General features: G+C 31.2%; 6 protein-coding genes and 1 long non-coding RNA gene across 14 annotated transcripts; 3 read left to right on the forward strand and 4 right to left on the reverse strand.

Moving 5' to 3' along the window:
* Positions 1 to 2112: 2112 nt before the first annotated feature.
* Positions 2113 to 4596, reverse strand: LOC107959413 (tyrosine-protein phosphatase DSP3). The gene is made up of 5 exons (XM_016895473.2): positions 4219 to 4596; positions 3758 to 3851; positions 3200 to 3257; positions 3054 to 3097; positions 2113 to 2702 (listed from the first exon to the last, which is right to left on the reverse strand). Exons 1-5 carry the CDS (start codon positions 4368 to 4370, stop codon positions 2388 to 2390), a joined length of 663 nt encoding a protein of 220 aa, XP_016750962.2. The 5' UTR covers positions 4371 to 4596; the 3' UTR covers positions 2113 to 2387.
* Positions 4597 to 11642: 7046 nt separating this feature from the next.
* On the reverse strand, positions 11643 to 14219 carry LOC107961396 (uncharacterized). The gene is made up of 3 exons (XR_001701283.2): positions 14127 to 14219; positions 13552 to 13637; positions 11643 to 11912 (listed from the first exon to the last, which is right to left on the reverse strand). It is a non-coding gene; the product is annotated as an uncharacterized lncRNA (long non-coding RNA).
* Positions 14220 to 16299: 2080 nt separating this feature from the next.
* Positions 16300 to 18064, reverse strand: LOC107961397 (CRIB domain-containing protein RIC4). Of its 2 annotated transcripts, none has more exons than XM_016897539.2 (3): positions 17797 to 18064; positions 17574 to 17711; positions 16300 to 17070 (listed from the first exon to the last, which is right to left on the reverse strand). In XM_016897539.2, exons 1-3 carry the CDS (start codon positions 17954 to 17956, stop codon positions 16820 to 16822), a joined length of 549 nt encoding a protein of 182 aa, XP_016753028.1. In that variant the 5' UTR covers positions 17957 to 18064; the 3' UTR covers positions 16300 to 16819. The 2 variants fall into 2 exon arrangements, with proteins under 2 accessions (XP_016753028.1, XP_016753029.1); XM_016897540.2 differs by having other exon boundaries at positions 16303 to 17070; positions 17574 to 17717; positions 17797 to 18063.
* A 16865-nt stretch (positions 18065 to 34929) lies between these two features.
* LOC107959415 (zinc finger CCCH domain-containing protein ZFN-like) lies at positions 34930 to 44870 on the forward strand. 2 transcript variants are annotated; one of them, XM_016895474.2, is made up of 7 exons: positions 34930 to 35340; positions 36905 to 37062; positions 37356 to 37418; positions 38389 to 38508; positions 38987 to 39277; positions 40096 to 40425; positions 44294 to 44870. In XM_016895474.2, the coding sequence occupies exons 1-7, from the start codon at positions 35250 to 35252 to the stop codon at positions 44573 to 44575; spliced, it is 1335 nt and encodes a 444-aa protein (XP_016750963.2). In that variant the 5' UTR covers positions 34930 to 35249; the 3' UTR covers positions 44576 to 44870. The 2 variants fall into 2 exon arrangements, with proteins under 2 accessions (XP_016750963.2, XP_016750964.2); XM_016895475.2 differs by having other exon boundaries at positions 35034 to 36596.
* An 8730-nt stretch (positions 44871 to 53600) lies between these two features.
* Positions 53601 to 57438, forward strand: LOC107959416 (protein SIEVE ELEMENT OCCLUSION B). Its single transcript, XM_016895476.2, has 7 exons — positions 53601 to 53818; positions 54014 to 54115; positions 54216 to 54625; positions 55107 to 55189; positions 55816 to 55904; positions 56001 to 56498; positions 56581 to 57438. The coding sequence occupies exons 1-7, from the start codon at positions 53645 to 53647 to the stop codon at positions 57178 to 57180; spliced, it is 1956 nt and encodes a 651-aa protein (XP_016750965.1). The 5' UTR covers positions 53601 to 53644; the 3' UTR covers positions 57181 to 57438.
* Positions 57439 to 59898: 2460 nt separating this feature from the next.
* Positions 59899 to 60638, forward strand: LOC107959417 (uncharacterized). The gene is made up of 2 exons (XM_016895477.2): positions 59899 to 60206; positions 60284 to 60638. The coding sequence occupies exons 1-2, from the start codon at positions 60114 to 60116 to the stop codon at positions 60533 to 60535; spliced, it is 345 nt and encodes a 114-aa protein (XP_016750966.1). The 5' UTR covers positions 59899 to 60113; the 3' UTR covers positions 60536 to 60638.
* A 5296-nt stretch (positions 60639 to 65934) lies between these two features.
* LOC107959418 (uncharacterized) lies at positions 65935 to 71851 on the reverse strand. Of its 6 annotated transcripts, none has more exons than XM_016895481.2 (14): positions 71699 to 71851; positions 70981 to 71103; positions 70640 to 70693; positions 70428 to 70523; positions 70235 to 70315; positions 70023 to 70141; positions 69828 to 69929; positions 69238 to 69354; positions 69016 to 69084; positions 68752 to 68818; positions 68410 to 68463; positions 68216 to 68332; positions 67450 to 67488; positions 65935 to 66519 (listed from the first exon to the last, which is right to left on the reverse strand). In XM_016895481.2, the coding sequence occupies exons 1-14, from the start codon at positions 71714 to 71716 to the stop codon at positions 66466 to 66468; spliced, it is 1110 nt and encodes a 369-aa protein (XP_016750970.1). In that variant the 5' UTR covers positions 71717 to 71851; the 3' UTR covers positions 65935 to 66465. The 6 variants fall into 6 exon arrangements, with proteins under 6 accessions (XP_016750970.1, XP_016750969.1, XP_016750968.1 ...); XM_016895480.2 differs by lacking the exon at positions 65935 to 66519 and adding an exon at positions 66579 to 67059 and having other exon boundaries at positions 70235 to 70312; positions 71699 to 71850; XM_016895479.2 differs by lacking the exon at positions 65935 to 66519 and adding an exon at positions 66579 to 67059 and having other exon boundaries at positions 71699 to 71850.
* Between the last annotated feature and the right edge of the window lie 238 nt (positions 71852 to 72089).

A 72089-nucleotide genomic window follows, 5' to 3' on the forward strand; every position in this document is an offset into this window, starting at 1 on the left:
ATTCAAATTGTACCATGTACATTATCACATACTTCATTTGCTTGCCCCATAATCAATCAACTTTCACGTTTATACCTTGTACTATTACATAATAACCAATGATCATATAGTATTACAATTTAGTCCATTACATGCCAATATCACTAGTTATCTAATTATGTCTATATATATAATCAAACACAAATCACACCTAGTATAAAATGAGATATTAAGTTCCATATGAACTTAGCTATTTGAAACGTCAAAATGGATTGATTCTTCAGGGACTAATAAGAAATTTTAGCTTTTCCTTGATTAACTCCACTTTGATCCAAATCTTGATCTATACAATTATTTTATATCATTAATTAATACAAAATATTTTCATACTATACTATGATATGCATGATCCTATATGAATTTATTTTTTGGTTTCCCTCATATTTTACATTTTATTCAATTTAGTCTCTGAACTCAAGATATCTTAGCTTCAGATTAAAATCCGATTTCATATATTGTCAATAGGGATCTTATACCTTCTATTTCTAACATAATTTTATTACAAGTTTTACATTTATTCAATTTGGTCCCTAAAATAACAAAGTTAACAATAAGCTAAAATAACGTTACAATCTAGTCCATTTTTCCCTTAATCTAAGCTTAAAATCTATCAAATTCAAGCTAATTCTTCAAGAAATAAATAATGAAAACTTTTTAAAACTTTAACAGTTCCACAAATTGGTACATGGGCTAGCTAAATTAAACTCCCAGGACCTTAAATCTATAAAAATTATAAGAGAACAACTTGAAATCACTTACTAATTAATGGTCGAATGTAAAAGCTTCAAAATGGTTTTCTTCCTTAGGTTTTCTAGGTTTGTATGGTTGGGAGAAATAGATTCCACTATCATTTGTCTTATATACCTTAATTAACCCTTAATCACTTAATTAATTTAATCATACTTTTTTTTAACATAGTTTATCATTTAACCACATATAATGGATTATACCATCATCATCCACTAACTCTTACTGAAAATTGGTTTTATTACCATTTTGGACCTTGGGCTAATTTCTATTTTAATCCCCAAGCCTTTTGTTAATTAAAAATCTATAGCGATTGGACTTTTACAATTTAGTCCCTAAGCCATAATTAATCATTAATTCGGAAAAATTATTGGATCAATCTTTATTACATTTTTATATTGTCTCCTTTAATATTCATGGACTCGGTTTATGGAAATGGGATTTCGAAGCTGTATTTTTTGGTACCACTGAAAATCGGGTCATTACACAACCATCCTTAATAAAAGTCACAATATACCCATCGTCACACAATTGACTTACACTGATCAAATAAAATATTACAACATGATAACGTAAGTGACTAAAGCGTAACAATTCAAACATAAATGACTAAAATATAACCTGAGACAAACAAAAGTGACTATTTTAATAGTTTACCCTTCCCAAATAATATAACCTTCCTCTGTTTTCCAGAATTTTCATCTTACAATTCCAAATAAAGCTACCCATTCCACATTTCCAACAGTTAAACCAGTCTCATCATTCAAGTTAATAAATAACCAATCATTAATAGAAGTAGAGAAGAAAACTGTTTGTATTTAATCGATTGATTTTTTTTCAGAAAAAAGAAGATATTTAGCAGTAACCAAATTGTAAAATATTACGAGGGAGCTTTCCTAACGATGAGAAAAACATCAATGGCAGCAATATGACCAAAGCTTTCACATGGTGACCAGGGAGCTGCGTTAACAACTCAGATTAAGGTCTAATTTAGGAATGTTTGTCAAAAGTGTTTTTGAGAAAAAAAACATTTTTAGGAGAAACTAAAATTTTCAGTTTCTGGCCAATTTTTGACTTAGAAAAAACATTTTTTCTCTCAAAAAATCAATTTGTTTATGAATGCTTTTGTTTCAAAGTACTTTTAAAAAGCATTACTATACCGCTTAACCGGTTTAGTTGTATTTTTTTTAATTAGTTCGCATATGAACTTTAAAAATTAATATTCGAGACACTTATATTCAAAAAGAAAAAAAAATAAAGCAGAAACATAATTTAACAGTAACTGGTTGTAATTATATCGCAAAATACACCATAGTCAAACTGACATTTGAGAGAGAGAGCAATATCTTCATTGATGTTTCTTTGGGTGAATAATTTCAATTAATGCAAACTTGATCTTATGCTAGAGTAATAGCTGTACAGAACCTAAATCAAGATTTGCAGAAATGCTTCTCCTCCTATGTACAATAAAATAGAAGCTACTATCACAAAGGGAAAATGTTGTACTCCAAGATAACTAAGGTATCTTTTCACAATGGGTTTATATATATATATATAAGGCAATTGCAAAACTTGATTTTAAGAGAAAAAAAAAAACTTTCTCAAACCATTAAAGAGAAGTGTGAATTCCTTCCGTTAATGTTATGTGCCGATTCTTCATTCATATCGAAGTTATTTGGGGTTTCTGTACACTCTTCACCGTAAAGCAACCGCCTCTTTTTCGAACCATATCCTTGGTACTGATATATGATGCTGTGAAGACACTGCGTGAGGCATACGATGTCAAATGTTTCTATAAATCTCAAATCAGCACTCCTGGATTTCATGCCTGCAAAATGTTGGTACTCCTCAAACACTGATGACAAGCACCAATTCTGCAATTTCCTCAAGCAACCAACAAGGCAACCCGTGCGATGCTGCATCATTTATTTATTTATTTTTAAGAAAAAAGAAAAAGTCAGAACTCATTTCGTAGGAAATAGAACCAAGAATTTCAGTATTAAATCCAAGGAAGTAGTTATGGCCTGAAAGCTAAGTGCCAAATGAGTTCCCAATATATGCAAATAAAACTAATCTTTTCTCTCAACAAAACCCACCAAAAAAGCCATATAGATTTTTCCATATGGCTTCCATTTCATTCAGAACTGATCAAATATAGTAATATCTTATCAGCTAAGTAAACCCGCACAAATGCCAAAAATCAACACCTTTATTAATTCAGTTCCACAAGCAAAGCTAACATTTAATAGCTGAATTTGGACTATTACCTTTCCACGTTTGCAATGGATCAAAACAGGATGATTTCTCACATCTGCAAACAAGATGATAAAAACATGTTAGATATCCATCAAGTTAAAACATGCTGGTAAAAGAAATAAAAACACATAACTTCCATGGTTTATGAATTCAGTACCAATTAAGATCTTGAGAGCCCCTCTAATGGCATCCTTGAGTGAAGCAAGAGAAGGCTCCTGAAAGGAATATAAACAATAATGTAAGCCGAAACAGAACCAAAATCAATTTTGCTATTAGCAGTCAAAAGATACAGCTAAGGATAGAAATACATGTACACACTTGATGAAATTATTTTCAATTTTAAGATAAGTTATATTTGACTTTCTAGATTCATTTATGATTTATCCATATTGCACAAAATTCATCTTGACCAGAAGGTCCGAATAAGTTCAAGAACTAAACAAATGATAACTTCGACCAAATTTCAATATGTAGTGTAGAGCAACTCGGAACTTAATCTTTCACCAATCACTGACCCAAAAATCTTATGAAATTTTGATATTAGTCCACGAGATTTGTTTGAAACAAAGCAGTATTAGACTGGCAATGGATTCAATTTTATCTATTACAAGAGCAAACAACTCAAATTCGACAATTATATACTAGCATTGATCAACATATGAAAAGCTCTCTAAATTGCGGTAAAAGCAGAGAAAGTAAGCGTAGGCAAAAATACCGTTTTCCCCTCGATCCCGAACTGGAAAAGCCGGATATTATGCGATCGAAGGAACTCCAAATTTTCCTCAGGATAGGGTTCTGGGCACAAGTATCTGTGCTCATAAAAATGCCATATACATTCAAATTTTAATTTTGATTATATTTCAGAACACTAAAAATAACGCGCTACGTCAGGAAAAATGATACGTTTTAATCCTTCCAAGCTGCCTTCTTTTATCCCTTTTATTGTCTAATTTTTCTTTTCATAGCAACCAAGCAGGCAAAAAGAAAAAAAAAAGCTAAAAATAACCAGAAGAACTTACTTTTAAAAACAAAATATAGCAGTAAACATGAACATGCAAGAAGTGATAATAGTAAGAAAAGAAAACATCATCAATGCGACATATAAGAAATTCGATTCATTAAAGCAACCGGACGAAATAGAACTTCTATTAATTATTAAAAAAAAAAAGAACATACATGATGGATCGAAGATTTAGGGTTTTTAAGAAGGCGAAATTGCAGGGTCGAGGGAAACTAGATCTGAAAATGCCTTCTTCCACCATCGAAAAATTAGGTGGCGGCTCCAGAACGACGTCGCCACTCTCATCTCCTTCGACAATGAACCCCATCTCTTCTCTCACCTCTCTCTCTCCTTTTTTTTTTTTTGTTTCCTTCTGTTGAGCAAATCAAAAGAAACAGAAGTATATATATAAAGGATGGATAAAGAAAAAAAAAAGTGCAGAGACGAAAAAAGCCAACAACGAAACGAACATGAGGTTATGGTTATGGATGGAGGGGTTGGTTATAAATAGGAGGTTTCTTTTTTAGAGGCTGTGAACGACACCGTATTGGCTTGTTGGTTAGGATTCTGATTCTTCCTTAACGAAACTTCCTTTTTCCAGAAGCGTTTAATTTGCTCCCTTGGGCCCGGGTGCCGTGTTTGACCAGTTTTATTTTACTTTAATATTTTGACCGAAAGGTGAAGATTAGGGCTAAAAGTGGAAATGAAAGTCTTCTTCCATCGTGTTTTTTATTTAATAATTCGACCGAAAGGTATCTATTAGGGGTAAAAGTGGAAATGAAGGCTTCTTATAGATGACGAAAGTGATTAGATTTGCAAGGGGACGACTAGTCACATTCTGTGAATTAAAACTATTAACTTATATTTTTTAAGATAAATAAATTTTTTTTTAAATATGTTTCGTAAATTTAAATTTTAAATTTTTAAATTTTTTAAATTTTTAAATTTAAGTTTAATTGTTAATATTATGATAACTAGTTTATTAAATTTATTTTCATCATAATGTCAATTTTTTTAATGAGAAATTATACAATTCGGAAAAAAAAAACAAATACTCGTTATAAGCTCGGAAAGACAAGCTCCATCAACATAACAAAAGCTTCAGTTTTAGACAATTGACTCTGTCATAACTCAAGCATAACATATCAGAAGTGATTTGCAAACACTAAATACAACGAGAAAATCAACCCCAGATGATCCAAAGCAGCGAGCATAAATCGGTAAAAGAACTAAACATCCACCAAATTAGAAAGAATGATGACAAAATCAACTCTAAAATCACTTGTAAAAGCAAGACTAAAAAGCGTATTACAATAGTGACAAAAACTTCTAAAAGTGATTATAATGTCAATTTTTTAGTTATATTACTATTGAGATTTTTTATTTTAAAATATCACATCAATAAATTTAAAAATTAAACTTGAATTTTGAAATATAAAAAATAAAAAAATTAAACTCCTAAAAATAAAAGTAAAAAAGATTAAATTCTAAATTTGTAAAAATTAAGACATATTTTAACCATAATGTTTTTAATTTTGATAATGAAAATACTTTAACAGTTGTATTTTTTAAAGATAAAAGTAGTTTTTACTTTTTAGGAAATGGAAGTTTTGTCTTGGATTTAATATTTTGAGTTTTTTAATTCCACAGATAATGTTAAGAATTTATAATGTGCTTTTGGTAAACTAATAAAATAATTATTTTTGTTTATCTTAGGTTATATTTTAGTCACTTATGTTTGAAATATTACATTTGTCACTTACGCTAACATGTTGTAACATTTTAGTTATTAAGTCGTTAATTATCGTTAACGGTATAATAGTAAGCTGACGAGACACATTAAATCATCATTTCAAACAAAAATTTTAAGTTAAATTATATAATTGGTCCCCATATTTTTTCGTTTTAAGCAATTTAATTTTTTTCTTTTATATTCTTTTAACTTTCCTTTTTTTTCTTTTTTCTTTTCATTCTCTTCTGCTTTTCAAAAAATATTGGTTGTTGCTCTATTATCAATGCGGAGCTATGGGGTACTCTTGACGGCCTTCAATTAGCATGGAATTTAGGGATTAAATTTGGTGCTTGAGATGGATAGTATTGAAGCAATTTAGTTGGTTCAAACAAATTCAACTGAACATCACTCAACGGTGCTACGAGCTATAAAAGATCTCTTACAACTTGATTGGATGATCCATATTAAATGTAACAGCCTGATTTCGACCCTAATCGGACATAGTGGTTTCGGGACCACAAATTTGAGTCGAAAAAATATTTTAATATTATTTTGTGTGTTTATTATGTGTGAATTTATATCCATGAAATTTTCGTGTTTTAATTTTTATTGTTTGAGTGCCGATTTAATAAAAAGGATTTAATCGCGTAAAATAAAAATTTAGGGGTTAAATATAAAAACGCCTAATTGTTGTTGTCTTTTTAAATGGGAGGATTTATGATGCAATAAGACTAAAAGAAGGATAGTGGGCGACATTTGACAAAACTAACCTTAAGGTATATGTTATATATTATTATTATAAGGTTAATTTAGTAATTAGGTAAATTATAACATTATAATCAAATAAGTCATAAAAAGATGAAAGCATTCATCTCTGTTAGCCGAATGTTGAAAAGGAAGAAACCATCCATGGCTTCTTAGGTTTCGGCATTTACTTAGCTTGATTAAGGTATGTTTTGGTTTCGGTTTTTGATGATTTTTACGTTTTTGTGATCGTTGCTTCGAGTACTACAAGACCCATGCTTGAATTTTTGAAATTTATGATGATTTGTGTTTTTCCATTGATGATAGCTTGTGATTTTTTATGTTTGATAATGAAATATGAAATATGAAAATATGTGTTAGATTAACATGTTTTATCTTGGGATTTTTTTGATGAATTTGAGTAATTAGGTTTAAATTGTGAAAATAAAATTTTGGAGGACTAAAATGCAAAATAAATGAAATGCATGGACTTGTATGAGTATAATAAAGATTCGGCCTAAGCATAGTCTAGTCAAAATTTGAATGTTTTGTGTTTTGTGTAATTTGGACTAAATTGTGAAAAGTGTAAATGTTAGGAGCAAAATGGTAATTTGCCCATTTAAGTGTTTTTGAACTAAATTGAGTGAAAATATGGTTGAATAAGTTTAATTTAAATATGTTTAGATCAAGAAAAGAGAAATTTGAATTTGGATTGGGGGAAAACTAAAGTAGTCGACTAGCTGTTCCGTTCCGTTTTACATCATCGACGTAAGTCTATTAGCAATTTAATGTTATTAAATCAGAATATATATATCTATCATATATTTAATAAGCTGGAATTAATAGTATATAAATCGAATAGAACTTTGTGATTTTCATATGTGTTAGCAGAACATATGAATTGAATTAGTTAGATTCAAATTAGTGGTATAACTTACATGTATATTAGCTATGGTATGCTTTAAGCTCAAGGAAATGAAACTAATAGTAGAATTTACATGGTTAAAGTTCGAATGTATGATACAAGTTTATTGAGCTGAACTTAATATTATGAATTTCATATATATATATGTGTGTGGTTCGAATATATATTCAAGTTCTTGAGCTGAATTTAATGTATGAATTTTATATACATATATGGTTCGAATATTAGTTACAAATTCCTTGAGCTGAAGTTAAAGTTGTGAATTGTACATATATGTTCGAATGTGTGTTTGCTATGGAGAATTTAATATAATTAAATTTTTACGGAGATACAGTTATTGAGTAAGACTTAGGTAATCATAAAGAATTATACGAAAGATCATCTTTGTATATGAGATTTTTAGACTTTACGTCTAGCATGCTTAATGCCGGTGAAATATTTCAGACTTTACGTCTAGCAGACTTAATGCCGGTGAAATATTTCAGACCTTAAGTCTAGCAGGTTTAATGCCGGTGTATTGAATCAGGCTTCAAGCCTAGCAGGCTACGTGCCGCTGAATTTGTTCAATATATGTATTTAGAAAGTTTATGTTTATTGTCAATGTAATATCAAATGGATTGTAAAAAAATTTAAATAAACAGGTATGTATTATGATATATCCTATTCGATGTTGAGGTAAGTATATTGATTGATTGTATATAAAAGTGATATTGATAGGTATATATATGTATTTGTCAAATAAATATTTGGCCTTATGCTATAGTAGTTTTAATTCAAAAGTTTATATAATGTTTATTAGATGTATTGAAAATGTTCTAAGGTTAATAAATGTTTAGATAATAATTATATGTGGTACTTACAGTTTTAATAAATTTACTTAAGGAATTATATGATTCTTATATATTTTTGTTATGCCAAAAGACTTACTAAGCTTTATAAGCTTACGTTTCTCTATTTTATAGACTTTTAAATCAAACTTCAAGCTCGGGGATCGTTAGCAAAGTTCATCACTCTATCTACTGTTTCGGTATTTAAATGTTTGAACTCAACTTATGGCATGTATAGGCTGGATGATATTTTGAATGTTGTATTTTAAAATTTTGTATTTGTAATTAATAACCATGCGAATGTGGCTTATTTCCTTGCGGTTGAGTTTGTTTTCAATTCATATGTTTTGTACTAGTGGTTTAAAACCAAGCTTATACTTAGGCATATTTGATTTTGGTTTAAGCTTATGATATATAAATATATGTAATGCATATGTCTTGTTTTTGAATTTGTTGATTCGGCTACGGAGTTAGTTATTTGGCCGAATGTACATGAGGTTGAATGACATTTAGTTTGAATGTGTCTGGGTTATAATAAATAAGTTGGTATTAGTCAAATATGTCCTATACATGTAACATGTTTTGAATTTGGTACTATATGAATTCGGTTATGGCATATAGGTAAAAGGTTTAGCATGTTTTAGATGAAATGGTTGTTAAATTTAGTTCATGAAAAGGTGTTTACATTAACAAAATGTTATGAAATAAATTAGTAATTTGCATATGTATATTGGATTATGTGAAATTGAAAATCATGTATAATTTGGTATTAAACTAATTATGAGTATGAGTATAGTTGACATGTAAATTGCATAGTCCGCTTATGTTTCTTTTAAAATGGCTATAATAGTATATTCATTTGTGCTAGTTGATAATATATAATAATGTATGTTTTAAAGCTCTTAAATAATATTTTATATATATATTTAAAGTAAAGATAATAATGTTAAAATGAAAATTTTTGGGATTAGAATTTAAAGTATTATAATTTTAACGGCTGACCGAATATGTGTATATGAATAAATGAGTAGTTAAGTTCAGGTACATTTTGAGTTAAACTAATAGCATGTGAATTGTTTGAATTCTTGAATTCTAATGAACATCTGTTCTGAGTTGTGTTATGTCCGTTAATGCCTCGTAACCTTAATCCGGCGACGGATACAGGTTAAGGGTGTTTCATTAAACATGTGTTTAGGGAGGGTAACAAGGTAGCTGAAGGATTGGCGTAAATGACATCCTCAAAACCGTTAGGCAAGCTAATATGTATGCAACCACCAGATGAAATTATTTAATTATTGCATGATGATTATCCTGGAATGACTTGGACTCATTTAGCCTAGTTAGGAGTTTTTCCTTCACATTGTACCAAAAAAAAAAAAAACTCGTAAAATTCACTACTTATAAAAATATGTCTAGGAATTGAACTTGAGATTAATAATTTTTTTTACATAAATACTTTGCCACTTTACCCATTATTTAAGTATTATATAGTTCTTTTTTAAAATATATTATTAATATAAAATTTGTTCTTTTACTCGTGAAATATAATCTAGTGTTGTTTTTTTCTTGTACAACTTACTCATACTAGAGAAATGAACTAGTACCATACACACATCATTATAGATAATTCTTACGATTCGGTCTCGCAATATAAATATAAGGTAAATACCCTTAACCAATGAACCAAAAATTGAAATTCTAATATTGTTTTATACTTTAAATTTTAGTCCCTATATTTTTATAATGTTATTAATTAGTCTAAATAGTTAATATGGTCAATTTTTCAATTAAAACATTACATAGTCATATATAATTTGAAATCAAATTTTTTAGTCCAAAAAGTAGAGGCATTAAATTCTTGAAAATAAAAGTGGTTGGACTAAATTCCGAATGTACGAAGTGTAAAAACCTAAAGTCATGGTTATTTAAATCGAATCGAACCAATCGGGGTATCGATTAGGAGAGAGGCATTAGACTAGTTCACTTGCGAGCCGAAACAGACCAGTTGAACCAGGGAAAAAAATTGATTGAACCAATTTTTATTTTTAAAAACATTTTTAAAATTTTCAATTATTTGTCTAATGATTTTTTTGATCTAACCATACAAACTAGTGGCTTGACCAATTTGACTAGCGGTCCCGTTTTAAAAACCTTACTTAGAGTACATTTTTAATCTCCAAATTTTTACTCTATAATTTGACACAAACAAATAATCAACCCAACGCGAAACATGAGTGGACTATATTAGTATATTTAAATTTTTTCATTTAAAAGTTACGAAAATTACTTGCATCCATAAGTATAGAGGTGTTTTGTTCTAGGCTGAATTGGGTTTGAGCTCAACTTATACGCGATATTAAATTTATACGTGGTTGTCCAAACTCCACTCGACTTGAAATGTGGGTTCATTTTTGTTTATTATAATTGTAAACGATTAACCTAAACTTGTTTAAGCCCCCAAATATTATTTTTTTCAAAAAATATAATTACTTTTATTCAAGATGTCATATATATATTTATACTATTATTTAAATACTTAATCGAGTCACCAACTTAATTATGAAATTACAAAAATATCCCTTCTTTTAAATAATAATTAATATTATTACGATGACACTTTTTTCTTTTTCATACTTTTATATAGTCTTTAAATAAAACAATTAAAATTTTCAATAATCGAACACACATTCAATAATATTAATATTAGAATACAAATTCATTACCGCTTCACCTATATTCCTTATTAAATAAAATCTAAAACAAATTATTTTCTACAAGCTACAAAAAGGGCAATATTAACATTTTCAAATTTAAATTAAATATTGGATAAATTTTAATTTATTTACCGTAATTTATTCAAATATTGGATAAAACATTTATATAAGTTAATATTTTCAAATTTAAATTAAATAAATTCAATGGATAAAATATTTTATATTAAAAATGTTAATTAGATAAATATAAAATTAAAAAATTATCTATTCAATTTAAATTAAATGAAAATTTAATTATTTAATTATATATTTTCCCTTATCAATTATAAATTTGTGTGAATTTTGATGTTGCAACTTCGAAGGCAATTCACTCTTATGTGAATTTTGTTGAAGTCCAACGATAAAGGCATTGGTGTCACGACTTTGGCTCCAATTTAACCTTTTTTTTTTTCTCATTTTTGTCTCAACCAAGTGCCTAAAACAAGCTCTACTAATGAAATAAACTTACCATTTTTGTAACACACCTAACCTGTATCCGTCGCCGAATTAGGGTTACGAGGCATTACTGAACAAAACACAACCATCTCAAAATCAATACATACACATTATATATATTATTTAAATATAATAAACTTAGTCTAATATTAAATATGCAAAATATTAAACTTCTCTTCTAACCATTTTTAATAAACAAAGACATTATAATCCAACTAGTAAAGACATTACAAACTAGCTAATCCATAAGGAAATAAACCATTTTAGTATGGCTATTATATTCATATACAATACAACAAAGTACGACCTTCAAAACATTTATCTAGTCTGTGCATGCCATAGTTAGAATTTAAATATTTTAAATACCGAGATAATAGATAGGGTGATGAACTTGCTGACGATCCCTGAGCTTGAAGCTTGATTTTTTTTTCATCTATAAAACAGATAGACGTAAACAAACAAAGTAAGCTTACATAGCTTAGTAAGTCTATAACATAACTAAAATATATATAAAAGAAGAATTATATAAATTCATAATTAAACTTATTGAAATCGCAAATACTACATATTGTATATTTAAATACTCATAAAAAACTTACAACCGAATACTTTTATATATCATTTACATATAAACAAATGCATACATCATTATCAAATACCTAAAACCAAATGCATATACACTTCATATATGTGTAACCGAACGCATATTTATATACTTAACAAATTTTATAACCGAATATATATATATATATACACACACATCAAATGAATATAACCAAGTACATTTATACTTACCAAAATGCATTTATAGATTTCTCACATACATCTATTTGAATGCGAATATACCTAACAATTTCATAAAATTGAATATATATATATATAAATATTCATTCTCATCAAATACATATAAACGAATGTTTATATGCTCATCAAACACAATGACCAAATATATATACATATTCTTTAAATCCATATGACTAAATCATATACATATCCGATACATGTAAACTCATAATATGAACAGATTCACCAGCACAAAACCTGCTAGGCTTAAAGCCTGATTCAATACACTGGCACTTAGCCTGCTAGACATAAAGTTTGAAATGTTTCACTGGCGTCAAGCCTGCTAGACATAAAGTCTAAAATGTTTCACCTGCATCAAGCCTGCTAGACTTAAAGTCTAAAATGTTTCACCGACAATAAACCTGATAGGCATTGAGCCTAAAATCTCAATTCACAAAAGTTGTATCTCATATTTGTATATATTATCCACATAAAAAATCAACTCAATAATTTATAAACTATATCTCTAATCCACATAGGTATATAAAGTTCAGACATCAAATTCAACTCAATAACTTAATTATACATCCGAACATATATATATAACTTAATACATTAAAGCCTACTACCTAATATCATGCATCGAACACCTTATGATATTCCAAACTAATAATTACATATCTTCAATTCCATTCAAGAATTTTTACATGAATATACATACATAATCGAACCTCCCTTATACATATATAAATTTCATACTTAAACTCATTACAGAACATATATATATGTGCATATTTGCATAGTTGAACCTCATATAAACTTGTATAAATGGCATATCTAAATTGAATACAAGGACATATAGATGTATATTTGCATATTATAGACCCAATACAAAGTTTTATACCAATATAAACCTATGTTTATTTTCGAATCTTAAGGACACACACACCTATATATATATATATACCTTTTATTAAACCAATACTTTATACTTGTATATACATGTATAAATTCAAAACTTGTACATATAAAAATATAAAACTTTTATACTCCAACTAAATTAGATAACATTTCTAATTGTATATCCTTATATACCTTCATACTTTAACTAAATTCAAATGACTATATAAGTATATACCTATGATTCGAACATGTAACAATAATGCATATAATTCACTCATACTTTTAATTATTTCAACCAACATATTTTAAATTATAATTCATCAAAATACAGCACATATACATACCTATATATTGATTTTATGACATTAAATAGCTAATAGACTTACCTCGGACGGTGAAAAGTCGAAACCAGACGATTAATCGACTATTTTAGTTTTTCCCCGATCCAACTCCGATTTCTTTGGTTCTTGATCTAATTATATTCAAAATAAGTTAGTTTAAATATAATTACATTCAATTTAATCCAAAAACACATAAATGGGTAAATTATTATTTTTCCCCTAACATTTACACTTTTTACAATTTAATCTTTTTACAATTTAATCTTTTTTGCTCAAAACACAAAATACACAAAATTTGACTACACTCCTTAAGGGCCGAATTTTCCTAGTGTCCATACAAGTCCATATTTTTCATTTATTTAGCATTTTAGTCTCTCAAAAATTTATTTTCACAATTTAACTCTAATTACTCAATTTCACCAAAAATTCAAAAACAAAACATGTCAATCCAACAAATATCTTACATTTTTCATCAATTATCATCACAAAACTTACAAGAGCATCAATAGCATAACTTAAAATCATCATCAAATTTCAAAATTGAGGCATGGGCTAGATAGAGTGCTAAGCAACAATCACAAAAATATAAAAATTATCTAAAATAAATGAAAAACACATACCTAATTAGCCAATGCAAGTGCCGAACCCTAGAACCCTTTTTCTCTTTTCTTTTTTTCTTTGTATTTTCGGCAACAACCAAGATGATAATGGCCATTTACATGCTTTTGTTTTATTTAGTTATCATTATACTAATTTATTATTATTTTACTAATTTAACCTTTACTAATATATATATAACATATAATATAAGGTCATTCTTGACTATTACCATCCACTAACTTATATAGTGGACTAATTGCATCATAGAACCTCCAAAATACAAAGACAACAACAATTAGGCTCTTTCATAATTAACCACTAATTTTTTTATTTTACGCGATTAAGCCCTATTCTCAAATTAAGCACTCAAACAATAAAATTAATTCACAAAACTTTCACACATATAAATTCACACATAATAAACATAGAAAAACAAAAAGAAAAATATAAAAAATATTTTTCAGACTCAGATTTGTGGTCCCGAAACCACTGTTCCGATTAGGGTCAAAAATCGGGCTATTACAATTTTATTTTAAGAAGCATAAAAATACTATAAAAATTAAGGCTAGCGTGAAATCTAATAATTGAAAATAAAATTATTTTATTTTTTTGATAATAAAATATCACCGATTGAGTTTTAGCTCTAAATTTTTGTATGAAAATAAATAATATAGTAACCATCACTCATTCAGAAATTACACCATAATTTTATTGACTTTTTTTTATTATAAATTGATTACCCACATTTTTTTTTGACATCAAAATAAAATTTCCAATTTTAAAGAAAAACCTTGCTATCAATATATTAGATATATGATAAGTATTATGATTATATGCATAAGATATTTTCAATTTTGAGAATGTCTACAACTATTAATAATCTCTTCTCAATTTATAAATAGGAGAATAATACGCTTTAGCGTGCTCGAATTCACGTCTTTCTATATTGATAATAATGTCCATACCCGTCAAGGTAAGACTCAATCGACAATCTTTTCAATTTTACTTTTGAATATTTTTTAAAATAGCAAATATATCGAATTACGATTTTCTGTAATATGATCTTTCCTTTTTTATATACATATATAATCTTTTCCAATATATATGCTAATTTATGTAATAATTGATATAATTTAATTTTAAATTGTAATCATTTATTTAAATGATTAAAAGAATGATTTTTTTTGGTAAAATAAATAAACGATTACATAGAAGTGTTCATGAATAAATTGTCAATAGTGTTTTCTTCATTTAGGATCTCTTTAGTCTCCATAGGAAATCCTCAAACGTCTGCAAAGCTTCACCATTCAAGAGAGTCATTTTTGTTAAAACATCTACAATATGTTGAATCATCATTATTAAAGTGAATTTTGATCCTTTAAACTTGTTATCACTAATAGCTACAACGAAAAGAATGATTTTTTAATCACCCATTTGAAGATAAATGATTTCTTAAAGCAAATTATTTTAATGATATTATATTTCTAAAATATTAAATTAAAAATAGTTGATAATATACTAACAAAAGCTCAAAATAAAAATAATCAATAAATTTTACTTCAACTTTATTGATTAAAATAAAAGGTAATAGTTAGTATTTTATTTTAATAAACAAATGAGATTGAATAATTTATATTAAAAATTAGGTTAAAATTTATCCAGAGTTCTTGTACTACTAATGAAAATTCATTTACTAAATATTTGTTCAAATCATCACCTTGTTAAATTTTGAACTCGATCGGATTAAAATGTATTGGTAGAGCAATTCGTTAGGAATGCCTAGAAATAATTCGGATTAGAGAATACAATAAGGCGATTATTGAAACTGATTGTATGTTGGCAGTGGAAATGATTAGAGATTGTTTGGGAAGTACGCCATCGATGACTCTCGTCAGGCGAATAAAGGAAGTATCTCGACATTTTGAATCTGTTAAATTCCAGTTTGTGAACGGGGAAGAAAACATGGTTGCTGATTGGATAGCCGGAACATGTCCATCTACTCATGTTAATCTACATTTTCTTGATGCTCCTACATTCCATGTTAGGAAATTACTTTTAGAAGATAAATTTGGTGTTCCTTATATAAGAATAAATGGATCTAAGGCAATACGATGCCTTCTCTTATTTACCAAAAATTATAAATAAATAATGCTCAAAATGTATCTCTTAAATCGGAGAAGTTGACTAAACATTATTTCCCATATTACAATAACCCAACTCAATAGTTATCCTTAATTAAGGAATCATTCACATGACTTATTACCACTAATCTAGTTTCTATTCTTGTAACAAAATAATCAAAATTGATCACCTTAACACCCACATGTTGTGCAACACTTGCAATGTTATGAAACTATCTAATGTATATTACCATTCAAATATGGCTAATTCCCACAAAATTTAAGAATCCTTAAAGATTGAATGTTAACTCCAAGAAAATATACTAATTTCCATGGATGTATATTTTCTAACACTGTAGATTAATTACAAAACCATGAAACATTTTACTAGTGAAATTTATACACCCACCACAGAACTTTGCAAAAACTACAAAACAAACAAGGGGAGAGAGAGAGAGAGAGAGAGAGAGAGAGAGAGAGAGAGAGAGAATTCCATTACAAGTTTAACCATTTTCTGACATTTAAATATACCAACTTATCATCATCAGCTAGTAGTGCAACACCCTGGTGAAGGCAATCCTGTTTCACCAGTCTTAATTATGAGCTTGAACGAAGGGTGAAGCTGCTTCTGGGTGTGTTTCCATGGGGAGTTCACACTGTCCCGAAGGAGCAGTACTGCTGGGGAAAGTGAACAAGTCATGAAGAGAGAGACGATTGTCCCAGCTGCCATTGCTGGGGCTGGTAGATGCCGATCCATCCAATCCTATGTGTGTCACATGCTTTACATCTGTCGGGAATCCGATTTCCATTTCATTTTCCGACTCTACTATCTCGTCTTTGTAGGCTGAAAACTCATAACAGCAATAAATATGAGTACTAATTGTAATTATTATGCTGTTTTTTTGGTGCAAAGAGAGTCATAAATTGATGGAGATAGCTAGACTAGATGTCACTCACCCCACCCCTTAATTAAGGATAGTTTCATGAACAAAACCAGCTAAGCTTTAAGTTTATTATTGATGAAGTTTTCAGATATTAGGAATGGTGTTAAATTTACCATGTGAGCTTTAAGTTATACAACGTTTAAACCTTGGACTACTAAGGCTAGCAGCTAGCTAAAACATCAGCAATTATGGTATAGAATTTTGAAGGTATCTAATTACTACTTCAGTATTCGTCAGGTTATAAAATATATTTGTTGAAAGTGACACTTTTTTAATTTCATCATGGAATATCCATTAGATGCTGGCCTGGAAATTATAAGCAAATCAGCACTACTTGTTTGGTCTTTAACGTCAGAAGAAAGGCGACAGCAACTGAGACATTAATTATTATCTATAAACTTACCAAATAACTGAGATAATGTCTTGAAACTCTTGGTGACGAGCCTATTAAACCCAGTTGATATGTCAGGCTTTGGAAGAGGCAGTAACTTCAATGAGTACTTCATGTTTTCACTCGATAAACTGTCTTCGTCTTCCTTTTCTGTTCCTACAAAGTCCACCAATCAAATTCAAAACCCGAAAAAAAGAGAAACCAAATAACAAGGAAAGGGATTAAAGAAAGAGACTTTTTGCATTTGAATTGGTGTCAGCAGCAGCAGGAGGAGGCTTTGATCTCCTAGGCTGGTGGTGGTGGTGGTGCCGCTGTGCTGCAACAGCCACGCTTGAATCAGAGACACAACCAACCGAGAAGGGAAGAATAACAAGCTTTTCCATTTTGTCTCTCATTTCTGCGGTATAGATGGGAGAAAAATAGAATAATGGCTTGAGCGAGTGAAAAAGTGAGAACCCCAAAGAAACCAGCCGGTTGTTGTTGAAGGAAATGCAACTATTGGATGTGTAATTGGTTTGTTATATTGGGTGGATATGGCTTTGTTATCAAGTCACAATTATTCTTCTGTATGAAACAAGGTCAACATACATTTGAGTTTAGTTTGGTACAGAAAAAGAGAGGCATTAAACTATACCAACTGATCTGATGGGTATATTTGGACGTGTAGTAATTGACATTAACAAGATTACAATTGTGTCAAGCCTTAAAAATAGGCCAAACCCAAGCTATGTTTTTCTTTCTTCACATAGACTCTGCTAAAAGTAGTTTAAATTTCTATATTTATGATTAACAAGCCCCACTTCCATCTAACTTTCTGTCACCTTCCCTAGAAAACTTTTTTACTGTGCTAAGTATCCAAAGTGGGCTCCGACTGCCTTCACTTGCCTCTCTTATACAATAAGCTACCATTTCTTTTCTTTTTTTCTTCTGCTTATGTGTATTTGTTTTCCATTGTTAATATTTCTACCTCAAACTTTATATTCTTTTTAATAATTTGTTTACTTAAATTGAACTCATCCTTTCCAGTAGTACATCACAAGCGATCTTTCTGTGTTGGAAACACCAAGCTCTTGGTGATGGGCACCCAATTGGTGTTTCCTTGATTTTAAAGAAGAATAAAATGATTGAGGATTGGAAATTGGGAGGAAAAAAGGATAAAATATTAGTCAAATTTGTTGAGAATTTCACAATTAAGAGTCTTTTATTTTATATTTTGTAGCCCAAATAATTTAGAGTTGATATTTTATGGTGGGGCATCTTTATACTCTCTTTATGTCTTGTTTTCTACTTTGTTTAAGTTCTATTAATATAACAATGATTTAATAGTTATTTACATAGGGAGTGCTACTTGAGCTATTTCTATGCAAGATTAGAAAAACAAAAGGAAGTGGAGATCTTTGTGCAACCAACAACACATGGGCACCATAGAAGCAAAATTTGCCCCCAAAGAAAATGGTTTCCTGAAACCCCAAAAATGGGTTATAATTTGCTGAAAAGCAAGTCTAAGGTAAAGCTTGAAGTAAAGTGTGAGGAGAAGTCTTTAGGTTGCTGCAATTGCAAAATATTTTTGACTTTAAAGTAAACTATATATGCAGCGGTTGGATGGACAATACACCAAAACAGGTTTTTAGCGGCGCTTTTCTAATGTTTAGCTGCATCTGCCTGTTAGGAAATTCAGATAATTTGGATTTGGATTTGAGAAAATCTATGCTTTCATTAGGGGTAAAACTTGAAATTTTCAAAATCCTATATTCATTAAAAAGAATAAAAGAATTCTTTTCTCTTGATTCACTCCACCTTCAAAACAAAATATACTTAGCATACCGTTTTTGTCTTGGTACTTTTACCAGTGTGTTTCGATGTATCATTTCATGTTTTCACATATATATTTATAGTCTTATATATTTTTAATTTCTTAATAAACTATAATATGCAAATATATCTCAATTACATGCATATAAATATATCTATATACAAATATAAGTTTTAAAATTGTCATTTGGATTCAATAACTTAATTAACTCATGGCCAGCGTCTACTCCCTTAATCGACCTACAGAACGTGGGGGATTAGTCACTTAATTAACTTAATTTAATAATTATAGTTTAAACTTAAATCTAAATTATAAAAAATTATTTAAGATAAAAAAATAAATTTTGAAATTAAAAAATGTTATACCAACATGTACAAATTGGTACTGGTCAAAATGAGTCGAAACACACCGCAATACGTATAAAACAATACGTATTCACAGGTATGACCAATACTAGTACAATACCAATTACCATAGTTAAAAAACACAAACATTTATAACATGCATTCTCATTTGCTTCACCCAACATCACCCCAGTCAAATCTAAACATATATATATAATTCATTTTTTTTTAAATTTTCAAAGGGATTTAAATTCAAAATATTTGTTTCTTTGTTGGTAGAATTATCTTCGAATGGGAGAAGGAAAATGAGTGTTGTATGGGAAGCAAACTCTATCCCTATCATGTTTTGCTTGGTCTTACTTGGAGATTAAGTTCATTTTGAATTGCATGGGATTGAAGGGCTGCTTTTAAAATTCAAATTATGGATAAATGCGTGATTTTAAAATGTGTTGTATTTGGTTAAAATGTTGTCCGATTGTTACCTATAAATAGGTTGGTTCGATGCTCCTTGAGTGCTTTTGTTTTGAGTTGTCACATTAGTTTCTTCTTATACTTGCTTTGTATTATAGCACTCTGTTGTCTAGGTATTCTTAGAGTGATTTAACTTGTATGTAAGTGAGGGTTGAGGAGAGAGTGATTCGTAGGTCACGACACACTTTCGCACCACTAGGATGCATAGCAAAAGGGCTATCATAAGTTTCGCGAAAGGTTAACTCTTTTAAATCATTAATATTGGGAACATAGATTCGATTACGAAATTTAAGGCATTCATTATTATCAATACAAGACAACCATGCCAAAACACATTCATCAACTTGCACAAGTTTAACCATCTAATGTGCATACCACAAATAACCAAGCTTGAACATTTAAAAGTCTATTGAATCAGGAAATGATAGGTGTGTGCTTCTCGCTAATCCGATCGACACATTTCGGATGTCCAAAATCTACAGAGAAAGTAGTAACATGGGTAAGTATTATAAATACTTAGTAAACTCTTACAATATAAACAATTTACTTACCTTAATTACTTATCACATATAAATTCAATGTGCAAGACAATTACCCCTAGCGAGGCATAATACAACATCATCAAAAAGGTAAGATCTTTGAATCATAATCATACATATAATCTCAAATAACCATAAATCAAGCACTAGTCAATTGCATCTCATATCCATATCATGTTCACCTTTTGCCAATATCAATTTCATAGTTCCACATTTTTCCACATTTTATTTTTACCTAATGAAACATCATAAAAAAACTTGGTACACAGGTGAAATAATGTCAAATGCTCGTCCGAGCTAATCATAAACACTAGTGTCAGGTTACCCATCTGGGCTAAACCTACACAACAAATAGCCTAGTTAGGGCTTAATATACATGTAAGGTTACTCGTCTGGGCTAAACCTATAAAACGACATCAAGTTTCTCGTCCGAGTTAAACCTGTGTCACATGTATCTTCGAATCCACAACAAATGTTGGAGCTCGGAATCATCGGGCATCAACCTATAACCTCGTATACAAGACTTTTACTAAGTTCATTAGGATTTAGTCTGAACACTTCCAATTTCGTACTATTTCATTATGATTAAGTCTAATTCCAATTCGAGTAATGTTGCTTAACCAATCCAAACTTTCAATAAAGCATTAATAAACATTCAAATATAATTCAATAGCAAATTAAACTTATTTATATTGTATGAACTTACTAAGTCCAACGTCAAAAGCAGGAGTGTTAAGGATTAATCTATAATTTTTCATTTTCCTTGATTATCTATTGGTTCTCGATCTATACAGTAATTTATTTCCAATTATTAGTTCCAAACACTTTTAATCATCTCATTTCATATATACAAAATCTTTTATTTATTGTTAATTATTTCCCTAAAGATTTACTTTTTATCAATTTAGTCCCTTAAACTGAAACAACTATCACTTGCACAATTGAACCTTGTTATTCATTTCGTTTTCAATTATACCCTTCTACAACCCTCTAAAATCTATATTTATAGAAATTTCATGCTACTTTTATCAACTTTTTATTTTAGTCCATAAATGCAAAACTAACAAAAATCACCTAACAAAATAGTCTTTAAACATCTCTTGGCTTTCAAATCTACCATTTTGTATCAAAAGCATCTAAATTCATCAATGTTAATTATAAAAAACTTTAAAATTTTTTATGATTTAATACCCAAATTAGCTAAATTAAGCTACAATGATATTGAAAACATAAAATTTATGAAAAACAAGCTTTGAAAAGCTTACCATACAAGAGCCGAATATTTCCAATAGTTTGAAGCTTTCTCCTTCACTTAACACTGGTGTAATTTCGGTCAGAAGAAGAAAATGGAAGATGATTATTTTTGTTTTATGTTTATTTACCTTTTATTATTAATTTATTATCATAACTAATATATTTGAATTAAAAATCACCCACTAACCATATATCCCATTTAAAAGTGGTCTAATTGCCACTTAAATCCTTGCATATTCGCTAATTAAACCATTCAATACCTAAAATTGAAATGCGATTAACTTTTAGGGTTTTACGATTTAGTCCTTATACCTAAATTAACCATTTGATCATTAAAATTTTTGGAACAAAATTCAATTCACCTATATAAAAGCTCTGTAAATATTTAATAAAAACATTCACGGACTTGGTTTACATAAACGAGGTCCTGATACCTCATTTTCGAAAACCACTGACTTTAAGGTCACACCACTTGTACTATAACTAATCGCCAAATTAGAAATTCTATCAGATCAAAATCAATATAATACTATATTTGACTCATAATTATTAAATGATAATATTTACAAACTCACTCATTAAAATCGACGTCCTAAAATCACTGTTTTCAACACCACTGAAAAACAACATGTTACAATGCATACGCAATTACCCTACCATTTTACATTAAAACACACCAAAAGATTCAACGAAACATTGCTATAAACCACAAAATCTTTCCTTGATCCAAGCATGGTTAAGATCGATGCCTAAATCAACATCGCTTTCAACTTTTTGAAACTTTTCTAACATTGATCATTCTAAATAAACAGTGCATTATTTTGTAACAACCTCATAAATTCAATAATTACCTTGGAAAACCCTTTCACAAATATTTTGTAATAACCAGCCAAACCAATGAGCTCTGAATCTCTGAAACATTTTTCGTTGATTTCTACTGGAGGATAACTTCTATCTTTTTTCGGTCAACACGAATTCTTTCTACCAAAATATCGTCCCAAAAATAAAACCTCGAATAATAAGAACTCACACTTACTGAGCTTCCCGTAAAGTTACTTTTCTGGCAAAACTTGCAAAATAATTCTGAGATGCTTATCATGTTCAGCTTCCAATTTCGAATATATCAAGATATCATCGATAAATACCACTATGAACTGGTCCAAATAGGGTTAGAATATGTTGTTCTTGAGATCCATGAATGCCACAGGAGTGTTTTTCAGTCCGAAATGCATCACAAGAAACTCGTAGTGACCGTATTACATATGAAACACCATTTTTGGTGCGTCACTGTCCTTTACTTTCAACTGGTAATATCCCGACCTCAAATCAATCTTAGAAAAGATTGAGGCTCCCTTTAGCTGATCAAATAAATCGTCGATATGCGGTAAGGGATGTCAAACACTTCAAACTCAGCCTAGATGTTATGGCAGAATCTAGAAATGTTATGAAGAAGGGTTTTGAAACCAACTTTCGCGTTAAAACTCCACGTATTAATTATTCTAAAAGAGCCCACGTTTTCGGAAAACTTAGTATTTTTTCTCTTTAATAAATCTATCATTTATAATCATTTTATGTAAAACATTAGTTGCAACGAATGTTTATAAGGCGATATAGTTGAAAACCAAACTTGATTTCAGAAAAAATAGTTATTTGTGTAAACCATTGTTTTCGTAAATCGTTTTGTTAAAAGTTGTAAAAATATAAAAAACACATCCAAAACCAAAATTAAATCAAACAGTCCGAAGAGTCCCAAAAATTACAAACTCTCAAAATAATCCAGATTTAAAATAAAACTATTAATGTAACCAGTTCATGAACTAGTGGTCACCGCTAAGACTCCGTCGCACCGATCCACCTTTGCTTGAAGGTTACCTGAACAGAATAGACAACAGATGTGAATTTTCATAAACTCAGTGTGTAACTTAAAAGAGACAAACATGCATAAAATTTAGATTTCACGTATTTCAGAACAAAAACAGACATAAGTCCCTAACAGAGTCAGATCATATCAAAATCAAATTTTCAAAACACACAGATATATAGATATACAGAGTCCTACCCCCATCCTTTACACACCATCTCCGTCCATCTCAACATGTTATATGAGGGTATAAAACACTCACCCATCCCTACACACCACATAGTGTCTAAACGCCACTTATCAGAATAGTATGTAGACAAGTTGCCAATAAATCGGTAATATGTTGCCTCACAGAACACTTTCTCCACATAAACCAAACCCGCCCCATATACAGATAAATATAATAGATACATATAATAGATACAAATATACAGAATTAATGTGCTTCCCATGCTCACATACATATATCATACATGCTTTTACAAACAAACGAATCATGCATATCAATTTCTTAAACTCAAACCAGTCTATCAGATTAGGAATGTATCATGCATTAGGGTTTATTCGCCCTTACCGACTCTACGAAAGGCCCACAGTTGATCAGAACGACTTATGTGACCCTAGGGAAAATTTTAGACTTTTGGGCCACATGTCCGTGTGGCCCACACGCCTAAATTGGCCCAGCCCGTGTGGCTCACACAACTTGGCCTATAGCCAACACGCCCAAATTGGCCTGACTCGTGAGGCCTACACGGCCACACACTTGCCCGTCACATGGTCGTGTGTCGCACACGGCTAGGCACACGCCCGTGTGGTGTCAACAGGCCACTTTTTGACTTTCGCCAAATCTCGATTTCTCGTGTTTTTGTTACATACCTGGCTCATTTTTTATGTGAAAGCAATGCTGAAACCAGCAGAACCTAGAAACGGCATACCAAACACCATTTTAGCAATTTAATTTATGAATCGACAATAATAACCCGAACAATACACACGAACTTACCGGCGACAAAAATAACCTCTAACAAGAATCAGGTCATTGGAGCGCAAATCGCTACTTCATAGTCTTCTCCTACGCAATGCACATTCACAGAGATTAAATCCCCTTACTTCACACCATTAATGAAATTCAAATGGAAAGAAACAATCTCAAACAGCTTACAGAAATTGAAGCCCACAGACAAGTGAAACCCCACTTACTAGAATCACATGATGAACACCGAAATTTTTGAAATACAACAACACGGACCACAGGTTATAGATAGGATTGTAGGAAAACGAAAAGAAAAAGAAAAGTTACAGAGAGAGGAAGGAACTAACGTTAGAAGCAAAGTTTGGGAAGAGAGAAAATAGAAAAAAATAAAAATTAAATTCAAATAAAATCCCCCAAATTAAGGCATGATCTCACACTCCAACCAATCTTAACTACCCACTCACTCATCCACTAACGCAGATTTTCAACTCCACCGAACCTCTATCAGACTATCAAAACAAAAATATCACCCATGCTTGTACGGGGATTCGAACACGAGACCATAGGGCAAGCTAACACCTTTTCACTCGACCCAACAAACTTATTCTAATATGAGTTTACCAAAAATATAATATAAGCCCACCCAACAGAGATTAGGCTAGGCGAAAAAATAATAGAATTTGCCAAAAGTGGGACTTGAACCCAAGATCTCAAACACACATTCAGAACACTTAGCCATAAAGCAAATACTCATTTATGATAGAATTCACAGAAACCTAGTTAAGAAATTTAGGGCGTTATAATTTTTGATCATCAACATATTCTACTATCGGTAATTGATAAATGCCAAAAGTAACATGTTTTAGCCTCACTCTTAATGTATTTTTGAATGATTATTCGATTTAAAATGGTAAATTTTATGCTCATAATCCTTTAAATTCACGTTTCTATACTTAAGAGAGCATTTGGGAGCAAAAGGAGCGAAAAAAGAGCAAAAATTAGAAATTTAGAGCAAGTTTCAAGAGCCACACGAGTTGGGTCATTCCACACGGGCTAGATATACGACCATGTGCTAGACTGTGTGGAAATCACGAAACACACTCTAGACCTATGGGAAAACCTATTTTTTAGATTTTTCGGGCATTCTAAGACCTATATATGACAAAATAAGAAGAGGGGAGTGAGTCGTCATAGAATACTCAAGAAAACAACTCAGAAAATACCATTGAAGCAGATTTCCATAAAGATTGAAGATCTCATTTTGATTTCTTTGAAGTTTATTATGAATTTCTTTATTTCTTGTGTTTATACTGTCTTTGGATGTTTTTATTTGCTATAATGAACTAATTTTCTAAATACTTAAGAAGATGAACCTTAGGATGAATTCTGTTATTTGATTTTTATTTTTACGCAATAAATACTTGGATCTTGTTCTCAATTATGTGTGTTTAATTCTTGGTTTGATATTTTTAGATTATTAATCCAAGTTTGATGTGCTTAAATCAGAGGAGGAATAGACCCTGTTTAAGAATAGATCTAGCATAATTGAATGGAGTTGCATACAATCCTAGAAATAGGACGATATATATCTACCGGATTAGAGTCAAATCTAATAAGAGAATCCATAAATCGAGTTAATACAATATTAGGGGTTTTAATTAGAAAGAAATTTAAATTAATCAACCTAGAGTTCGTTAATTTTAGTCTTGAAGAGAGATATTAGCATAATTTAGGGATTTTTTCAAATCAAGATACTAAGTGAAGAAATTGCATAATTTAGATTGATAATGACAGACGAAATCTAGGTGAATTCTTTTCTGGGTATTGTCTCGCTTCTTGGTCGTTAATCATTCATTTCCCTGATTTAATCTTTGACGTGTTCTTTAGCTAATTAATTTAGTTAATTTTAGTTTTAATCAATCACTCCAATTTTTTAATTAAATAATAGAAAGACGATCATTACTAGTACTTTTAGTTCTTGTGGGAACGATATCTGTGCTCACCATAGCTATATTATTAATTGATAGGTGGCACTTGCCTTAGTCAGATTTTTAGTTGGTTTACAACTGCAATCAATAATCTATACATAGTAGTATCGAACCATCTTTTTTCTTGACAAATAACACTGGAGCTCCCAGGGCGATATACTATGGCGTATAAAGCCATGGTCTAGTAAATCTTACAATTGCAATTTTAACTCCTTTAACTCAGTTAGCATCATTCGATACAAAGCAATTGATACCAAAGCTATACCAAAAAAGACTTAGTTGCGAACTCAACTTCCCTATCGGGGGTAATCCCGATAGTTCCTCAAGAATCACATCAGGAAACTCACACACGATTCAAATCTTACTTATCTGACTTTCATCTAAGTTCGAGTTAATAACATATGCTAGAAAAGCTCTGCAGCCTTGATTCAAGAGTTTACTAGCTCAAATTGACAAAATGGTTATAGTCGAACCACTCAATCTGATGTCATTTACGTTCCTGATTTCACCATTTGGACTTAGAATAGAGAAATTCTCTTTACGACAGTCTAAGATAACTCCATGCTCGGTCAACCAATCTATTCCCAAAATCTCTTATAGGACCTCTTACCCTACCCACTGATAAAGACAGCTGACAATATCAGGTTTTTTTTTGTCTAACAAATCTTGTGGTCACTCTCTAAGATTTATGAGTCTCCTTAGTTCTCTTAGGTATCGGATGCGAACTAAAGGTCCTCGTTAGCTTTCCAAGAGCTAGAGAGGGTTCAGATTTCTTATCAAGGTCTATGGCCTACTTCACCATTTTGGCCCGCTTAGTCAGATCAACAAACTCGTTAATTTTATGTGAAGCCAACTAAACTTTGAAATCATTTCGTAACCCCCGAAGAAATCACTTACAACTTTCCTCTTTTAATGGTACGAGTTCTAAGGTGTATTTACTAAATTGCAGAAATTCACGCTCATAATCAACCACTGTCCTCTTGCCTTGTTTCAGTAATAGGAACTCTTGTTTTTTATTCTCCAAATAAAACTCACCAACATACTTTTTCTAAAATTTAATATGAAAGAAATCTCAATCAATCTAATCAACGGATACGTGTTGGGTAATAGTCTGCCACCACGTACATGTTTTTCCTTGTAGATAAGAAACGACATATGTAACACATTTACGGGGAGTGTATTATAGCTGTTGTAGTACTCGATTTGTAGATTCCAGCCATATCTTAGCTATCAAAGGACCAACTTCTTTTACTCTCCTAAATTTAGTGGCACCGTATTTACGTAGCTCTTTAATCGGGGCTCGTCGAACTTTGGGCATAGTTACAGCTATAGGAGTAGTCGACACCCTTTAAAAGGCCTCTGTATTATATGAAGCAAATTTTCATCTCTTTGACCTTCAAGTCTATGCTTAGCAGCCTTGGGTTGATGAGCACCAGCTGAATCTACGCTAGGTGCTCTAGATATGATCTTGTTTTCACTTTCAGTAAAGCGACCACTATTGTAAACATCATTACAGCTTCGTTTTTTGATTCTGTAAACATATTTAGCTATAAAACAAAGAGATTTTATAATCAACATCAAAATCCCAACTCGACTTTGGCATGTACGTCTAGACTCAATTTTGAGCTTGATTTAGTTTGATAATTGACTAAACCTATAGCTCTGATACCAATAAATGTAACACACTAATACCTGACCAAATCATTAGATCTGAGTTACAAGATGGCACATTCGTTGTCGGAGCAACTACGGTAAACCATAATCAATTTATATGAGTTAATGATTAAATTCAATCAAAACATGCATTCAATATGATATACAATTATTATCGGGTGTTACACAAGCTTACGAAAGCTCAATTCTATCATGAGATCAAACTAGGACTGAACTGTAAAATTTTCAAAAGTGGGTATACCGATATTAGGGCTTGGTATCACGACACTGAAGACAGTATCCAAACTTCAAATTTCATCAGGTGGGTAACGCAATATCTAAGGTTTGGTATAGCGATATCGAAGATAGTATTCAAATTTCCCATCTTGAGGGCCAAATTGTAAAGATTTCAAAATTGAGTATCGCGATATCCAGGGCTTGCTATCGTGATACCAAAGAAGGACCACTAGGTCTTTGATTTTTGGCAAAAATGTACATTTCCAAAACCTGTAAATCTTCCCAGTACAAACACCTACACTCCCATATACATATGTGCATCTATTAAACAACAAATCAATACAAATACAATAGTTAACATCCATTTAAAGCATACCAAAACCTCAATTATCAATTGACTTATACCTTATCAATTATAAACTAGCGATATTATCATCAATAAGCATACCATTTAGTACCATTCATTTTAACGTGTACATTCATACTAAGATCATCGAGTTCTTACTATCACAACCAAATTTTATAACATTTAAAGCAAATATGCAAATATTCATAAGCATATTTCAACCATATGGCCAAATTGTACACTAAAAGCTACCAAATCCCAAAAGATATATAACTTCAAAACAACTAAAATATGACTTAACTTGGAACATGCCATTTACTATCAAAAGAGATTCACAAACAATGTTGAGTTTGAGATTCTATCTGGATGCTGAAATCAATGCTCGGGATCTTACTTTAACCTAACCTGCACACGGGAAACGAAAACCGTACACTAAGTAATAAACTCAGTGGTATTCTATAATCGAACATTATAACACAACTTAAGTCAATTAAAAACACTTAATTAAATTTCATTCAATACAGATGCCAAACATGTTATAATGTACCATTTTGCCATTTAAATCATTTCATTCATGTTCAATAACTAGTATAGGAGTATCATAAATTAGTACAACATGTCCCAAATCGAATTAGTCGATTTGTCTCAATTTCATACCAAACTTTCAGAATTATAATCTAGCGTACATAATTCTTTTCACATTAGTAATTCATTTCATATGCCACTTTCAATCTTGCATTTTAGATCCCTATTAACCTGACTCAGACTCAAATGAATACACAGATCCAACCAACACACCAATTTGGCACCTAGTGCCTCATCGAACAATTCCGAAGTAAATAAATTATGTCTGGCGCTCATCGGTATAAATTAAGTAAAATTTGTGCCCAAACTCATTGTACCCAACACTCATCGACTCATAGTCAAAGTAACCCATACTCGATCTGTCTTATGGCATGCCAATTATATCTGATTATGCTCGAATAGTTAATATGGTAACAATACATTTGAATAACCATTGTGTTTAATTCACATCTCATCAATTTAATTCATAGTTCAAATAATTAATTTATTAGATAGCATATCCTATTTCAGCCCAATTCAAAGTCAATTTCATAATTTCTTCGAATTATATTATTTTTAATTTAGTCCTCTATCTCAATAATGAATCAAAATTGTATAAATCCAACTTGATTTATCAATTCTAACTCACCTCATAATCTTACAATGCAAAAAAAAAAAAGGTATACAACAATTGAAGTGATTTGAATTATAGAAATACAAACTAAAAACTTTGAGTTATTCGTCGACTACTTTAGCTTTTCCTTTTCCTCTCGAGTAATCCAGGTCAACGTTAGCTATGAATTATCATAAACATACAATACGATCAATATTCAACCAAAATTACAGTCAATTGTCATTTTTATACAAATTTTATATTTTATTCAATTTAGTCCCTAAAACCGTGACTAACATAATTTTCAATTTGAAACTCCAAATTGAAATCTGATTTCACTCTTATCCATTAGGGACCTCCTATTTCTTATTTTTATATCTAATTTTATAATTTATTCATTTTAGTTCCTAATGTATGAAACTATCAGTTTACTTCACAATTTAGTCCTTTTCATATCTAAGCTTAAAACCTATCAATTTAACACCTAAAAATTCAAGAAATCATCAATGGTAACTTCCTAAAACTTTAAAAATTTTAGAAATTGGTACATAGGCTAGCTAAATCAAGCTCCCATTACCTCAAAAACAGAAAAATTATAATAAAATGACTAAATTGAACTAACCAATATATAGCCAAAGTTTGAAAACCCTTATGTCAATTTTACGCATCTTCTTCTTCAATGTTCGGGTGTGGAAATATGGAGAAAAATTTTCTTTCTTTCCACCCGAACTATGTTTTATATATTTATTTTATAATTATAATAATTAAATTAAATTAACATTTTATAACATATATTTATAAAATACTCACTAGTGCCTACTAATATTTCTAAGGTGGAATACTTGTTATTTTAAACATTGGGTTATTTGCAATTTAAGTTCTCGATCCTTTTACTAATTAAAAACCTATAGTGATTGGACTTTACAATTTAGTCCTTGAACCTTAATTAATCACCATTTCAGAAAAATTATCTATCCAAACTTCAATTGACTTAAATAATAACTCCCATAAATATTATATAAAAATATTTACGAACTCAGTTTATGGAAATGAGGTCCTAAAACTGTATTTTCCGATACCACTAACTTTCAGGTTGTTACATTCCATGAATAAATAATATTGTAATTAATAGACAATGAGTCGAAAATTAATTACAAATTATTTGATTCCTAATTATATACATGTCAAATAGGTCAATTCGCTAGTTTAGTACAACTCTAAACAATTTGCAATTGAATTTATATGATGAATGAATGGAAACGACGAATTAGAGAAATAGATTACATGTATCACTATCTATAGTGAATGATTTTTCTCGCCATATACAAGAGATTGCTTCTTTGATCTGATTTTTCGATATAAATACTGGACAAAGTATGGATATTTTACTATTGTTAGTAAAATAGGATTCTCTTCTTAGGATCTTAGTTTCTTCACTTGTATTAGACTCAACAATGGCTTGCATTGCATTGGTGTTGATTTTACCAAAATTTCGAGGTTTACAATTTTTAATTTTTATTAATTATTTACATTTTCTCACTTTTATTAATTTTTATTATTATTTAAGCTTCCTTTATTTGCCTTCTTTTATCATTTTCATAGAAAATTTAATTTAAATAATATTTTTTTATTTATCCTTAAAAGTATATTTAAAGTTAAAATTTAAAAAATAAAACATAATATAATATTTATCAAAAAAATAAATATTATTTATTTGATTAAAATAATTTTTTTGCATGATATGTTTTTAGCGGCATTTTTGCGAGAAGCGTCGCTAAAGGTTTGTTCTATAGCGACATTTGTGATAAAAAACGCCGCTAAAGATCATGGTCTTTAGCGGCATTTGTGGTAAAAGCGCCACTAAAGAACATGGTCTTTAGCGGCGTTTGTGGGAAAAGTTCCGCTAAAGGTCGTGGTCTATAGCGGCGTTTGTGGAAAAAGCGCCACTAAAGGTCCTGGTCTTTAGCGGCGTTTATTTCCAAAAACGCCACAAAAGTTAGCAACGTGTTCAATAGCGGCGTTTTTTGCGGCGCTTGTAAAAGCGCCGCAAATACTTTAAGTGGCATTAAAAAGCGCCGCTAAAGGCCTAAAAATGCCGCTAAAAACCTGTTTTGGTGTAGTGTTCGAAGTAAAAATTGAATTAATGAGTCATCTCAGTTTTAGTGAAAATTAATTATATTCATTTACTCATAGATTCTAGTACGACAAAGTCACCATGACTTTAACAAATTTAGACTTGGGTTGAGAAAATAATTTAATTAAGAAATTAAATAAATATATTTTAATTAATAAATAATATTTTTTTAGAATAGAAAACTAATTATTGGGTTTGTAAATTGTATTAATTGATTTAAAGACTATATAATACATATAATTAATACCCAATACAAGAGACTGGCTTAGAGGCCCGTCTGACCACAATTGGGTGGCAAACCTTAGTCCTAAAGACTAAGTGTTGCTACCCCTAGGTATTCCCTGAGAGAAATATTTTAAATTTTCTATTAAAATAATCTTATTTATTTAACCATTGTTCAAGTAAGACTTTTGTATTTTTCTCTATAAATAGAGATCATTTTGGTCAAAAATCAAGGAATGAATAAACTGCCTAACTCAAAGCACTTGCATTGATTTGGTTAGAGTTTATTACTATAAACAATACAATCACTCGACTTAAATAATGATAATAATTTTCCACTGTGCAACAAAATTGATTTCTCAACCAAAATTTTCCAACCGTTCATTGCAAATGCAAGGAGAGGGTAATAGAGTGATGTGGAAAGGGAAGGGCCTTCCACTCTTTTTACTTAATTTTGGGGATAAGTTTTCATGGGACTTACCATGATTGCCATATGTGTGTTAATTATTACATTAAAATGATGATTATAAACTAAGTGAAAAGGAGTAAAACATGTTTGGTAAAGTAAGGAAAATGTATTTAAAATGTTATTGAATTAAACAATTAGACTAAGAATATGATGCGCACTTATGTATGTATGAACATGCACATGTGAATGAAATAAGGGCATTCTCATTAAATTAACATGTTGAATATGAAAATGTGCTTTGCTCTTGTAAATATGTTTTATGGAATTGATACATGAGAAATTTATGCTCCGTTTTGACAACGTGGCATGAAAACTTGAGTATACAAGTTGCTATGGTATGTACATGTCATTATTATGTTATAAGTACTTGATTATATGGAAATTTCCTTGTAAACTTGATAAAAGGGTTAGGATATGGTTGACATGCCAATAGGAATAATTTAGCACTTGTTTGGGTTATATAGATATTTGGAACCTTGATATGCTACCCTCATCTTGACATTGTTATGGGGGCCAAAGGGAACATTCTCCTTTTGAGAACATTGGTTGTGTTTGGTTGAAGCACTAATAGTGCCACATCTTTGGTTGTGTTTGGTTAGGAATGCACACATAGTGTAATATACATTCGATTGTGTTTGGGTGGAATTTCTTATGTGTCTGAGTCCCATTTTACCAATGTTACATTGTGGCATGTACTTAAAGTTTCAAACATGTATATATATGGTAGTTTCATATGTCATTAAGTATTTTGAGATATTGAGTATTGAATTGTTGAGTTGGAGGCTCATTTGATTGACTTTAACTTTGGTGATGTATGATCTTTTGTCTAAGCATGCATGCTCTTTATTCTTTTGGTCTTGAGCTAGCAAATGAATGATTGTTAAACTTAAATTAGGTGTTTTTAATGAGGGTTTCTAATGTCTTCATGGTATGTTTCAATGATATATGGATATGAGCTAAGCTATAATGTGTTTGAGATTGTAATTACATGTTTTCAATGCCATTATTGAGTGTGTTTGATGGTTGCTTTATCAGGAGGTGTTTGATGTGTATTGTAGGTGTTTCCAACTTGAATATTTGGTTCTTTTCTTCAAGGTTTCGATACCTTGCTCATAAGTATTGAAACAACTAAGTCAGTAGCCCAATTTTGGCTCTAGAGGTCTAAGGTATTAGTACCTGGCTCAGTAATTTTGGAACAACTAAGTCAGGCGACAAAAATGTACAAAACTTGGGAGATGTATTAATACATCTCTCTAGTGGTACCGATACAACTATGGCAGATCCACTACACTATTTTGGGCCGTTTTGACTTTTGGGGGCTTATTTTGGTTCTCGGACGCTTTTGATCACCACGTACCACTTTTAAATGATCTTTAGTTGTTTCTAAAGCCTCTAAATTATTCTAAACTTGGTTTAGTCATTTTATATAAATGCTTTGAAGTTTGAAATAATTCCAAGATTCTTGTTACGTAAATGGTCTAGTAGTATCTTCCATCTGTACTAGACGTCAAGACGAGTAAAAAGTGTTACACCAATTGTTTCTAACGTGAACCGTCACGTTAGCAACGTAACAACCAAAGATGAAAAATATTAGTCAAATGGCTTAATTGATGTAATTGAAAATTTAAAACCTTAATTAAATACATTTTTCAAAAATAGAGGGATTTTTACCACTTTGCACCTAAAAACTAATATCGTAGTAAAACATAAGGAGTTTTACAAATTTCGCATCAATAAATTTCTATTTCCAATATAGTTTAAATGAGTTGCATTTTTTAGTGAGCGCAAGTAAGGAAAACGATACGGTGTCGGATTGTGTAAAACGCGGGTGAAAAGAAGGCGGACAAAGGAAAAATAAAAAAGGAAAAGAAGAGTTGGTGGATTTTTGATGGTTGGTTTTTATCATTTTCAATTTCAATTTCCTTTTTATTATGTGGAGAAGAGAAAAGAACGCTCTTTCGCTTTTATTAAAAAAACATAAAAAAATAATTTTAAAAATAAGATATTTGCATGATGAAAAGCTCCTTTTTAGTAATTTTTTTCGTCTCTAAAACGGGTAACGGTTTTTTATTTCTAGCTTTTTGGTTTCTGTTAGGAAGGAGGAGAGCGAGAGAGTGAGGGCGTGGTTTTGTGACTGGGAATGAGAATTGGGACGTAGAGGTGGTGCTAACGTGACAGTCGTGGTGATGGAGGAAGACGACTGCTGAATGGAATTCTCATTCGGTGCCGGAATTCCGATGTCCCGAACACCAGCGGCGGGGCCTGAAGGAACGTCGCTTTCACCGTCTTTGAATCAAGGCCTCTCTCTACCCTTGGTTTTATTTCTTTAAGCTAGTTTATTTTTATCAGCATTATTTTATTCTTATTTCTCGTTTTTTTTATTTTGTGAAACGCAAGAAAATGCGGTTTACATGTTCTTTTTCCTATCGTTAATTCTTCTTTTGGCCATTTTTGTGGTGAACTCTGGTTTGATCACTTTAAAAAAATATCAATTTTCTTAGGTTAAGTTTTAAAAAAATTATGTAAAATTTTGAATTTCTATATTAATCTTAAAATTTTAATTGTGTTTCAGAAAATGAAAAGGAAGAAAATTTATGGTGATCATGAATTATTGCAGCTTTCATCATGATGACGTGATCGAATGTGATGCAGTTCTTATTTTTATACGTGTATATATGAATTTGTATATGTGTGTATATAAATAATGATGATGAATTTTGTTGTCAAGAAAAAAACAAGTTGTTCAAGCAATCTTGTCATAGTACCTTTTCTACGAATTTTATTTGATCATACTAAAACCTGAGCTGCACTAATTTTCTATGTATGAGATTTTGAGCTGTTCTGTTCATCAAATGCAATTGAGGTGGATATGATTGTTCTAGTTGGTCTCTGTTTACATCTTTTTGTTTTTATCACTGTTACACTGAGGGTTATTTAATATTTAAGATTGGTTCCTCATTTTTTCATTGAATGTTAGTGGAAATGCAATTAGACACTATAGTGGCATTAGGTTTAGACTAAATAATCATTCTTTTGCTGGAATTTACGAGTAAAACTGTAAAAGTTTGGTACTTTTGCCTGAGATTTTGTCATAAAATCTAGGAGGGTACATGGTTGCGAGAAAAAATATCTACCTTGTTTTTTTCTAATTAAACATATGGTCTTTCTTTTATTTTTACTTTTTGAAAGTAAGAAGTTGGGGTTGATAATCAAATATACTTAGATTTCTCCTTGTTTACATGTTATATGTTATTTATATGAAGCAATGTTCTTTTTTTTTTTTTTGAAAGAATATATGAAGCAATGTTCATCATGCAGGAAGAGGGACATATAACATAGAATCATGATTCTCCAATGAGTTCATTTGGTTTGTGATGGACATAAAAAAGAAAAAATATGAACCTTTTGTCTGATTTTCTTTTGTTCTTTAGACCTAACTACTCATCTTTCCAATGCATTGCTTTTAACATTTCGGCCTACTTTTTGGAAAGGTAAGGAAAGGAGGGAGAATGGGTGGTGGGAGTGTGAGGAGAAGAGGGGGCCGGAGAGAGTGGGTAAGGTTCCTTTTGCTTGGATTTCTTGAAAAAGGATAAAAAGGAACCAGTAGGTTCCCATAGTGACAATGAAATGAAATGAAAACTTATAATGCTTCTTTAACTAGTATTATTTATATGTTAAAATGATAAGTCTAATTAAAGAGAAACATTGTCTATACAATGAAATATTTTTATTGGGGAATATATTGAGTGTGTTATGTTGTAAGAAATTTTTTTACTAATTGAAAATTCCAATACCCTTTTGTTGTTCTTTGACTCAATTTTGTGATGTATTTTCTGAACCTTTTGGTTTAATATTAATTCAGATGGTACGTGGCAAATAAACTTGAGATCCAGTGAAACAATGGAACCTGGTCCCTACCCAGAGCGTCCTGGAGAACCAGATTGTTCTTACTATATAAGGACAGGCCTTTGTAGATTTGGGGCGACATGTCGTTTTAATCATCCTCCTAACAGAAAGCTGGTATAAAGCCACGGCTTGCTTGGGAAATTCTTATTATTTTGGATTTAATGCTTTATGAGTGAGATATTATTGGTACAATGCGAAAAAGCTTCTCAATTTATTTATTTGCAGTTCTCAAACCTTTTATTTATCATTGACATAATATTGGTAGTTAAAGTTGTAGACATTTGAAACTTTTACACATGGCTATACTTTATCTACTATAATAATTTCATTTTAACTTTGCCCTACTACAAGTTTGAGATTTTAAATATTTCATTTCAAATGTTTATTTCAATTATATCAAATTCCAGGCGATTACTACTGCAAGGATGAAAGGAGAGTTTCCGGAAAGAGTAGGACAACCAGAATGTCAGGCATGTATTTCTTCCTTGGTTTCTCAAATGACAATAATGTTTCTGCTTTTACTTGTGCTTTACAACTTGCAACGTATGACATTCTGATTAACATGAAGTATATTACTTTTATCCATCTAAAAGAGGAAATTTATTTTATTGTTGTACCTTGGGGATTTTACTCATCAAAATGATGAGCTAAACATTTTAATACTTTAGTGAATGCGATTATTCTAGATTGATAGAGATATTTCTTTACAAATTTAAATGGATTTGACTGTTAGATCAGTTCTTTTGCTGCTCGGAATTTGTTTGGATCTATATGGTTGATGCACTAGAATCAAACAAGTGTTCCTTCTTATTTTGAAGTTGTCCATAATGAATCAAGGATTACTTTCAGGTCTAGAATGAAATCCCACTGAATGTTGAACAGAGTGTGACTCATGTGATTACAGGTTGAAATAAAATTTATTCAAAATAATTGTGTAAGTGATGCAAATTATTGATGATAAAAGTTTCTATTACTTCATGAATGGTCTCTTCCTCCCTTGTCTCTGCTTTTTCCTCTAAATATTTTTCTCTTGAGCAATTTATAAGACATTCCAGTTTTGTCTTGATTCCTAGTATCAGAAAATAAACAAAAAAAGAAACTAAGAAAATGGAGATATGCTAATAATTTAGCCTGGAAAAAGGTTTACTTCTGGCTTTAGTGTTGAATAACAATCAAACTTTGAGTGAACTCTTAGCTTGACTAGCTTATTGGCTTCTCCTAATATTTGCTCTATTCTTGGATGTTATTTTCGCTCTTCCTATTCTAGAAGGCAAGATTGCATTGACTCTTGCTTTTGTTGCATGAGAAGCTAATTTAAAATCTTAACAGAAGCTACTATTTTGGTTTTACTTCCTCATATCTAATATGTGACTTTATGTTTCTCATTTTCATGTATGTTTGGATGAGACAACTGACATTTTGCTCTGAACTGCTCTGCAGTACTACCTGAAAACAGGAACTTGCAAATTTGGAGCAACATGCAAGTTTCATCATCCTAGAGACAAAGCTGGGATAGCAGGAAGAGTTTCCTTAAATTTTTTGGGTTATCCTCTTCGCCCGGTATGGATTTCTTTTCTCTTTTACTGTGTACAACACAATTTATAACATGCAAATTTAAGGCAATATTCAAGTTAATCTTTGTTCAATTGTATGGTCAAACTGACTGAATGATATATCATTTAGATCCAATATGAAAAATACACACGCATAGAGAATTAGGATCATAATGTCAAATCTTATTGCTTGCTATAACTCAAAGCGAATCTTTTATTAGCTTTGAGTTATGAATTTGTTTTTTTAACTTTAAATATGGATTTCATGAACAAAAATACTGTTGAATTTTGGACCATTAATGGCCTCATGGTTGAGGTTGAATTCTTGTGCAAACTTGGACCTCATTAAGGCAAGCTGTATTTCTTCAATGATTAATTTCTAACCGGTTTTTTGGTGGTTAATTTCTAACCGGTTTTTTTGTGGTTATTAGTGTTTCATAGGCTTAATAATGTAACTTGTTTCCTTTCTACTTTTTCCTTCACAGAATGAGACTGAGTGTGCATATTATCTAAGAACTGGACAATGCAAGTTTGGGAGCACTTGTAAATTCCACCATCCTCAACCAACTAACATGATGGTTTCCTTGCGAGGATCTCCTATTTATCCGACTGTCCCATCACCAACCACTTCTGGTCAGCAGTCATTTCTAGGAGGGCTTACAAACTGGTCAAGAGCCTCTTTCATTCCCAGTCCCCGTTGGCAAGGTCCTTCAAGTTATGCACCTTTGATTTTACCCCAAGGGATGGTATCGGTTCCAAGCTGGAATGCTTACGGTGTAAGCTTTTCCTTTGCTTATTACTTATGTTGTATTCATTAAGCATGCCTATTTAGCATTTACATGTGATTGGACAGCATTAGAGGTGAAAAGTGACTAGTGAAACAACTTTGACCTTTTTTTTCCCTTGAAAGAAGTAGCATATTCTTAGCTTGATTATGGTCACATGCAGCTAATAGTTGTGTGCTTTATTTGATGGAGCTGTCAAGCGACAGAAATGGTAATTTCATGATACTTGTCATCAACAAAATTAGACAGGATTGTTTAAGGGAGCCTAGAATTAAGTGTGGTGGAGGTTGGATAAGGCCTTTAAGATCACAAGTAAATAGTACTGGTGCTGTTACCAATGGTAGTGGAGTTGTATTGCTTTTTGTTGTTGTTGAACTTGTGGCTGGCTGATGGTGTGCTGGGAAAGTATGATTTTCTGCAGATTTGGTTGATATTCTGAAGGAAAGTATATAGGCGTTTAAACATGACTCATCTATTTCTGATCATGCTTATTAGTAGGTTTTAAGGTGTAGAATCAAATAAGCATGTCAAACTCTGGGTCACTAGAACGGAGTCTTTGCTAGTGGTTTGGCCCAAATGGCTTGATGGCATTTCTAACATTATCATTTATAAAAGTGCCCGAGAGCATAGATCTACTCTCTTTTTATTTATTTATTTATTTATTTCCGCTTGCATTTAATTATACAAATTACAGAATTTGATTGTGTTAGTTGATACCTTAACTTGCGATCATTAGGAAGTGCTAACATTTATTCTCAAAAAAATGAATAAAAGGAGTAGCATGTTTCTGATACTTTTCATTTCTTCAGGGTCAGTTGGCTTCAGTATCTTCTTCAGAGAACCTGCAGCAGACAAATGGAAATAACCAAATCTATGGAACCTCTCGTCCAAATGAATCAGCATCTGCGGGATCTCAAGCCTTATTTTCTCAATTTCGTTCTGGCTCTGCCCCTGTAGGTTTTTATGCATTGCAAAGGGAGAATGTATTTCCTGAGAGACCTGGCGAGCTCGAGTGCCAATTTTACATGAAGACTGGAGATTGTAAATTTGGTGCAGTTTGTAGATTTCATCATCCAAGAGAGAGAGTTCTTCCTGCCCCTGATTGCATATTGAGTCCTATAGGCCTTCCTTTACGTCCGGTGAGTTATATAAACTACCATTTACTTTCATGACCTTTTCTTCATGAAAACCTTGGCTTCCTAATTGTTGAGTTTTATTTGTAGCTTAAGCTAATAAATCTTTTTATGTTAAAAAATGGATATTTTCCTTGATACTCTTGCTGGGGAATTGATAGTTTGTTGTTTCTATAGAAAATTTTAAATTAGAGTAGAAGGTATTAACTTAAATATAAGTTGTCGTGTATTTTGGGACAAAGGATGATCTCCTTACATGTTTATTGGGTTTAGTAAACAAGGATTTTAGAGGTTTTATTTTTGGATCAAAAGGTCAATGACTTTGGTTGTGTTTTGACTAAAAAGTGATGCAAAAAAGGAGAGTATTGGCTGCATTGAAGATAGGAAGTGTTTTGCCATCAATTCTAGGATTGATAATAGTAATGAGATTCGCTAAGATAAGCTGTCAACACTTCTCCTCAAATTGGTGCATAGATGTCACACATGCCCAATTTGCAAACCAAATTATGATAGCTTCTGCTGTTAAGTCCTTTAGTGAACACATCAGCTAATTGCTTGTCAGAGGCTACATAACTTGAGCCCAAGATTCTGACAGACAACTTTTCTTTGATGAAGTGCCAATAAATTTCTATGTGCTTTGTTCGATCATGTTGTATTAGGTTTTGGGCTATACTGATGGCGGCCTTGTTGTCAATATAAGGATAATTTTCCTTTATTCGACAACTTTAATTCTTCCATAATTTTTAATAACCACAGTAGCTCACAAACACCTTGAGCCATGGCTCTGTATTCTGTCTTAGCACTTGATCAAGCAACGACACTTTGCTTCTTGCTTCTCCAAGTGACTAAGTTTCCTCCCATAAGTGATGTAGACCTCTTATCATCCAGAGACCCAACCTAATCTGCATCTGTAAAAGCTTCTATTTGGAGATGACCGTGTTTAGAAAAGAGGAGACATTTTCCTAAGGCATACTTTAGGTAGCGTAGAATGCGAAAGATAGCCTACATATGAGACTCTCAAGGATCATGCATATACTGACTTACAAAATTGACTACATATGCTATGTGAGGTCTAGTGTGAGAGATAAATTAGTCTACCAACTAGTCTTTCATATCTTTCTTTATCCACTGACTCTCCTATTCTAGCTTGCAACTTATGGTTGCTTTCTATAAGTGATTCTGCGGGTTTGCATCCCACCATACCTGTCTTAGTCAAGAGGTCTAGGATGTATTTTCTTTGAGATAAGAAGATTTCTTTCTTTGATCTGGAAACTTCAATTCCCAGGAAATATTGTAACTTTCCTAGATCTTTTATTTCAAATTCTCGAGCCAAACATTGTTTCAGTTGAGTCATTTCTTCCTCATCGCCTCCTATCATCACTATGTTATTAGCATATACAATAAGAAGAGTGATCTTACCCTTGTAATGTTTCATAAAAAGGGTATGATTAGCATTGCTTTGTTGATACCCAAAAGTGATCATAGCTTACGAAATCTATCAAACCATGTTTTGGAAGATTGTTTCAATCCATACAAGGCTTTTTTCAATCTGCAAACTTCCCCTTGCATTTTTGCGTTATCAAATCTAGGAGGAATCTCCATATATACTTCCTCTTCTAAGTCTCCATGTAGGAATGCATTCTTCACATCAAATTGTTGTAGGTTCCAATCAAGGTTGGTTACACAAGATGACAATTCTGATGGTGTCCATTTTGGCAACAGGGGCAAACGTATCTTGATAATCTACTCCACAAGTTTGAGTGAAGCTTTTAGCAACCAATCTGGCTTTGTACGTTTCAATCGAACCATCAAACTTGTGTTTCACAATAAACACCCTTGTGCATCCCACCAAATTCTTGTCTACTGAAGGAGTTACTAGCTCTCAAGTCTAATTCTTTGCTAGTGCCTTCATTTCTTCAACCATGTCTTCTTTCCACTTGGGATCTTCAAATGCTTCACGTCAATCCTGTGGAATAGACACAGAGGACAAAGACGACAAAGACAAGGCAAATGCTTTATAGGTAGGGGACAATGAGTCATAAGAGATAAAGTTAGACATAGGGTGTTTAGTGCAGGATCTAACACCTTTTCTTTAGGCAATAAGTTTATCTAAATAATTAAGGGGTAACTCACCAGAAGAGGAAGATTCTTAGCACATAGTAGGTTGCATGACAGCTTCTTCTGTTCTAAGCCTTTTTTAATACTTCCTTAAATTTGGTTTGTCCAAACGCCCAACAATCTCCTTTTGAACAGTAGTCTCCCCCTAAGCAGTAGCTTCCCTTCGAACAATGGTGTTTTCTGGAATAACAGTCTTCCCCTGAACAATAACTTCCCCTTGAACAATGGTGTTTTCTGGAATAAAGTTTTCAATAGTTATTGAGTCAGGTATCACTTCTTCTCTCTCATTGTTCTCCCCCTGAAGAGGTGATTGAGTTGTATCATAATAGGGCTTAGTTTCTCTGAATGTAATATTTATGCTAACAAAAGTTCTTGTGAAGGAGGATGATAACACTTGTAACCTTTCTGTGTTGGAGAATACCTAATGAACATGCATTTAAGGGCTCCTGGATCTAATTTGCCTGCTTTTCGATCATGGACATAACAAACACATCCAAATATCCTGAGAGGAACAGTATAATTATTTTTACCTTGTATAGAATGTCTAATCTTCGATGTCTTCAACATAAGTTGCAATCTTATGTTTCACGTGAGCATCAATCGACTGACGATCTTCAAAAGCTCAAATGTGGTTGATTTTTTCTCACTCAAATTTGCCTTCATTGTGTTCTACCTTATGCACTTGCTATTGTAACAAGTTTTGCAATGGACATGAACTTCTTCCAATCTCACATCATATTAAAACAGTGGGGGTCTGATGTGCCTTTCTTTACTACAATAAAAACATATTGGTTTACCTTTTATATTACATATATGTTGCTGTCTAGGTACTGTTCTTTTCAATGTTGTAACATTAGATTGGACACTCCTTATAATTTCCGATCTTTGATAATTTATCAACTTGTAACAATAAGATTTAATATCTCCAATCTTTCCACAGTGATAACAAATAGGTGTTTGATCCTTCTTTTTACCTTTCTGAAGAGTAAAAGAATATCTTTAGTTTTAACAAAAATTATAGTAGTGATAGGTTCCTTACCTTTATTGATATAACCAAATCCTCTATGGCTTGGTTCAAATTTCTTTTAAGCCAAAATTTCATTAAGCTTCTCATGTTGGCCTCAAAACTTCTGCAAGACAACCTTTGAGTCAGCTAGCTCCTTCTTGGTGATTTTTAAAGCATCATCTTTTTCTTAAACCATGACTTCAAGCCTTTCCTCTTTTCATTTAAGGATGACAGCTTCTTCCCTCAAGGAATCATTCAATTAACATAATGTTTCCATCTTTTTTATCATCCAGTAATAGGCATCTTCAATTAAATAATTTGGCTCAACATCATGATTTGAATCCTTATTTGTTCCTTAGTCTGTTGGAACATGCATTGGAACAGAGGAAGTAAAAACAACAGTTGATAAAATCTTCATTTGAATCAATAAAATCACTAAACTCTTCATCACTAGCATGCGACTTTTGCTTCTTCTTGATGGTACTAACACATTCGTATTGAATGTGACAAAAACCTTTGCGTTCATAGCATTGGACTAACTTTTTTTTAGCTCAAAATTATCATCAATCAAATGAATCTTCTTGATGTGGTTGTTGCTTTTTCCATCCTTGAAATATGCTCATTAATTCTATGGTGCATGTGGGTAATTTGCATTGAGAGTTTACCTACTGTGTGCTGATGTGCTTTTATGGTGTTGCTAGCTTTATTTTTTTGCTACTGATATTGATTGCTATTTTTGCATTTTAACAGGGAGAACCTCTATGCATTTTCTATTCTAGATATGGAATTTGCAAGTTTGGTCCAAGTTGCAAGTTTAACCATCCTATGGGAGTTTTCACATTCAATTACTCTGCATCTTCTCCATTTGAAGCCCCAGTTCACCGTTTGTTGGGGTCTTCGTCAGGAAGTGGTGGGATAAACCTTTCATCAGAAGGGCTTGTTGAAGCAGGCTCTACAAAGCCCAGACGACTTTCACTGTCAGAGAACAGACAATTGTCTTCCAGTGATGACAGTATTGATACAGAGGGATAAACACGGAAACAAGATGCGCTGATTATAGTTGACAATCTTTTGGTGGATGAGGAAGAGTCATCTGTAAATTCATTTCCCATTGTTGGGGATGTACAGAGTTCATGTCAAGTTGATTCTGTTCTTTTAAAATATATGCAATTCAGTCGACAGTTGCATCTTCTGAATTTCATATTCCTGCATTTGTATAAATCTGAAACTGATGTCACATTTGGTAAACCCAATGTGAACAATTCATCTGTCCCAAAGCTGTGTTATGTTTCTTTCACAGTATGTTATACAAGGCATTTCTTTTGCAGTTTTTAAGCCTCTGATTTAAGATTTCCAGTCTGAATCCAAGCTTTCAATTCTAATACTGGTTGAGTAATTTTCTGCCACCCTGCTTTGGTTGTACACCATCGCTTCACCATCCATATCACACTTTCTTTTCCCTTTTGGTTCCTTTTCTTCTTTGACCGCACATTTGCAGACATTTCTTTAAGTATCACCCTATATTCCTCAATATTGAACGATCTTGAGTGATTTTTTAACTTGTTTCTTGCATTGATATATATATATATATTCTTCCTAATTATACATGAGTGAAATTGTCAAGCAGAAGTACAAATGAGTACACATTTCATGCTCTTGCATAAAGAAGTGGGACATGTTATCTATATATTATCGTAAGATGAATTCTTCTAACTCTTCACTCCTGGAGATTTTTCTTCATGTTAAATGATTGACTAAAGATGAATTAGTACGTCACTCTTAACAGAATCTGATGTTTTGTTGGATTAGTTTGTACCGACCAAGCACCATACTCTTGTCCTTGCAGGAGGCTCTTGAGAATGATGGAGCATCTTCAGAATATTGCTCAATAAAATATTCCAGGTTTCTATTAAATATCATTGACAAAGATGATATCAGGTACAATAATTTCAAATATGGAAAGTTGTGCTTTCATTCCTTTTATTATATATATTTAGCGAGAAATAAGTTGTGTAAATATTGGATAGTTTAAGATTGCTACCTATATGTTTTGGGCTGCCAGTTCTTGTGGTTAATAATTCCAGTTTTAGATGATTCCTATGCCTTTTTGGCATTCATAAACAAATGATTCAATGCGATAACGTGTGCAGTTGGATCTCTCTGGAAAGATATGATTGGTTTGTTCTTGAAATATGGCATTGGTTAATGCATAAAGAATTTATGAGGGTTAGGGAGTAGGGACCTTGCATTTGATGATGATGAGGTTGTAGGGGCTTGTTATCTGTTTCATGATTCATGATTACTGCCACTTTGGTATCTTAAGTTTGTTTGTATGCATGTGCTAAATTTGTAATAAAAGCTTATGATCTCATGAGGAACAGCTATTGGTAATGTTTGCTTTCTTTGTTATTTTTTTTATTACTCTTATGCTTGTGGTTGTTGAGTGGATAAGTGTTTGGTCTTCTTTCATGCTGCCTACAAACCCATCTTTTTCCCTTAAAACAATTCTTTTACATGTCTAGTTATCTTCCAACTCCACCCACATTGAAGACTTGCTATCATTTAATTCAAACTTTAATGGCATCTTTGAAATAGATTTGGATTTCAAATTTTAATTTCTTCAATTGGATAACAAATAAAAAAAATTATCTATGAATTCGGGCAAATTCTAACTACATATTGATCATATCTATTTTTTGTAACACAATGTCTATGCCAATCAAACTAAGATTCAATCGGCAATGAAAGTTGGAACTTAAATGTAGTATAGAATTGTAAAATGAAATTAGGAAAAAGAAGTTACAAAATATGATACATTAAATTCCGAAGAAAGTAATGTTTTAAGTGTTTAGTGTTGGCAATAGGAGTGTAACAAGAAACTACAGACTAATGCCTCGTTTGGTGACTAATATAATAACATGAGGAAAAAGTTTATTCATTACATATGTATTGCAATAGGTAGATATAAAATAAAGAAAAGTCGGCACAAATTTAAATTTGGAATTAAAAAGATGACTAAAAACTCTTGTAAAAAATAAGACCTCTTCAAAATAAGAGAATTTTTCCTTCTCTTTGTTAAAAATAAGTCATGGGTGTGACTAAGTATTCTCAATTGAATATTAGTTTATTACTAACTTATATACTAAAACATGTGTAAAAAATAATAGTCCTACGAAATAAGAAGATTTAATATGGAAGAAAGTAATGACTTTTTTGTACAAACTAAGTGTTTAATATTGTAATAAAAAAGTCAGGGTAATCGCGAAATTGCTCAAAATATGAAATTCATTTCTATTGAATATGGCAAGAAGGTATAAAATAAGTGTTTTTTTATATTGTAAGCTTTTCTTAAAGCAACCTTTGTAAAACCAGCTGACAAAATCAAGCTGATACACACAAGAAAAAACCCTTAATCACAAGCTGCTAAAATAAGAAGATAACACAAAAAATTGATAAGTTGTTTGTCGTACCACGTGTGTCTTGTATAGCCAAATACATATGGTGAACAGACAAAAAACAGTGAAGTGACTAAACAACATACAAAAAAGACAAAATACAGTCAAGATCCTTTAATCAGTCTTTGGCCTTTTTCATACCATGTGTGTCTTTTGTAGCAGCGTTGGAAACACTATTTCCTTCACTTGGCATTCATCTAAAAGTAAAACGCTTGGAAGTATTTAATGTTAGCTGTTGATGGATTGGGAGCGGTTGTTGCTGCCTTTTGGCTTGCTTCCTCCTTATAGGTAACTTTGGAAAGGCCTTAAAGGTTACTACTGCCTTGGAAGTTGTAATAGGGATCCAGGTTGCTACTTCTTTTTGCAATATTGGCTTCCCTTGTTGTGATAGATGTGGCACTTCTAACCCTACATAGAAAGCGAAGTTAGTATACAAAACCTTGGACAGTATGAAAATTGAACAAGAAAATAAAAGCAAAGTCACAACCTGGTTCAATCCAACCTTTACCTTCTAGGTCCTCATATTGTACCCTTTATTTTCCACACTTGGTGCAGTGTGCTAGAGGATTCCATTGTTTCGATTTTGTTTGAGGTTGCTCTAGATAACCAAGGTGGCATTGTGTATCTAGTCGACTTTCAAGTCGAGTTTAGGGTGTATATTACTAATGTCATCGTGATGGTGTTTTTGTTTTTTCATATTTTTATGTAATCTTTAAATAAAAGAATTAAGTACAACATATCCAAGTATCAAACACATGTTTAATAAATTAGTAAATAATTTTTTTTACCGTTGTACCAGTAATCATTATTAAGTAAATTTTAAAAGAAGATATTTGTATACTCAAAATATTTCCTTTCACCCACATCTGGGTGTGACAAAATTTATTATATATTATGAGGTTGATTGAGTTGGTGTCACCCATCAACCAAGCCCTAACTCAAGTAAGAAATTACAAAAGGTCTCTTTCTTTTATAAAGCAACAAATATTATTTTGATGGTATTTATGTCTTTTTATATTTTGATAAATCTAGAAAAATAACTACACATAATAGGAATCGTGAGATTTGAATTCAAGACATCATCTTTTCACCATATCAACCAAAACCATATTTAAATTTTATATCAACATTTTTATAAACTTGTCACATGAAAATTTTCACCCACATCGTGGCGTGTGCCATAATTTAGTATTATTTAAATTTGGTTAAAATATGTCATAGGTCACTTCTTTAGAAATTCAGAATTTAATTATTTTACTTTTATTTTCAAGAATTTAGTCCCACTATTTTTCAGATTTCAAATTTTAGGTTCAATTGTTAACACTTTTATAACATTTTAAAATTAAAAAAAAATACGCACATGATAGCAATATAACTAAAAAAGAGAGAGTTTATAATGAATCTGAATTTAACAAAATAATTTTAACAGTTGAACTTGAATTTTAAAATTTGAAAAATAGACTCAATTTATCGAAATATATATAGGGACTAAATTTTAAATTTAAGAAAAATATAAAAAATTAAAATATTTTTTAACCTTTAAATTTTTTATATATTATATTTTTATAAATCATCATTCATTCCACATAAAAAATAAACTAGCATAGGTAAAAAAATACTCGCCTTTTTTAGCTCAATTATCTTTCAATTTAAGGATTAGAGTCATTTATAGATAGTTTAAGATTTATGTAAGAAAAATTACTTCTTCAATTAAAATTTTTTTAAAAAATAAGTATATATATCACCTAAGGCTTTTTTTTCATTCACAGGGTGGGTATCATATCACCTAATCTAGCTTAATACGGAGAAATTATTCCATGAACCCTTTCCCCCACCTCATATACGTTCCATCCAATTATTTAATGTCACGCCAACAACTTTTTCCAACTCAAATTAAAAGGATTAAAACAATTTCCACCTTATATTTAATTTTGTTGACGTGATTTTTTCCCTCCCTCTCACCGTGTCTCTTCACTGTTAGAAGAAGATGATCTAGGGTTTTGGTGATTTTCCTGATTCTTTCCTTTCTTCATCTCTTCACTGTCAGAAAAAAATAATTTAGGGTGTTGGGCACTTCAAAATCAACAATGGGGATTGCAGAATTAGGTTCGTTCTTATTTCTAATGATTAAAATCAATGGTTTTCCATCTTTTCATTCAACTATGAAATAGTTATTCAATTTAGTTCATAACAATTTTTTACTTTTTTATTTACTAGAAAAAAAAGCAAAATTGAAGTAAAAATATGAGGATTGAGGAGTAGCCCTTTTGAAATTTCTGTCAATACATATGCAGTTTCAGAGAGAAAAGACCTGAAATGAAAAGAAAAGGAAAATTGAAAAAAAAATTAAATATGACGTGGAAATTGTTTTAATCTCTTTAATAGATGCAACAAATTAATTATAATGAAAGAATTTTTGTTAATTTAAAGGTTTTTTTTAAATAAAAAAAATTAAAGGGTAATTTAGAAAAATAAGAAAGAAGTGTAGTTAAAGTGTTGATTGGGACCAGAATCATTGTTATCCAATTATTTGCTCTTTCCAGCTAGCATGCAAGCATGAAACTCGTGATTTTGGCTCTTCAGTATAACACAAGTCACCAGGTTTTCTGTTATGTTATTATTTATTTGTGTTAACTTATAAATTTTTATAAATTTTATATATTTAGAATTTAGTTTTTTTTTTTAATTTTCATGATATTGTACTTTACTTTTCTAGATTTAAAAATTAAAGTTCAATGTCGATTGAGCCCTAGTTTAATTGGTACGAGTATTGTTGTCAATAAAGGAGTATATGGGTTCAAATGCGCTAAAGTGCATTATGCTCCTATTTATGGTTTGGGAAGAGAATATGGGTAGTTTTAGACATTGTGTCAAAAAGAACAGATATGATTTGAACCTAAAATGAGATTACAAAATAAAAAATAAAAATTCAAGTCCATTACTATTGTTACAATTCTTCTATTGAAATTCCTGGTGCGATATTTTGAATTAATTAAAAAAAATTACTTGATAGTCATGAAAATACTGATTAAGATTTTTTTTTCTTAAAAACAATTATTCAAAATTATCATGATAAAATATTTTTTTGTTGTTGGAATAGTTTTCTTAAGAAAAATTTACTATTTAGACTAATTAATGACATGATAAAAGTAGAACCAAGTTATATCAAAATTAAAGTATATAGATAAAATCTCAAGTTTCAGCATTGTCTAGGGGTCAAAATTGAAATTTGATCATTGTTTTATAATGTAAAAAAAGTGACACAAACCTAAAAGAAATGGGAAATCATTTGTCAGTAGGGGTGAACGTTCAATCAAATCGAGCCAAATCGAGTAAAAAAGTTTCGAGTTAGTCGAATTGATGAGTCTTATTTTATCATCTTAACTCTACTTGAAAATTTTCTAATCGAGCCAAGTGAAATGAAATTCTAGTTGAGTCGAATAAGTTTGTTCGATTTAAATTTAAAAAAATTAAACCGACCATATTGTAATCTTATTGACAATATAACTAAATTTTGAGTTTTAAAAAACTTAAATATCACATATATATATACTCATTTCATAATTTACATGTTAAGTCCTCAAATTTATTATTTTGAAATTTAAAAAATTATAATTTAGCATTGTTATATATTTTAAAAAAATAATTTTTTTAATTTGTGAAGTTTGTATATATTTTTATAAAATTTTAAATTTTAGAAGATTATTTGAATTTTTAAAGTTTTTGAGAATGACCGACATACACATTTTGAAAACGGTCAATGATCTAAGGGGTATTTACATCAACTTGTTATTTGATTTATTTAAATTATTCGAATTATTCAAGTTGTAAAATTCAATTCGACTCAAACTCGAAAGCTCAAATTACTTATTCGGGTTGATTCAAAAAAAATCAAATAACTCAATTCAATTAATTCGAAATTAAAAAAAGAATGAGTTTTTGAATCGAATTAAGTTTTTCCCACCCCTACCCATCAATCTACAGGACTCTTAAAATATTCAAATTATACATAACCACCTAATGTTTTAATTGAGAAGTTAACGATACGAACTATTTGGGCTAGTTAATAGCATTATAAATTATACTATAATTAAATCTCAAATTTAGACATATTAGAAGGACCAAAACTAAAATTTAACCATATTCCTAAATGTAAAAAAAAAAGAAAAAGAAAAAAAAGGAAAGAAAGCATAGTGAGGTGCCACATGTCAACTAAAGAAAAATGTCATTCCTTTTATATATAAGTAAATAGATATTAAGATTTGAGTTGTGAGTATGAAATTGTAACTGAAAAAAAAGGAAATTGTAAATGTTGATCTCTTAATACATATTAAAAAATAATATTAGTATAAATAATATATGTTCGTGCAATTACAATTAACATTAATTCAATATAAAACACAATTAAATTGAAAATTAGAATAAATTCGGACAAAATTCATATTCAGTGAGATTGAAATCTAAATAAACGGGGATAGAACCCACATATGGTATTAGCACATGATGGGAGTTGAGTAGAGGTTCTCATGGGCCGGGCCTAGAAAAAATTTTTGGCCCGTGTCCTAGGCCCGGGCCCAAAATATGGGCCTAAAATTTTGTTTAGGCCCGACCCAGGAAAAAATTCCTAAGCCCGAGCCTCATTTTTTTGTCCAAACCCATATTTCGAGCCTATATTTTTACCCAAACCTTCCCATATTTCAAGCGGACCGTCGGGCCGGACCGGGCCACCCGGCCCATGAGCACCTCTAGAGATGAGTACTCAAAGTCTGAATGGATGAGAGTGAACAGTTTTTTTAGTGATTAGTTTAATGGGTTGTTTTTTTGGTTTAATTAATACATATTCTATATTTATTCTATAATCGATGAAAATTATTTTTGGTAGAGTTCGTGGTTACCCCAAATTAAGAATGTTATCTATAGGGTTTGAATTTGAAATTTTTTTAAAGAGTGCAATATGCTTTATCACCTCACTCGGTACTTGTCGGTTAAATAAGTAGTTTTAGAATAGAAAAAATTATAATAATAAAAATGGCACAATTATTCTTACCTTCTTTTTATTTTAATTTAGTGATTTAATTTTTTTTATACTTATATATAGTTTAAATAAAAAAGCTATTTAAATATATACTCGAACTCCACTTGTAAACTTAAAATATTCCACTATTAGTATACCAAATACTAAATCTTTAAATAAAAAAATGATTAAATTTGTCCTCTAAATTTAATTAAGTTCACTTTGGTATCTGTATTCTTTTGTTCAGTTTGACACTTGAACTTAGCAATTAAGTCCATTTTAACCTTTAAACTTGGATTTCATCCGAATTTGATGACACGACACTATCTCAAAGTGCCACATCATCAAACGTTTATCTTTTCCAAATATAAAGATCAAAATGAATTTGAAATTTTGTTTAATAAGATGGGGAGTTGGTAGGATAAAAATGGTCCTGGTTTCGAGGTGTGAAGCAAGAATATGATGCAAAAGTTTTAAAAGTAAATAATTAACATAAAAGCAAAAGAAAGGGAAAAAAGAGCAATATCTCAAGTTCCAAGTTTTAATTTCATCAATGTTACAAGTTCTTGATCCGACTCAAAGAATAATCAACTTTATCTTTGATATATATATATATATATGCTTTTCGTATGAACTTAATTTGCTTGACCAAAAATATTCCTTCAAATAAACCAATATCTTTACTCATCAAATATAATATGGGTAGAAGTCATTTGTTTGTACAAATATAATTTTTGCAGTCCTTTTTGAATTTTAAAATTTTAGTTCTGATTAAAACAATAATGGTTAAATTTGTTTAATTAAATTCAATCAGACCCGATCTTGGACTGCTTGAGAGTGTAATCGCCTATGACCTAAGGTTGGAAAGGGCTTAAAAAATATATTTTTTAAAAAATATTTAATGCGAGGGAAAATAATTTCAGACTAAAACTAATTAATTATATGCCCATGACTTTCAATTTTTCACCATAAATGCTTTATCTACTGCGGCCCTAAAAAATTTCCAAGTTTTATTGTATTATATTTTATAACTTTTTTAAAAAGAGCCCAATTTATTGTTTCACCTAATGCCCCAAAAATATAAAAAAAAACGGACCTGAATTTAATTACTAGTCATGTACTATGAGTATGTTTATAGATTTAATCCATATTCTCTGATTAGATCATTCTATGTTCCTATACTCTTGAAATTTCAGTCTTGATGCAAATGGAAGTCACTAATCCATTAACTTAATTTTTAGTGAGTCATATGTGAAAATAATAAGCCAACATGATATTACACATATAATAATATGTTTGTTGTATCATATTTTGGAAATAGAATAATTTAACGAATTTAACGGTTATCGTTTAGTGAGAATAGAAATTTTCGAAAAATACAAGTATTAATTGCATAATTGAATTTAAAATCTAAAAACCGAAAAATTAAGTATTAAATGTAGGAAAAGTATAGTTGTTGGAGCATGTTTTAAGCATACAATTTTCTAAAGAATATGAAAGCTAACTTTTTCTTTAAATGATGATGATGATGATGTCACATAACTGACATGATTGGTCAAATATGGTATATAATAGTCCGAATGCATCTGCCACTTGAATCTTGACCTACCACCTTCCCCTTCCTAGCTACCAATGGCAGCTGAAACTAAAACTCCCCCTGCTTCTCGTTACTACTCCTTCGACAAGTCATCACAACAGATTCAGATGACTAATAAAACTAATTCCTTTCAAACTCTTGAACCTGATGTTGGCCAACATCTAGTCGACCTCATCCAAAGCATTTTCCAAGTTGTTGTTGCTTCCAAGGTTACTTGCTTTATAAAATTTCATTAATTTGCCTTATTTTACTTTGCTCTACTTCTCCAAAAATAAGTTTGTTCAGCAAGTAATTAGCTCGGTTGGTTGAGCACTCAGCCTGATCCAACATCTAGTCAAGCTTATTAAGTCAAAATGGGTTGTCTTTGTTGGTAACTCAACTTAAACGCTTTTTATTTGCTGTAGGATATTGATCAATCTGCAGAGTTAAACAAGATGATCAGCAGCCTGGAGACATTTCAAGGCATGCGCCAAGTATTGAATGATATCCGAGATATCTCCTGTGAGGTTGTTGTCTCAAAATTTATTCTTACACCAACCACTGCATGCATGTTTTGATTAATTTATGAATGTGCTAATCAAACGCATTGTACTTGCACCATTGTAGATGTCATGCAATCTTTTAGCAGCAGGAAGCGGGAATGTGGAGAAAACCAGAACAGCAGTGCTGGAAAGGCTTCGCAGTTATTCATGGAGCGCCAAAGTGGTGATAGCCATCGCAGCTTTTGCTTCCAGTATCGGGGAGTTGTCGATGCTGGTGAAGCATCGTGATGACGAGCCGATGGCTAAGTTTTTAGTTAATATCCTGAAAGGCTACTCGCCCAAACTCGATTTGAACGCTCTTGCGGAAGCAAAGCTTATCGAGGGCATGTTGAAAGTGGTACGCACCAATTTGGACTTCTCCAACCGCCTAAAACAGGAATCCATGAAGGAGGCGATGCTGGAGCTTTACCTCAACGCTACAAAAAACATCTTCGACATTGTTTTACAAATTTCAACCGTTTTAAGCAGAAGGGAGTAAGCCCCTTCCATTCTCAACTCCAAACTTAATTAATTATTGGTGCTTCTCAATTTTGATTTTAGTAAATTAGTCCCTTTAAAAAAATCGGAGTAATTTAATACTTGTCAATTTCGAAAGTGAGCAACTAATGATAATTAATCACCGTCTTAATCTTTTTTTGTTAATTTTACATGAATTTGATTCATATAATAACAAATTTAACTCTTATAAGTTACAAATGTTGAGACTAAATTTGTTAAATTTTTAGAATAAAGATCAAATTTAAAAAAAATGTAAACTTCAAGTGATAAAATTATTATTATATCAATCAAAATGACTTATAATTAATGAAATACGTTAATACCGTGATTAATTGTCCCTAATTGCTCACTTTCAAAATTGACAGAAATTAAAATTATTTGTCTGAGAAACACCAATTTACTCGAAATTGATTAATTATTTATATGTTTATTTATTTCTACTTTTCATCTATTTTAGGGATGTTCATGTTGAATTAGAATCGCTTTCAAAACAGTTAACAGAAATAAATATTCAACTTCAAGATAACATGAAGTATTTTGGTAAGTTTTTTTTTTCCTCACCGAAGTTACAACTTACAATTATATTGATAATTACAATAAAAATCAATTATTATAAATATACAATTGAATAAATCATTTTTTGATATATTTTTGTACGATTTATATTTTAACAATTCAATCCACTAAATTTATCGATAATAAAAAAGATATTTGAAAATCATATTATATACTAAAACTTCAATAATGCACGGACCATAATGATGTCATATTTGTTATTTGCAATTTTACTATTTCAATCAAAGCTTTGTTTTGATTATTTTATATTTCATTGATGTTATTTTTAAACCAACACTTATGTTCTAAATGTGTGGTTTCTACTCGGACACGCATATCATCGAATTACTAATTATTATAATTTTATGCTTGACTGAATTGAGGTCACACAATAATCGGGTCACAACTTACTTCCGAAATTATTAAAAGGACATTTCTTTTACAAGCAACAAATATTATTTCATAAATTTTTATATTTTGATAAATTTAAAAAATACAATCATGAAATTTAAATTTTTTCAACGTCAATTTTTAATAAATTTATATAAGAAATTTTCTCATGGTGTCTGGTAATGGAGTAAATGTAATTTATATTTTACGTGTGATCACAGGCGCAGAGAGAATTTCTCCAAATTGGTATGAGGAAGTGTCCGAAATCAGTACCTCGGAACTGATAGCAAAAATCAAGAAATATATTGAGGTTGGTTCAAATTACACACACTTCCACTGCAGATTATTGTGGGATCCATTGTTTCAGAATCTGGGGTTTTGAGGTTTGATTTGTTTGGGGGTACAGGTACGGGATTCTGAAAAACTGAGAAACAAGCATGTGTTATTTCTGATATCGGATCTCAACATCTCTATAGAAGAAGTTAAGGTTCTCGAGAGATTGTACGAAAAGAATGAGGGCAAGTATGAAATCGTGTGGCTCCCAATCGTGGGCTCGTTGGCATACGATGAGAAAGCAGCGGCAAGGTTTTGGGAGCTGAGACAAATGACGAAATGGATTGGGGTTGAGCCATCCAGGATTGAAGATGAAGTCATTCAGTACATCAAGAGGGATTGGCACTTTATAAAGGAAGCGATTGCTGTGTCGGTGAATGAAGTTGGGGAAATAACATGCCTAAATGCTCTCCCTATGTTGTGGACATGGGGTAATCGGGCCTTCCCTTTCACTGATAAAATAACGCTGTGGAACGAATTGGACGAGCGAAATGGTTGGACTTGGAGGCTCGACTTGCTGTTTGATCAACTTATCCTTCCCGGTGACAGTGGCATAGACATACAATCATGGGTATTTTTTTTTCATCTCTAAATTTCTGTATTTATTTTTGGTTCAGTTTTTGAGGTGCTTAATGGCTACTCTGATTCATTAGACAAAGAGCGAGGGGACACTTGTATGCTTGTTTGGTGGTGGGGATATATCATGGAACCAGGAGTTCATCCAGAAAGTGAAATATGCTGCACGCAGTGCCGGTGTTACCTTAAAACTTGTGTACTTGGGAGTGGGGAAGAACAAAGGCAAAGGGCTAACGAGGAACCAGCTGGGTCGAGACGTTCTGGTTATTCAATCTGAATCACAGTGGCAGTTTTGGAGTCGACTGGAGAGCATATTGTACGCCAAAATCCGACTTGGCAAGAAGGATGAGGTAATGCAGGAGGCATTGAAAGTTGTTGGGTACGGCGGGAATGGGGAAGAATGGGCCATGTTCTCCATGGGAGAAGGTGCCATGGTCACAACCAGCGGAAAAACAGCTCTAACTATCATGGAAGACTACCAGATGTGGAGAAGCGACATGATCGGGGTTCGTTTCCTTGAAGGAATAAAAAAGTACAAGGAATTAATAACCAGGGATGTGCATAGCTGCATCAACCTTCACCTGCCGGTTATGGGTCAGATTCCAGGGATAATGATCTGCCCTGAGTGTTCCAAATTGATGGACGTGTTTTACACTTATCGCTGCTGTCCTGAGTAATTAGCAAATAATACACACACTATATATATATACAATGCATGTTTGAGCATTGAAAATAAGAAGAGGAAGTGTATTGCCCCTAAGGCTCTACCATGTTACTATGTTATTACTTAGCATATGCCATGGAATAATAATAATATCTGAGGCTCAGCCACTTATTCACCAACTCTGGCTGGTGAAGAAAGAGTCCAGGACTCGTTTGTGTTGTAATTATCTATCTATCAGCTGAAAACAATAAGAAATATCTTGTTTCTCTTCTTACAACTTGAAATACTAAAATACTAGAATGTGCCAACTTGTAGATACGTCCACCCAAACAGTAATTAAGCAACTCACGCAAGGAACTCCCCCAACAAGCTTAGGAGTGCACTGCATTGTTGCATGGCCCATATTCGTTTTTACGTTAGTAGATTTTCTTTTATATACAATACTAGGGACGAGGTAATACGGTTTGAATCCGTGTTAAATGAATGCTTAATAAAAATTTTAATTACCATTCCATTCAAATCAAGACAAATTAAACACATCAATTAGTGTATTCATATGTAAATATGAATTATATTTAGACACTAATTAGAGTAAAATTAAAATCTGTTATTAATTATCGTTTCAATTCTGTTATATTTATAATGCTATATATTTAAAAATAAAAATAATTTAAAAACATATGAAAAATATATTTTTCCCAAAAATTCAAAAAAAAAGTGTTATTTATTTAGAGTTATCCATAGGCCAAGCCGAGTTGGGTTACTGCCCAGGTAAAGAAAAAAAATTCAAAATTCAAACCCGTTATTGGTTCACCCCAATCAAAATGCTTATTTCAGTTTTCAAAATAATAAAATATTAAAAATTTATTTATATATTAATTTTTATAATAAAATTTAATTTTAAATATTTTTAATATTTAAATTAAATTTAGGTCGGCTCGCCCTAAGACATAAAAAAAAACTTTGTCCAAGCTCAATCCAAGTCAAGCCGATTCAAGGTTTGTATCATTATTTAGAAAATATTTTATACTAATATTTTACATGTTTTATAATTAAATTTATATAAAATAGTTTTGATATATAATTAATCTAAATGAAAATTAAAAAAATATTCAAATTTGTTTTAATATGGACGAAATGAATAGTTCAAAGTTCGGAATTACCATTCATGGAATAAATTAAAAGACATGTCCATGGGTCAGGCAACTTGCACATCCTGGTCCAAGCTCAATTTATATAATAAAAATATTTTTAAATTAAATTAAATTATAAAATAATAATATAAAATATATTTTTAATATTTTATTATTTTTGAATAATAAAATGAACTTTTTAAATAGGTGGGACCAAACATAACCTGGACTTGAAATCTTTTTTGGACCCAAGCCACAGCCCAACATTAATAGGTCTAAGTAAATAACGTTTTTTTTATTTTTTAAAATTTTTAAAGAGTTTTAATTTTTCACAATTTTTTAAATATTTTCTAATATTTTTATTGAAAATAAAAAAAATTTAATTTTTGAAGCATTTTTTTAATTGTTTATAAACAAAAGAGAGTAAGGACCAAATTGACACACAATTATAAATAATGAGGGATAAAAGAGTTATTTACCTTTTATTATAACAACCAACTTAACAATTCTAACAACAAAATTGATGATGGAGGGATAAAGATTTTCAAATATAAAAAAAACATAGGGACTTAATAATATCTCAAAACTAAAGTATATGGACTATATTTTAAATTTTAAAAAAGTATAGGAACCTTTGGCATATTTAAATTTATAGACAAAATAATAAAATTAGCCCTTAATTACTGTTTACATCTTTTGTTAATTTGGTTCTTATTCTTTTTTTTTTATAGCTAAATTTAACCATCAACATTTTAAAAAGAGTTGAATTAACAAACCAATCTTTCAGAAAGAGTCGAATTGTTGCTTTTTTTATGACAGTATTGATTATTAAATTTTTAAACATGGTAGCTTGCATGACAATCTATTGTGTCGTATAAATCAAATAGTGACATGTCAGCATGAAATACACATGGACTGCTATGCAGGTTGCCATGTAAAAATCATTAAAAAATTAATGCTTCAATTAGCATTTTCATTTAAAAAAGTGATTTAACTTTTTTTTGAAAGTTTAATAGTTAAATTTAATTAAAAAAATAAAGAACAAATTGACAAAAAAATATATGTGTTGAAGACTAAATTTATCATTACGCCAAATTTAAATAAGATAAAAGTACTTTTTAAGAATTCAAATTAATTAAAATAAAACAATTATTTAATTTCAATTTCAATTCAAAGACATTTCTTTAATATCTAAGCCTAAACGAAAAGCAAATTTATCGTATCTTTACCAACAATTGTTAGGTGCAATGGTAAAATATATTACACTCTCAAAAGATAACACATATTTAAACCTTAAGATGATATTATTAAAAATGATAACCATAAATACGAAACATAAATCATAAAACCGATATAAATAATACCAAAAAGAAATTCATATATATGACTCTTCCTTGGTCACACCTCACAATAAAAGAAAAAAGCTTGTCCAAATCCACTTATTACAACTTAATGACATATAACGTGTCACGTGTAGCTCATGCTAGTGTAATGGCTATATATGCCAATACACCTAACCAAACTTGGTGTAATAATTATTTGAAAAATGTATATACAAGGACATTTATTCTAAAATCTAACCAGCAATTCCACAGGAAACTAAAATTTTCCACTTCTACAGCTAAATCCATTTAAGATGCAGTCCATTGAGCACCACCCAAAGCTGTTCAAATCTTTTTCATTTATGATTTACACCAAAAAGAAAAACTACTTCAACTAAATAAATACTACTACTTTTCATCCCCCCAAAAAGAAAATCTACTCATCTTTCCTTACATAAGAAAAAGAAAGAAAGAAAACCAGTTGAAGAAACATGAAGTCTGCTTATGGGGTCCCTCTCTGTCTCCTCTTTCTGTTCTTTTCATCTTGTTTCTTCAATTACAATGAGGCTACAACTATGAGTCAAGTAAGTCAAAATCCTTGCTTCTCTCTTTGATTTTCACGTCAAAGATTTGAGTGTTTTCATTGTTTATGGATTTGAAGGTAAATGGGTCATCTGAAATGGTTCCAATTATGGAAGAAAAGATGGTGAAGATGATGATGTTGTTTAATGAAAGCAAAAGGAATTTAAGGAGATTTCAGATATGTGCGGTTTGTACTTGTTGTGGTGGAGCTAGAGGTGTTTGTTTGCCATCTCCTTGCTGCTATGCTATCAATTGCAACATTCCAAACAGACCTTTTGGTTTCTGCTCTTTCACTCCCAAGACCTGTAATTGCTTTGGCTGCCATCTCTAAATTCTTTCTGTTAGCTATCTCCGGTGGGATTTGTTCATTTTTTTCCAAGATATATGCTAAGCACTGTTTTATTATTTCTTTTTTTCAAAGATTTGTGATAAAATATTGCATGTTTTAATAATGAGAATATTATTTATGGTATAAATTAATGTTAGTGGTTAGTACGGTGGAAATGTTTGTTTGTATTCATCACAATGATTAATTATTTCATTATTCTTTTATTAATGGGTGAAATAATCAACTATGCAACTTGGAAGAGATTCATCTTGTTCCGATTTCAATTAATTCGAAATTTTTTTCACACAATTCGATTTCGCTCACCTCAATCCTATATATATAATCTATATACATTACAAATGCTTTAGCTTCATGTTCGTCAATATCTTGGCTAGGGACATAGCTTTTTTTTTTTTTTAGAGAGGCCGAAACTAAGTTACATATTTTTATAAGAATTTGTCGATACAAGTCTCAACAACGGATGAGCTAGAGAGGAGAAGGTGATGGTCCGAAAGAGGATCAGTTCACCAAAACAGCAAAGAGTCGGAGAAAGAAGTAGGTTGTGAAGGTTATGGAGGAATTGGTTGCAGGGATGAGTAATTGAGGATTGCTTCAGGGTAAGAATATCCTTTTCTTATTGCTTTGGAGGGTATTCATAGGGGAAGTCCTCTTGCATTGTAGTAGTGATGTGGCAAGGTAGTTATCATTATGGAGTATGTGAGGGATGTGTGCAATGAGACCCATTCTATTATGCTTTATGAGAGAGTACAAAGTTGTTATGCTCAAGTGAACCCTAATGATTTTTGAGAAAAGTGTTCACACTAAAAATTGTGTAGCCAAATCATGATGAGCAAGTAGCCTAATAAAAGGGGATGTAATCCTCTATTAGCGGGTGGTACATTCAGGAGATTGAGTAGCTAAGGACGACCTGATGGACGGAAGGTGGAGAACCATCTTCAAGCATGCTTTCTAAAAGTGTCACATGTGTAGTCCAAGTTGGGATATAACAGAATTAAAATGTAATTTTACCAATATATTACCTTATATCTTTATAGTTTCTAGAAAGATTAAATCAAATTTAATCATCTTTGAAAGACTAAACTATAATTTTACCATATACTTTTTAAAATTTTATAAATGTTGAAGGGGTTTAAAGAAAAAATTTCAATTTTAGGGACTACACTTCTAATAAGAGTAAATCATTGTTTATTTAGACACAAATAAAATACCTATGATTCAACACTAATAATGTATAATTAATTAATTTTTAAAAAAATAAAAATAAATGTATAAAATTTATAATTTTTTTTAAAAAAAATACTAAATATATGTTCTTCTCTTTTAGAATTTAATATTTTTTCTTAATTAAACTAAATTAAAATATATATTTTATTTTTCATGTGCAGATCACATTTGTAGAGAAGGTAGGATGAATCCTTTCTTCATTCGTCTCTCTCTCGATAAAAATCCAGAAAAATAAAATGAAAAGCCAATATAATTCAAATATAAATGGTTTAGGTGCATAGTTCCATTCAAATCAAAGCAGAAACAAACAAAGAGAAAACCCTAGATATTGGGGATCTAGGTCATTTGCGTATTTCATTCTCATTTGAGTGTTTGGGGATCTACGTCTGCTACTCAACAGCGCAGACTGCCTTCAACGGCTTGTGAACCAAACCATTCTCGTTGCTTTTCTCTGAGTTTGTTTTGTCAGCTTTTAATGTGCTCTATATTTGGGACCTCTTTCCATGAAAGAACGACAGGAACAAGGTTGAGAGAATGGAGAAGTGGTTGAAAAGAGATTTAAACGATGGGCTTGATGTCGAGAATAGTTTGTCTGTCATTTTTTGGGGTTTTTTAAAATTTTTCTGCAGATAACATGAAAATATGAGTTTTACAGATTACAAATATTCATAATTTTTTTAATTTAAAAAAGATAATATGCATTTAAATTGATCAAGAAAATTAAGATTCAAATTAAATTTATGAATTTTCAGCACCAAAAGTGAAAAAAAGTCATTAAGGCTTACTTTTTGGCAGTACAAAAATGTGTTTTCATTGGCAGAAACAGGGAAAAGGTATTTTAGATGAGAAAAGTGATATCAAAAGTAAAAGCTTTAAAGAGATGCTTTTTTGGGTTGACAAAAGCCATTTTCAATGTATAATTTGTATTTACTTTTTATGGCCATTAAATTATTCACATTCATTTTCAATCAAAAGGGCCTATTTCAGAGTTATAAGTGTGTAGTTCTGCTGACTCAAAGTGCTGATGATAACATGAGATGACTTCAAACATATCCACAATCAACAGTTGCAGTCCTCGTGCTGCAAGTGTTTTCCGAAATGCATTTTCAACACTTGGCTATGTGTCTCTGGTGTGTAGCCAAATTCCGGCAGGTGATGCTTTGAGTCGGGTGGCCCAGTTCTACGAATAGTGGGGGCATATGAAATTATTTAAAAAGATGAGGTTTTGTAGGTGGAAATGCCCTAAACAGCAGAGGATTTAAATAATGGTGAGCTTGGTGGATAAGAGAGTTGTGGTGATACTATTAATGCATATAGATATGTAGGTACAGCCAGCGCAAGTATTATAGGGTAGTTGGTTGTTGGGTGGAGGCAATTAAGCCCTTAGCTACAATTGTGAGTTGTAAGGTGGTGTTTTTAATATTTGTAGACTCATTAATGTCTGTTGTAAAGCATGAAATCCCCATAAGCAACTGTAGGTTGACTCTCTGCTGTTACCAAGGAAAAAGGAGCTCTTGTTGAGGGATAAGAGGATTTAGAGACACATTGTGTATTTGTTGCCTTTATAGGAGTGATCTGCTAATCTCATTCACCATCCAACAAAATGATGGCAACAGCTTGGTGCACAAGTTGTAATGTTGAAATTCTTGTTATGCCTTCACACAATCTGTCTTACCCTATGGAGATTTTTTTACAAAGGTTTAATCAGTTTTTATTGAGGATAATTCATCAACACAATGCATTTTATTAATCATTTTCTAATGAATAATTTGGCTAAACAAGAAGTAATTCTAGTTGAACTAAACTTTCTTGTCAATTAAGAAATATAAAACTTCTAAACAACCTAAATACTCGAAAATATCTTTAAAATCAGAATAAATAAAGAACAAAACATAATATTGGCCATATATAATATTAAAATTAAAGTCTTAAAATTGAACCTAATGTGATTTAAACACAAAATCAAAGCCCAAAACTTATAATTCTCGTAATAATATATCGTTAAAAAATTCTGTTCATGCAGTTTTCACTAAAATGACCATTAACTTGAGCTCTCTAACTCAAGATCAAGTTATTCAAATTGCGTTTCTGAGTTAAAAGATACCTCTTTCATCAATCCAGAGACTTCTTGACCTAGAAATGCTTGGATTCTACCAAAAAATGCATCCCAAGTCAACTGAATTTGCAAACTTGAAAATTAATAGCTTCAGTGAATTGAATATAATAAATTTCATCCCATTTGTACATGTGCCAATCCAAGCGATATTTGCTGAACAAAATGAAAATAATATACAAATTTTTTTTGTGGTTGATGAGAATATATTTAAACATTTTCAGATATAATTTCCCAGGTAAATTTGATGACTATTGTAAATAAATTGTGCATTGCTAGATAATTCAAAGAGATCAAGATTCATCCTTGTAAAACCAAAAATTGACCCACTATGTGATAGGCTTTTAGATGTTGTATAAATAGAGGGCATTAAAGTGAGAACTGTATGAGTTTTGAGAGAGTTTAGAATGCACAATTGAGTTCAATTTGTGAGCAACAATTTATTTTTACCTTTGAGTGATTTACTTGTACCTTAGCATGAAAGTTAGGATAGATTTGACTTAAATCAGTGCTTGTACCCTAATATTTAGTATGGTGGAATTCTTTTCCAAGCATGGCCCCACTTATGTAGGTTAGGTCCAAGCTGCATAACAATTTCTTGTGTTCAATCTTTTCTTCTTTTTTGTGTTTTATTTATCGGTGTATTGCTGGTTGTACTAAACGGTGAGATCATGTTAGTTTTGATGTCTCAAGTTTTTGATATAACAACATTTAAAATAAAATTTTATTAACTAAGTCATTTAGCGATCAAACATTTTCAAAGCATTTCAAAGACTTGCAAAGTACTCAAAAATATATTTTGAATGTGGTTTAATTTATCCAAATGTTTTTAAGTCAATACCAAAGTATTCTAAGGTTTTTAAGGCATTTTGGTAGTAAAGTCCCGAGACATATGGCTCGAAGTCTTGAGACAAGCAAGTCAGTAGCCAAACTTTGTTCCAAATGTGCAAAGTCTCGAGACGTAGATTGCATGTGCATGTCTGACATTTTTATTTTATTTTGGACTTTGATTTAGTGCGGTGACATTTTTCTATCTCTTGTCAGAACTTATCATCCGGAGATAACTCAAAATTTGGCACTTGAATTGATATTTACATCAGCGTTTCTTTTCATTCTATTTTATATATATATATATTTCATTTATCCAATTGCTTAATACATTATTTGTATGAAAATTTGAATGAATTATGTACTATATTATTCTTAATGGTTGATTGATTATTTAATTGTTTGATGAACTTTTACCTATATTTGATTGATTCGTTTTTATTCGATTTTAATCAAATTATTCAGAAATACTATTATTAACTTACGACTCTAGTAAAATATCTAGGCAAACAAGACTGAAAGGAAAGTTTGTTGTGTAATCATTTGGTAGGATCGTGCTGAACGATGAGACCGGAAAAAATTATATGTCTAAGTGAGATCGAGAAAAGAGCTTGGTGATAAATTTTAATTAAGAGGAGACCGAGAGAGTAATTCGAATTAAGAGTATAGACAGTTCAATTGAAATTATGTGTTGACTTAATAACAATTAGTAATTAACTTTCATTTTATGGTGTTGCATCGTTTTAGTTGCATTAATAATTCGTGAATCTACTAGATTAATAATTAATTTAAATAACACATTTACCAATTTGACAATCCCTTAAGTATAATCTTAAGATATTTCATTGTAATTAAAAACTATATTACAATTTGACACTGTATGCTTATAGTTAAAATCGCACTTTTAAATTGTTTTATAAAATGTTTGTTTTTGGTGCACGCAGACCAACGATCACCAAGCTCAAAAGAATAAAGTATTTGGTACATTCGAGCTTGATTCATTTAACATTCGTGAACATGTTCATTTATATGTTTGCGAATGTTAAATGAACATGTTCGTAAACGTTAAATGAAAATGTTCACAAACAATAAACCAACCAAACAAACAAATTAGCTAAATTTAAATATAAAAACAGAGGGAAAATATTATTTAAGTATTTTTCATAGGAAAACGTTATCTTTAAATAAGTGAGTCTGTAAACGAGCTTGTTCGCGAGCATAAACGAACCCAACATATCTTTATTCAAACTCGTTCATGTAGTAACTGAACATAAATTATTCGTTTATACTCGTTTATTTTAACTTAATAAACGAATATAAACAAATATTATATGAGTAATTCACGAGTAATTTGTTCAACAATCTATTTATTTACAGCCTTAACCTTGGTCTAACACAATATCATCATGATAGTCTACTTCCAACCAGAACAACTTCTTCTATTGATGTCCAAATGAATAGGGCTCGTCATAATTGTAGCAAAACCCTTGGCCCTTCAACTAGCCATCTCCGCATGACTCAACTTTTGAATAAAAAGAGGATTTTTCCCTACTTGAGTTTGAATCAACCAATGTCATTCCACCACTTCCAGAGAATGGAAAAGGAAGTTGTTGTTAGATATACCTCTAACATTAGAGCCCACATTGTTGCCAAGGCCCTTTCCATAGGTTTGACCTGTTAATCTTCCTGAAAGCTTTGTCCAAGCTCATATCTTTCACAAGGTGGGTGGGTTGATGCATCTCTACAACTAAATGAATGGAGCTGACCAATCCAGTCGTGAATAAAATCTACTTGTTGGTCTCTACAGACAAAAAATGCATTTCATGTAATTATGGAGAGTGGATGGAAGATGACTATAAGTTATGAAAAGACAATTTTATAAATACACCAACATATCCTAAATTGATACATGGTAACCGTTATAACATGAAATCAGTAAACAAAACAAAGGCACCTTATTTCTGAACAGTTTCTATATACATAATCTCTTTATTGCGACTAAAAAATGGAGCGACTACAATTCTGGACCTGTATCGAATATAAACAAATGAACTGAACTTGGCAACCATAGGAGGAAAAATGCTATCCAATCAAATCAGGTTCTCATGGCCAGTGGAGAGAACCGATCATAGCACCAGCTCAGTCTCTTCTGTTTTGCAACATCTTTAAATGCACAATGATGTATATATTTTACATGGCTTTAGCTGTAGCCGATGAATCACACGGTGATGCACTCATTTATTTGCTATTGATATGGATCGGCCCAGCATTTATCGTTCTTGACAGCTTTTTCCCATCGTTTTCTGAAGATATCCAACTCGATATATGACTGTCTCCTTACCTATATAGATCAAATTCTTACTCCAATAAGGAAAACATGGTGTTCTACAAACTTATATGACTACAAGGGAGTCGATGCCCAACCAAAGGAAAAAAGAAAAGGTGTTCCATCTGTTTTTGTCATCTTGTAATAATGAAACATTCAAAACTAGCAGTTTCGTTTCATTTGGTTGAAACAATGACAGAAGTACCTACGCATACGTATTTTGCATCGTGGTGAAACTAGATGGTTTTTTTATTTTAGAACAGCATGATGAATATAATATGCATGTAACAAGAATAAGAATTCATAATGCAGGAGTCTCAAAAACATGGATAAAGATCGAACAAAAGGTAAGTTCAACTAGTTAAGGGAGCGGGACAACAGAATGCAATATACCCAGATACTTACTTCTACTCTAGGATCTTTTCCACGTCGATGAGAATATGTCTGCAATAAAGAAACAATCAATATGGTTAGCAAAGACAAAATACCTAAGTACGATAATATACTTGGAATAGAACAACAATGAACATACATTTAATATAGTTTCATTTTCATATTTATGGATGGGCACATCAGCTAGTGCAAGCTAACCTGCACTGCTGAATTAGTTCACATTATAACTAATACAAAACTGGGCCAGTTTCTTATATTGATCCTGAGGCACTAGACATTAGCCAGAAAAATACTGGGTTCAGGATGAAAAGTTCCTTTATGGTCCAAAAGTTGCCAAGGTCCTTTCTTCCCTTTTAAATACCCATATAATACAGATCTCAGGCACCTGAAGATGTAAATGGGTGCTATAATTCCTATTAATGAGGAAAATAAAGGAGAAGTTGATTGGTCCAATATCGAACAGAAATCCTTAACTTCATTCATAATTGAGTCTAAGCAAGAAAGATTTCTCCATTCAGCTACACTTTCTACAATGATTGATATTATGTCCTAAACAAATGTGTTCCATATTATGTTTGTTAATTCTAACGAACACGAGGGAGGGAGGGAGGGAGGGATTATATTGACACAACAGTAGCATTAAAGTACTAGAATGAACCAGGACTTGAGATGCAACAATCTCCAACTTGCTTAGAACCATATCCAAGGATCATATTGCTTAAATACAGAACATAATGCACCATTAATATCTCGTTGATAAATCTGCTAAATATCTAACCTTGTTTCCACCTTGAAGAGTAGAGTGATTCTTTTCAACTGTGCTCCCTAGTGTAGGGCGATTATAGTGGACTATGTACTCAGCATCAACAACCCCAATATTTTTAGTTCGATCACCCTATTAAAGAAAACAAGTTATGCAACATTCATTTCGGCTTAACAAATACAAGGGAAACCCGTTTAAAAGTAGCTTGCCTGTGCACAATAGCCAAGTTGCATATCTAAGCCCCATGCATGAATCAAGTCATTCTGGAAAACCAAATAAATAAAGGAGAGGTAAATAACAGACCAAGGATGTGACTTTAAAAAATATCTGATGTAGGAGACAATTTTAAAAACATTTTAATACAGCATTAAGGGACATTCACCATCTTGCAAAACCAGAGATGTTTAGTTAATTTAGCTCCATAATAAAGATGTATCATCTTGTATTCTGCGCTAAACAGTATGCTAGCGAATATATATATAGCAATTGACCTCCCTACTCCTCTCAGAAAAAGGAAGAAAAATAAGGAAAAAAGAGTAAGGAAGGCAAACCTGAATCATGTACCATACACAACGCCAGGCAGCTCTTGAGAAAACAGGGGCCATCATTTCTATCCATCTGTAACATTCTCTTCTTAATTCATAAGTAGAACCAGCATTTGAGAAATACTTTCAAACTGAATAATTTTGTCAAATTGCACTGTAATTGCTGAAGATAAGCATAAATTCTTTTGGAAGTATCAATAGAAAAGATACCCTTGACAACAACAGAAATAGAGAGAAAATATTTAGTAATTTCACAACATAAAACTTTACCCTGTGCATGGAGGTGCCTTACTATGGCCATCACAACTTGTCCTGTTAACACCATGTTTAAAAGTTCTCCTGCAAATAGAAACCATACACAATGATGCAATGTAAGAAACTAATTTAAATAGACTGCATTTTAAATAATGCCTGTGTGGTTTGGAAAATACAATGAATTCATAACGGAAGTAGCATTCAGAATAGATACAAGAAATAAATGAATAGAAGAACCTGTGCACTATTGATTTCCTTCCACGTGCAGTAATTTGATGGTGTACCTCTGATTTGGCAGTATCAAGAGCAGGCTGTGATATTTCTAACCCTTCGCGCTCAACAATTGACACATATCTGACAATACCAAATTAACTTCTATTTCAGTTTCAAGTACTTATAAAATAGATTATCAGTAGAAATTATATAAAAGATGTGGCCCAAACACTTTCTCGGTTCTTTTTAATAAAGATGATAGCAAAAGTTAGCAGACATAGGAAACAATTTCATAAGCTTTAAAGTAACTATCACAATTTCATCAACACATCACCAGCTTAACCAATGCTCACTGTCAGCTCTGCAGTCATTCTCGACTCTTCGGAGCATAACTAAGAGTAGCCTATAGCTATAAGTACTACAAGCTAGAACAAGAATTCTTGAATAAAAGCCATCATAAACTCCCTCGTCCTGCAACTTTCATTTGTTATCATGCAGCAGATGCTTATTAGCAATATTTTTATACTTGGATAGTAATGGTATTTCTTTTCATAAAGCAACAGGAACGAGCAAACTTCTGTCAAATTTATGTTATAGTTCAAATTTCAACTTACTTTTTCGGGTGAAAATCTTCAACTCCAAGGTCCTCATCCCAAAGGAAAATGTAGTTATATTCCCAAACAATACCAGGGTGTAAGAAACGCTTTGCAAACCACCTAGTCACCAAGAAACAAAATCCAGAATGAGATTTAGAATAATGCTACTTCCAATATAAACTGCTATTGATTTAGAAGCCTAAGATGTCTTACCATTTAGTTTGATTGCGTGCAGAAACATGTATGACTTGATCACTCCATGCAAAATCCTTCCATTCATCAACAATACCATCATAGTGGAAAAGCATTACAACAAAACCACTAGATAGAAACTGTACAATTATAAACAAAGAGCAATCAAATTCAAATATATATATATATAGAAGCAAAAATCATATGTAAAGATCAAAGGAATTGTATTTTACCTTTTTGACCATTTTATGGACGATATCTTTTTGCTTTATTCCAACAGCAACTGCAAATAAGCTAGTGGAGACCTTCTCCTTCTTTACAAACAATGTGTGCACATCATCAGAACACAGTTCAATGTTAAAGTCTGATAGAGGAGACATGATAACTTTGATTGAAACTTCCGTCAGTCATTTCATAAACTTTTACCTTTGGGAAGCCCCATAAAGGTCTCATTTGCAAGTTAGATGTATTTGTGATGATGCCTTCAGGTAATGGCTCACTTCCAAGGGGCTTGCATTGGCTCTAAGGATATATACAAACATAAGAAACTACAGTCAGAATGTTGATTGCTAGAACAGAAAAATTTTCAGAAATAAGGAATGCGATTAAGTAAAACCTTCAAAGACTCATAAACAGACCTTGCACTTGTTTGAGCTTTGCAAAAAGTCAGTCACTCCCCACATAGACAATTTCTGCATGAATGGAACAATTATTATTCTCCAATCAATATATTGCTTTCTATTTTGTCTGTGACACCAACTTCCAAATAAATTGATAGTAACTTAAACTGTACACTGATAACACAAGTTAAAAGAATGGGATCTATAGATTATTAACCTGCGGAATGATAATGAATTAAACTAGGTAATATTTTATGAAAAACACACAAAAAGATGCTCATTCACGCATATAGAAAGCGAAATACGTGGATTTACAGTCATATGATATGGATTACAGAAACAAAAAGTGGCACATATACCTCTTTATTTGCTGGTGCGACATATGAACTCCCAAGGAAGTAAACTATACAAAGCAGAGCAGTAGCTGGAATAAGGCTACATAGACATGAGCTACAACTTTTCCGTTCAGTAACCAGAGGTATCTGTCAAGAAAGAGGAAATAAAGGCACAATAATTTAACTTTCTAAAGAAACGGAGGCATAAGCCAACAAGCAGATGAGAGGGCACAAATCTCGCAATAAAAACGAAATTATAAACATTAGTGACCCGCAAAATATAAACACCGACACAGCTTTATATGGCAATTTGGGTCAGGTAATTAGTGCTTGATGCCTCTTCCCCGCCCCAACAAGCTTCATTGAAGTGTGAGGGTGAAGCAGTTCATTAATAAGTTTCATAGCATAACATCAGGCAACAAATGCATCACTGAATATATGTTTTTTTGTGCGTTTAATCTTTTACCCCCAATCACTACAAACGCTAATATCGAAAGAAATTCAAGTTTTTTTTTTTTTTTAAAGATGGAAAAGTTCACTCTACTCACGAAATCCAGTAACAGTAGGAGTTCTCATAGAACTATAAATCAAAACATGGCTTTATAGAAAGCAGAAACAAGCTAAAATTTCTAGTAATGTGAGAAAACAAAAAGATTTAGAAGTGGAAAGTTGGAAAGTAACTTTTGCAGTGCATAACATGATTATGATTATGATTAGATTTTTAAAAAACAAAAGAACTTACACAATCTCTTGACTTCATATCAATGAAACATGAAAGAACTTCCACTCTTTGGCTTTAAGCTAAAATAAATAAATAAAACTTGAGTGTTTTTTCACAGACAAATAAATAATGATTGGAGAGAGAGATTAAAAATATTAAAAAATTTTGAAAAATATTTTTTTTTATTTTTCTGATTTAAAATTTTCAGTTAATAAAAACCACTGATTAAATTAGAAATATTAATTAACCTATAAAAAGAAAAAATAAATATTAATAAAAAAGCAGGAAGCCGAAGAACACGGTGAAGTGGAAAGACATGGCAGAGATTCGTTTCGTGTCCCACGCGCCCAGGATTTTCAGTTTAGATTTTTATTTTGTCTTTATTCACTATTTAGCCCCTGAACTATACTCA

Source organism: Gossypium hirsutum, chromosome D04, assembly GCF_007990345.1.
Source record: "Gossypium hirsutum isolate 1008001.06 chromosome D04, Gossypium_hirsutum_v2.1, whole genome shotgun sequence".
Taxonomy (NCBI): domain Eukaryota; kingdom Viridiplantae; phylum Streptophyta; class Magnoliopsida; order Malvales; family Malvaceae; genus Gossypium; species Gossypium hirsutum.

Coding starts and splice junctions, on each gene's coding strand:
- LOC107959413 (XM_016895473.2), bottom strand. CDS start 4,370: ATGGGGTTCATTGTCGAAGGAGATGAGAGTGGCGACGTCGTTCTGGAG. Junction 3,098..3,199: donor GGCTCTCAAGATCTTAATTG/GTACTGAATTCA, acceptor TCTTGTTTGCAG/ATGTGAGAAATCATCCTGTT. Junction 2,703..3,053: donor TCCATTGCAAACGTGGAAAG/GTAATAGTCCAA, acceptor TAAATGATGCAG/CATCGCACGGGTTGCCTTGT.
- LOC107961397 (XM_016897540.2), bottom strand. CDS start 17,956: ATGAGAGACAAAATGGAAAAGCTTGTTATTCTTCCCTTCTCGGTTGGT. Junction 17,718..17,796: donor CACCAATTCAAATGCAAAAA/GTCTCTTTCTTT, acceptor TGGACTTTGTAG/GAACAGAAAAGGAAGACGAA. Junction 17,071..17,573: donor GACATTATCTCAGTTATTTG/GTAAGTTTATAG, acceptor ATGAGTTTTCAG/CCTACAAAGACGAGATAGTA.
- LOC107959415 (XM_016895474.2), top strand. CDS start 35,250: ATGGAATTCTCATTCGGTGCCGGAATTCCGATGTCCCGAACACCAGCG. Junction 35,341..36,904: donor TTCACCGTCTTTGAATCAAG/GCCTCTCTCTAC, acceptor ATATTAATTCAG/ATGGTACGTGGCAAATAAAC. Junction 39,278..40,095: donor CAAGCTGGAATGCTTACGGT/GTAAGCTTTTCC, acceptor TCATTTCTTCAG/GGTCAGTTGGCTTCAGTATC.
- LOC107959416 (XM_016895476.2), top strand. CDS start 53,645: ATGGCAGCTGAAACTAAAACTCCCCCTGCTTCTCGTTACTACTCCTTC. Junction 53,819..54,013: donor AAGTTGTTGTTGCTTCCAAG/GTTACTTGCTTT, acceptor TATTTGCTGTAG/GATATTGATCAATCTGCAGA. Junction 54,116..54,215: donor TCCGAGATATCTCCTGTGAG/GTTGTTGTCTCA, acceptor GCACCATTGTAG/ATGTCATGCAATCTTTTAGC.
- LOC107959417 (XM_016895477.2), top strand. CDS start 60,114: ATGAAGTCTGCTTATGGGGTCCCTCTCTGTCTCCTCTTTCTGTTCTTT. Junction 60,207..60,283: donor AGGCTACAACTATGAGTCAA/GTAAGTCAAAAT, acceptor ATGGATTTGAAG/GTAAATGGGTCATCTGAAAT.
- LOC107959418 (XM_016895479.2), bottom strand. Junction 69,355..69,827: donor GAAGATTTTCACCCGAAAAA/GTAAGTTGAAAT, acceptor TGGTATTGTCAG/ATATGTGTCAATTGTTGAGC. Junction 68,819..69,015: donor AAGGCACCTCCATGCACAGG/GTAAAGTTTTAT, acceptor AGAATGTTACAG/ATGGATAGAAATGATGGCCC.